Raw genomic sequence first — 72,089 nt, forward strand, 5'->3', positions numbered from 1 at the left:
TTTGCTTGCTGGCGCCATTGAGAGCAGTGCCGCGGAGGAGAGCTGAGGCAGGACAACATAAGCCCTCCCCTGAAAATAAGCCCTCTGGTGTTTTTCTTTCCAAAAAATTTAATAAAACAGTGTCTTATTATCGGGGAAACACAGTAGCTCGCTCTGTGTGTGTGTGTGTGTGTGTATTTGGGGGTGGGGAGTTCTTTGTATCTTCAGTGGTCAGCATAGTACCTGGCACATAAGACCTTATGCCATTAATAAATGTTGATTAATTTATTGATTGTTTCTCAAGTGTAAGTCCTGAGCTCCAGAATTCCATTACAACATGATGATGATATGCTTCCCTTCAATTCTGGGACATCAGGGAAATAAGAGGATTAATAAGGGGGAAAAGAGCAAAGTGGTAAGTTAGAGGATAATTGAAGATACATATGACCTACTTCAGTTTTCTAAGGGCTAGCCCCAAACTTCTGGTACAGCTTGTTTTTGTTTTTGGGGTTTTTTTGTTTTGTTTTGCTATGTTTTCCTAGGGTCCACCATTGTAAATACAAGCGGGTCTCATTTTATTGGCAGAATAACCTTCTCTTAGCTTACAATCTAGTGTGAGAGTATAAGGCATGAGCAGTAACAACTCTAATATGCAGTTTAATGATAGCCTTAGGTCTATAGTAAAACCTCATGAACTTGAACTAATGAGGTAAAGACTAAGAACAATCTTGAATATACATATGTGCATATGTAGGTATGCATAGGCTTAAATTTAGTTGAATTATTTTCAAGTACATTAATCCTAAAGGTTTTGTGTGTGGTTATCAGGTTAAAAAAAGATTGTTTTTAAGACTAATCTTTGTAAATACTGTCATATTACTATTGCCTCACTAAACCTCAGTTTCTCCATCTGTGAAAACAATGAGGATAAAAATACAGGCAGTCTTAATTTCAGAAGGTTATTAGGAAGAAAATGTTTTGAAAATCTTAGCGCATTATAGACATGTGGCTTATTATTATTATTATCTCTTGTTTTTATGCAAATAGTTCACCCTAAAGTGCTTGAAAATAATTGGTTCTCCTAAGTAGTTTAATGACTCATACTGTCAACCCTTCATTCTTGCATATTATTTAAAAATTTATAGGGTAAAAGACAAGGGGATAATATTCCTGGATACAAGCTATAAAATCAAGTCTCTGTCTCAGCTAATGGTGATTATATTTACTGACTAGCACCTGTATTGCATTCATGTGTTAAGGCCACGTTAGTCAGTATTAATAATAATAATGCCAATGGGATAATATTTCTAAGCTTACACACTATCAAGCAACTCTAAATATCAGTTGATTAAAAAAAACTGATACTAAGAAGGAAAGAAGCAGAATATTGTAGAAAGAACTATGGAGAAAGAGTCAGAAGAACTGAGTTTAAATCCCAGCTTTCCTACTTCCTATGTGATTTTGGACAAGTGACTTCTACCACTCTCCATATCTACAGAATGAGGTTGTTTGGGCTAGATTAATTGATAGATCAGGATAATTTCATCTCTAAGAGATGATCTCTAGATCTCTAAGACAGATACAGAGAAAGGGACAGACAGACATAGGGAAAGAAAGATTAACAGAAAGACAAAAGTAGAGAAAGAGACAGAGTGACAGAGACAGAGAAACAGAAAGACAGGGAAGTAGAGATTGAAATGCCATGTATCAAGATAATACTCTATGCCCCTACAGACCAGGACTATCATATTTATTTTTCTATACCTCAAAGTATCGAGTACAACATCTTGCACACATGAGTGATCAGTAAATATTTGTTGAGTGAATGAATAAATCTCTGTAGCTTTCCAAGTTTCTATCATCAATTCATAAAATAGGTGGATATATCTCACCATACTCCAATCCCCTAACAGTGACAAACACTGAGAAAAAAGTATGAGAGGATATTGAATGATAAACTAATATACTTACCTATGCATGTTTGCAAAGAGAAGGTTGGACTAGATGATTTTTTTAAGCTCTCTTCCAAAACTCATATATTTTTCTATGATGCTGCGAAGGGAGAAATATTGCCTTTGGTGAAGGTTTCTTGCTTGTTGAAGATTTAGTTCAATTCAACAAGTATTTATTTTATATATCTGTTGATTCAACTCAGCAAATATTTATTAAGTACCAGCTACAAGTTTATCATTTTATGGTTCTCAGAATACTTTTGTGGTGGTCCTGAAAGATGTCTGGATTTTGGGCCTAGCATCTCAGCTAACAGTATTTGTCTGCTTTCAGCAGGGCGCACAATCCTTCCATGCACCTTGTCTTGGAAACTAAACATACTAATTTGACCAAGAGCCTCCCTTCCATGTAAAACACTTTATCCTCTTCTGAATTGTTGATAACTATTTATTTTGACTGACCCTAGCACAGTGGGTTCAGTATACTGTGCTATGGTAAGTGTAAAAGGACTAGTAACTTTAATATCAGATTTGAAGGTTTGTTTTCATGTGTACCTCAATCCTCCTTCTTTTCAGTATTATCTCATCCAAGACCCAGAACAAGGTAATCTCCTTGTCTTTTAATAATGAATTCCATTGCCTCCTTCCTCATGGCCTACTAGGGAATTAAATATCTTCCCTTATGTAAGGTAAAGTGCACCCAAAATTACTTTCAGCATTACCAATGGCTTTCTTCTTAGGTGGAAAGTTCTTAATTCTTCCCAAAGTAGTTTCAATAGATTAGGAAAAATTTTTTTTTCATACTTTGTCCTATTTAATTTTCCAAAGAACCCTGTGAGATAAGATCACAGTATTGAGAGGTAGAAGGGGGTCTTACTAATGAGTTAATCTACCCTATCTCATTCCATATATTTGGGAACTGAAAATCCTAGAGAGATAGAGAGTTATCCAATGTTACATAGGTAATAAATACTAGAAACAGGGGCCAAATCCACACATTATTTCCTAATCCAGTACTCTTGTTAATTATTCCACGTTTCCTCTCTCAAGGAGATACAAGTAATGTTAACTTTATTTTACAGTTAAGAAAGTTCAGGCTCCGAGTCAAAGCCACAAGCCTAGTAAATTAAGCTAAAAATCCAGGTCGTCTAACTAAGCCCACTTTGTTCTTTCCACTATAACAATGTGTTTATTGAGTATATATTATATTAGCAATATGGTCCTAAATAATAAAGAGAAAATGAAGCATGATCCAGACCTTGCTCTCAAGGAGTTTACAATCTTTGTAGAATTCCTTGGATATTATTTAGAAGATTAACTTGTGTCAATTTATAAATTGAACAGGGTAATTAGAAAATGTTACTTGTCCAAATGCCTTGAAGTCTTCAAGCCACCACTTGGCCTCCTTCTATTCCTTTGGAGATACTACACAGAAATAAAAATGTTCTAAAAGAGAGAGGGACCAAACTGCGTTGTCATCTGGCCAGCACATTTGACTGGTATAATGTCAAAGGGTATGGAGGAGCCAGTTTGAGCCAGGTCTCAGAGCCTATTCTTAAATTTTCAGCACGAGCATTTATATCTCAGAAGTCAGAAAATGCTACAAATCAGGGTTTGATTTATTCATTTGTTGATTGTCTAGACATAAGAAAATGATGGAGAAAATGTTAATAATGAATATTAAACCTAGGAGTGTCTCCTGCATACTTGTTTTTGTTTGTTTGTTTGTTTTTGCTTTTTTGGAGGGCAATTGGGGTTAAGTGACTTGCCCAAGGTCACATGGCTACTTTTTTGGGTGTTAAGTGTCAGAGGCCACATTTGAACTCAGGTCCTCCTGACTCCAGGGCCGGTGCTCTATTTACTGCTCCACCTAGCTGCCCCTGTTTGTTTTTAAGTAAGTTGCTAAACATTTACTAGAATAGTCCTAGAAGACTATTAAAAAAATTATCTACCCAACAAAATCTCAACTTCATTAAAACAGAAACAGTCTGGTGCTTAAACTTATGGTATCAAAGTTGAGATTTCTGGCTATTATTTTAATATTAACACTTGTAGCAATATCTTTCACCTAAATTCCCATCTTCTACAAGAGGCCATTTTTTTCCCAGTCCCCTACCCATTTGTGTCTCACCTTCCAGATTCCCACTTATACCTCCCCCAAATCCCTCACCCCATTGCCTTTCCTTTGAGATTACTTCCAACTTAATCTGTATGTATTCTGTATGCATATGATTATTTGCATGTAACCTGTCTGATAGGAATGTGAATGTCTTGAGGGCAGAGATGTATTTGCCTTTTGTGTCTGTGTGTATGTCCCTAGCACTTAGACCAAGTCCTGGAATACAGTAAGTGCTTGAAAATGCTACTTGACTTGTTGACCCAGTTTATAAGTACATGTTACTGTTCCGGAGGTGATGCTACATGTAAATAAATATTTTACATATATAGTAATAATAATAATATAGCTCTTAATTATCACAAAGCACTTTTTAAATTTATTAGCTCATATGAGTCTCCCTCCCTCCCCCCAAATAGTCTAAAGTGAAACCAAAGTGATTTTTAAAGATTAATGTATTTTTATCATATATTATAAACCACTTACCCTCTGCCCTCTCCACCCCACCCCCACCTTAGCTGTAATACACACTTCCAGGAACATAGACCCTGTTGTAACATTGACCCTGTTGGTCAATCATATTGATAAGTTCAGGAATAGCCCCATGGTATATACACGTAACTCAAAGGAATTCTAGCCAAACAAGCCAGAGCTTGGGTTCTTCCTCTTATACATTGTCATTCTCTCCAGTGAAGGAAATTCCTTCTGTTGCCATTCAATCCCAACTGAACGACCCCAAAGTTCTTGATATATCAAATGGCATAAGGAGTTCTATTTGCAATCATCATTTCTGTCAGGGTATGGCAGGGCCCTTTGAGCTAAAGGGTCCCTTAGCCACCCAACTCACTGGAAATCCCAGAGAGAGGTACAGGTTGAATGGGAGAGAATTATAATTTACAATATCAAAAGTAGATATGAAGCTGTCTTTCCCCCTTAAATCCCCTAATCCAGAGTACCTGACTTTTTTGTTAATGTGTCATGAACCCCAAAGGCAGTCTGGTGCCTTGTCAGAAAATGTTTTTAAATGTACACACATTACATATATACTACATACAAACAGGAGAAACCAATTCCATTGAAAGTCAGTCATATATGTGTGTATATGTGTTCATGAATATCAACTTGAGTCCTTCCTTCAAACAGATGCTTACTTCCCTTACTGCAAAGTTATTTATCCATATATACAACTCTAGAAAGGTCTCTGGGATATTGGAGAGGTCCAAACAATTTATCTCCCAGTGCCTTTCCCAGAACCGTGTACCAAGGCATCTGAACAAAGTTCTTTTGCTTTATCTCCTAATGGTTTTCCAAATACCACATAGAAAGTTCCAAGGAGTCCCTTTGGTATAATTCTTCTATCTCAAAATTACTGTGTATAGAGAGTAGAGGAGCTCAAGTCTACCAGGTGTTGTCTTAAAAAACATTATCATCCCTTCTAAATACAAAAAGTAATGCAAATCCAACAAAAGAAAATTATTGTGGTTATCTTCAGGGTAGAGCTCTTAAAAGTCACAGACATTTTCACATATGCCTCTAGTTGCTGAATATAGTTTACTCTCTAGTCTCTCAATGACAATGGAGCATACTTCACCATTAGTGACCCCCATCACTACAGGGATCACCAGAAGCATAAACGTCTACTGGAGTTCACCTTTCTCTTCTTTTCCCATGTCCAACTTTAAGCAAATCATTCTGAACCCATCCTGTGGCTATGTCAAATGTTTCAAGTCTCCCGATAATTTAGGTTCAAAATTAGAACAAAATTAGATATTCATACTCAATCTAAAACTTAAGAAAAGATTTAATTAGGCATAGCAAGAAAAATATATTCATTGAAGACATAGCATTGATTCAGCGGAACACAGCTGTCCTGACACTAAGTTACCAATGATGATCCAATAGTCAAGTATCAGTGAGAAGCTCAAGTTGCCTGTGGGTTCTTGTACTCTGGTAACCAGGAAGTGATGTCAATAGTTTGAGCCTTTGGTATCCTGAGTGTATACACTGCTCTCCCTTAATTATTATTTTTTAATTATTAATAAACCATGACCTAAGAAACCACATAATCATTTGTTACAGCTGTTTGTTAAGTAGAAATGACTGTGCTCTGAGAAATGATCTAAGGACCTCCAGAGTAATGTTCATGGATTTTTTCACAGCTACTTCCTCTGCTCAGAGTTAATTTTATATCCATTACACCAAAGGTTCCAAACTAAAAAAGAAACAAGGGGTACCATATGTAAGGATCTTGTGGGCTACATATTGACTTGGTTTTAAAATGTAGTATCTTATTTTATTTTTATTTTATTAACTATTTCCTACCATAGGAAAACATGATTTATTTTATTGGACAGAAAAATTATTACACTGTTTAAATAGGACCCTATATGATTAAAGATTGTCCAGTCCCCAGGATGTCACCTGACTCTAGTAACTCTTTAGGAATGCTGCAAGATATTTTGGGCTCTTCATGGTGATAGATCCACCCAAATCATTCTTGCTTTGAATTATTACTCCCAGGACTGGTCATGATTCACTCAAACTCATTTTTTGGTTTCCTTTGTGCTTTAGTCAAGTTGCCCTTTCCTGCAAAATTGCTTTACTGTGTACTTGGTACCCTTATCTAAATCCTATATTATATAAACTTTCCAGAGCCTAGACAAAAGGGAGTCTCACTTTCTTTCTAGATTTCTCTCCCCTACCAAATGATCTAATAAATTTATTTCTAAAGCTTTCAGATTTTCGGATCTGTTGTCATAAACAACACCACTTACATTTTAATCTGGTTCTGGCCATATTTAGGATCATATACATATACAACCCATGGGCAGTGTGAATGACACATCTGCACTATACCACATTGTCTTCCACAGTTAATTAGGGCATTATATAAACTGACTAATGTTTTTGTTTGTAGAAAAAATAACAAGTTATTGAAGTTCCCATCTCAAAATATTATGATTTCGCTTATTCTCGTTTAGGTATCATTAGGCACTATGTGTTGTTAAACAACATTTTCAATGTTCTCATGATCTGATGCTGATTGTTTTGCACCTGCTCCTGGATCTAATCCTCCTCTTCCTCCTCCTCCCTCCTCCCCCTCCTCCTTGAAGTGGGAAGTCAGGGCAATTGGGTTTAAGTGACTTGCCCAAGGTCACACTGCTAGTAAGCATTAAATGTTTGAGGAAGGATTTGAGCTCATGTCCTCCTAACTCCAGGGCTGATGCTCTATCCACTTCACCACCTAGCTGCCCCCTAGTCTTACATATATATATATATATATATGAGATACCTGAGATAAAAAATATGTACATAAAGGACTCAATATTTGTAGGATTTATAGTTATTTTGAGTCAGGAATCCTTGTTCTACAATGTTGTAATTCTAGGACTTTATGAAGAGAAGTTGTTGTGCTTTATGTCCCTGAAAGAATCATTTCAAGCAATCATCAGTTTCAATGAGTATGGCCATGGTAAGTGGAATGGGTAAAAATGTCCAGTCCTGCTAGGTCTCATTGCAGCTGTTAGACAGCTGGGCGATGGAAGGGAGGGGGTAGAGGAGGGGCATTCCATTAGATCAAGGACATTAAGAAGAATATGTGAAATGGGGTAGGAGGGAGGCAAAAATATTGGGCCATGAGCCAAGATAGCCTTTGTAATTCTACTCAAAGGGGTCTTTTGCATTTCTATTAACCCTGGAGATTTACAAGTTCAGAAGTTGGTAAGTCAGTTGTAAGAATTTACTATGACATAAGAAATATCAGAACTGAAAACATTTTAAAACAATTATATATCCTCCCCCCCCCAAAAAAAAAAAGGTTGATGTTTTTTTTTAATTGTAAGAAAATAAAGGTTTTTTGCATTTGTTTGTTTGTTTGTTGGTGGGCTGTTCATTCTGTCCTATACTCTAAATGTTCCATTTCACTTTAAAAATAAGATTTAGCATAAATAGTTGCTCTGTCTATTTTGGAAAAAAATAATTAATAACAGCCAGGGTATTGAGGTTGAAAAGAGTACAATGAACTATAACTTTTATTTTTCTCCCAAAGATCATTCCATATGGATTTTTCTTCTGTATTAAAGAAAGCATTTTCAGACAATCTCTCTCTAGCCCCTGTTTTTAGTCATGTAAAATTGGGTACACATCTAATTGTCCCTGCAATTGTCCACTTGCACCTTCAAATTATGGGACAAGTGGCCAATTGTGCCTGCAATTGACTAATTGCATCAACAATTAGCCAATTGTGGGCACAATTAGTTACATGTAGAATTAATCATATTCACAAGGTGGGTGGCCACTTTTTGAAAGACTGGACCCAAATATGTTCTAGATGCACATCTGCATGATGACTTGAAAGGCACATGGCACTTGGATCCTAGTGAATCATTTTAGAGAGAATCATTAAAGTAAATCTGGTACTTATTAAAGGTTATCCCACAAACCACAAGGTTCTCTCTCTCTCTCTCTTTCTGTGTGTCTGTGTGTGTGTGTGTGTGTGTGTGTGTGTGTCTCTCTCTCTCTCTGTCTCTCAGCATGGACCCATAGTCCAAGGCAAAGCAGCTTCTATACAAGAAAGCCCTTCTATAGCAGGGATTCTTGAACTTTGTTGTGTCATGGAATCTTTTGGCAGTCTGATAAAGCCTATGGATTCCTTCTATTTTTAAATACATCACACAAAATACATAGAATTACAAAAAATACCAAAAGTTATTGAAAATAAAGAAGTATTTTTTTTCTTATATAAATTCACAGACCTCCTAAAATATATCCATGGCCCCTTTAAGAGTATACATAGTTTCCTGGTTAACAATCCCTGTTTTGCAAGGAAAAACTTGGAAGTTTTGTTGCTAATTTTCTTCTATCATATGTCTTCAAATCATATATTCTCAAAAGTTGTCAGAAACTTCAGAGATTATCTAAACACTGAATCATAGAATGTCAGAAATGAAAGAGATCTCAGAGGTCACCCAATCCAAATTATAATCGAAGCAGGAATCTCATCAATCCATCAATCAACAAACATTAATTAACACACACACACACACACAAAACCTAGCCATGTGACCTTGGGCAAGTTACTTAACCCCAATTGCCCTCCAAAAAAAAAAGCAAAACAAACAAAAAACAAACAAATAAACATTAAGTTTATTTTCTATACAAGGCACTATTACAAGGTACCAGCTAAGAAAAAGTATAAAACAATGCCTAGTTTCAAATGAGATAAATTACATAATTTCCAAATCTTAATAGCTATTATCATTATTACTTACTCTCAAAGAAATAGTCATTCAACTTCCATTTTTGGAAATCCAGTGATGTGGACCTGCTATCTCCTTTATTCTACTTTTGAAAAGTTTAAATCTTTTTTAAGGAAGTTCTCTATTAAAAGTTATCTTAAAATTTTCCTTAAAATTACTGCTTCAAGTTCTGTCTGCTAGGCCAAGCAGAACTAATCAGCAAAAGATCATTACTCACATATAGACATCAATATAGATAACTATATATCTCCATCTATATACACACATACATTTAAAATGTGTAAAATTCACTGTGTATTTGTGTGTGTGGCATGTATGTGTGGTGTATATTGGACAACATGATATGAAAAGAGGAAGCAAACTTTTCAACAAAGAGTTTTTTAAAATGACTTCATGAACAATCAATTTGAAAATAGGCAGAGAGAGAGAATGGGAAGGGGAAGAGGTAGAAGGGAAGTAAGGGAAGGAGATGGAGAGAGAGAGAGACAGAGACAGACAGAGAGAGAGAGAGACAGACAGACAGACAGACAGACAGAGACAGAGAGAGAGAGAGAGAGAGAGACAGAGAGAGACAGAGAGACAGAGACAGAGAGACAGAGAGAGAGACAGAGAGAGAGAGAGAGACAGACAGACAGACAGACAGAGAGACAGAGAGACAGAGAGACAGAGACAGAGAGAGAGACAGAGAGACAGAGAGAGAGACAGAGAGAGACAGAGAGAGAGAGACAGAGAGAGACAGAGAGAGAGAGAGACAGAGAGAGACAGAGAGAGAGAATATATCAGGAAGAAGTTAAGTTAAAAGGAAATGAAGAAAAGTGAGCCATGACTCCTTGAACTCTTAAATTGGAACAATAATGATTGTATTGACTACCTTGCAATTCTATTATGAAAAAAAATCTTCTGAGATTTTTTTAAATTCTACATCTAGAGAGTATAAACACAATAATATCAGGAGGAAGGGGAAGAAGGCTCTACTAACAGCTAAGGAGATGAAAAGTTTCACATAGAAGTTGAAACTTTAGTTGATCCTTTAAGGAAACTGAGAGTCTTAAGAGGCAGAGCTAAGTGGTGGGAGAAGGGGGGTAATATTAAAAACTTTGAGGCACAGCCTAGACAAAGTCAAGGAGGTAGGAGGTGGAATGCAATATAAGAATAACAACAATAAGGCCAGTTTGACTAGGGGAGTAATGTGTAATAAACCTGGAAAGGCAGATTGGAGATAAGGTAAAATAGAATAGCTTACATTTCATCTTAGAAGCAAATGGGAGCTGGTTGAAGTTTAGGTATATCAGTCTGTTAGCTATGTGGAAGATGAATTAGAAAAGAGAGACTTGAGGTGGACCAATTAGGAAGCAAGAGATGTTGAAGACCTAGACTAGGTGGTGGTCATGTGCAGACAGATCATGAGATGGATTTGAGTGATTCTGTAGACATGGAATTAATAAGATTTGGCGACTGATTGGATCTTTGGGGCAAAGGAGAATGAGGAGGAGAGGATGATTGATGTTTGGAAAATGCTGATCTGTAAGATTATACCTGAAATATGCTTTGGACATTGACAAACCAGAAAAAGCACTTTTCTTTCAACAGCTTTGCTAGGAGAGAGATAATCACTATTTTTGTCAAGTCACTCCCCTGCTCAACAACCTGCCCTGACTTGCTGTTGATTGTAAGACAAAATTCTAAGCTCCATAAAAGGACCTCTACAATCTGACCTGAGCTTTCCTTTTTGACTTTATTTTCCTCACCTGTCTGTACCAAACTGACATTCCAGCAGACTGGTCTACCCACCATTTCCTAAACTCACTGTGAATTCTCATCTCTCAGTCTTCATTTGAGCAAATCCATCTGGAATGTACTTCCCTCCCTTTGCTTCTAGTCTAATTCCTTCTCTGCCAACTTGTCTCAAGTCTTCCCTGTGTAATACCAGGCCACATTGATCTTTTCCTTATCTGAGCACCTAATGTATTTAGAATTTCATGTGTTTATTCTTGTTTATATTTATTTGATTCAGATCTTTCAAAAGCTTGAGACTGGGAAAATCTTCACATAGAAGTTGGAACTTTAGTTGAGCCTTAATGGAAACTGGGAGTCTTAAGAGACAGAGAGAGGTAAGTGGTGGGTTCCCTGAATAATAATTATACTCACTTATACACTAAGCTTAAAAAATAACTTTCTGACAGAAATCCTAGGAGATAGATATGATAAAAATTGTTGTCCTCATTTTATAGGTAAGGAAACTGAGTCTCAAACAGGTTACTATGCAAAGTTAGTAAATATTAAAGGTAGGATTCAAACCCAAGCATTCTGATTCAAACCCACTCTTTGTTCTTCTCTCTACCCCACTGATTTTCATGAATATTTACTTATCTTCATGCTGTTCAGTATTTAACACTATAACAAATATATCACTCAATATAACAAGTATTAAGGTACCCCAACATTTTAGTGAATAAAGGTCATATTTTTTTCTCATAATAATCTTGTCATATATCAGAACCGAGAATAGGGAATGAAGTCTCCACTGAGTCCAGTGGAGATAATGAAATAGCTTGCAATGATAGAGTCAAGATTTTTACTGGGAAGGGACAGTTCAAATATGTAATCAATTTTTTTTCTCTGAGCCATAATTTTCAGTGATGGAATAGCAGATCATTATATAGAGAAGCAATTAATTGCCTCATACTATTGAGCAAGTTAGTCTGATATCAAGGTTGGAATTTACTCTAGTATATTGTCATGCCTTAAAGGGTTTGTGTGATTCCCACACCTGCATAAGACAAAATGGGCACAGCCTTTTCCATCATACTTTTCTCTAAGGATCACAAAGTCCTTTCTGAGTAGCAGTGTGTTAATCCCCCAGAAAGGCAAAACCAGATAGACAGATAGTACACATACAGTACAGAGCAGCAGCACTCTTGTCGTACTTACCCACTTAAAACATAACTGAAAAACAATTTAGCAAAACTAAACTGAATGGAGACAAACAAAAAGTAGCTGGGTCACAAAGTCTTTACACAAGAGACTATATATTTTGATTCAGAATTTATTTATTCCTATTTTGCACAACTTTCTTCCTTCTTTCCTTTCTTCCTTTTCTTTCCTTCCTTCCTTCCTTCCTTCCTTCCTTCCTTCCTTCCTTCCTTCCTTCCTTCCTTCCTTCCTTCCTTCCTTCCAGGAAGGGCCAGTGCTGCCACCTAGCCGCCCTGCAGTATAGGATCTTTGACTGGCTCTGTTTCTTACCTAGGGTTTGCGTCTCCTTAGATGACCTGATGCCCCCCCCCCCCCACCATCCAGTCCAGGGGCTCATCATATTGATACCAAACTTATTGCAAACACCCAATCAGAGTGGTCCACTTCAGCTTAGAACTCCCATGCTCAAGAGGGCTGTCAGCTTCAGCTCAACTTCAACCTCCCAAGGCTTGTGACTCCACACTCAGCATAAATTTCTAATCAATATGGATGTTTGGATTCTCAGGTGACAGCATATTAAGCAGTAAATTAAAAACAGGGTCAGGGGAGGGGGACTGAGACAGGCACTATACTGACAGCAGTGAGAAATGATAGCTGATAGATTGATACCAAGGGAGGAGACAGAAAAAAAAAATTTAAAAAGAAGCATGAGAATCAGAAAAATCCCAGCATTCAGGGGTCGATAATTAGGCAAAAAAAAAATAGTTCTAGATATATTAATAAGAATTGTAGTCATCATTCCACAAGTCTATGGTCTTGGTCAAGTTACTTCCCCTCTCTAGTCATCTGCTTACCCATCTATAAAAAGAGAGGTTTGAATTCGACAACTTCTAAGATCCCTTCCAGCTCTGATATCTCATACCAACAGTATAGAAATAGAGGCTTCACTATAATTACCCTGAGTTCAGGGATGAGATCTATCCATTAACAAGAGTAACACACACATACCCACATACACACATGTGCACACAATTACACATCTCAAAAACCTATATATGTGAAACATCTCCTTTCTTAAAGTTTGCATCTATAGAAGATAGGCAGTGTGGCATAGTGGGAAAAAAAGCTGATCTCCAAGTAATGAAGACCAAGACTGACGTCCTGCCTCTGATGCATGCAGCCTGTGTGATCCTGGGCAAGTCACTTAACATTTAAATACTCTAGGCAAATCTCAGAAACTATAAATAACTGAGAATTAAGGGTCTGCATTGACAGAAGTTTCTTCACTTGAGAGTTCCTCATGCACTAAAATCACAGCTCCTGGTTCTCTCCCACATCTATATGATATTTTCACACACATTATATCATTTGATTGTCCCAACAATCTTGTAAAGTGTGTATTATCATCTATGCATATAAATACTGTCATCTTTCTTTTTTATTTTATTTTTATATAGTTGCTCAAAGTCATCAGCTTTGCTCTCTTCAGTGTCATTGAAGTCCAGTGGGAATGCAAAAGTCAAGATGACTGGCAGTGGTCCACAATGCACTGGATAACCCTCATGTCTTAAATGTCTTACCAACCTCTAAGCACTCCAAAGCACCTGCTTCAGTCACCTACATTGCTTTTAGAACAATTTGTTCACATCTGCTCATTCCATTGGGGGAAGTCTTCACATGCTTGGGGTAGACATCCCTGTAACTCACTGACAGGTACAAGGTTTATTGGTTACCCTTAATCTGGTTAAGCCTATCTGCCTATACAGTTTTACTGGGGTATGGCCACTGTGCATGCTACAGCTCCTTGGCACCACAGGTGAAACATGTAGCTGCTACTGAGAAGTGAGAGAGTAAAGAAGACTCTTCTTCCCTCACAGGAAGTCCGAGGGAGAACTGGTATAGAGTACCTCAAAACAAAGCAACTACCTAAAAAGAGAATAGAAACTGTCTCTCCTGGCTCCTAATCTACCCCACAGGTTGGGTTGCTCAGCAATCATCTTTGACACAGCCCTCCATCAAAAGGACTAAGGGACTGGCCATGAGACTCTGGTATTACATGTTTTTTAGATGACCAGAATATGTGTTTCACCATAAAGGCCCATCTCCATGGAAAGTGCCCATTATTACCCCTTCCACCATGTATAAATAAGCAACACTTAATCAATGCGATGCCATTATATTTTGTAGCATCTGATATTGAGTCATTACTTTTAACTAATAAATTAATATTAATTCATTAACATTTGGGGTTTTTTCCAAATGCTTTATTAACTTCTGGTTTATATCATTCATTTCCCCCAGATTTTGAGTTACAAATTTTCTCCCCATTTTTCCCCTACCCACTGCCCCAAAATATCAGTCCCACAGGATATCCCCTGCTCCAATTTGCTCTCTCCCATATCTTCTTTCATACTCCCTCTGACTTTTCCAGTAGGGCATGGTGGAACTCTATGGCCCAGTGCCTGTATATCTTATTTCCCAGTTACATATAAAATAATATTAATAATAGCATATATATATATATATATATATATATATATATATCCTTTAAAACATTTGATTTTAAAATTTTGAATTCCAGATTCATTCCCTTCCTCCCTTGTCACCCACCCTTACTGGGAAAATAAGCAATTCAATATAGGTTGTACATGTGTAGCTAATGGAAAACATTACCATAGTAGACATATAGTAAAAGACTGACTATATTTCCCTCCCTCCTATCCCACCTCCCACTTGTTCTATTCTCTCCTTTGATCCTGCACCTTTTCAAAAGTGGATGCTTCCAACTTCCCTCCCCTCCAGCTTGCCCTCCCTTCCATTATCCCCCCTCTCATCCCCTTCCCCCCTACTCTCCTGTAGGGTGAGATACCCTATTTAGTGTGCATGTTATTCCCTCCTAAGTCAAATTCAATGAGAATAAGGTTGACCCATTCCCTTTTGCCTTCCTATTCTTCCCCTCGATTATAACCATTTCCCCTTGCCTCTTCTATATGAGATAGTTTACCCTATTCTGTCTCTCCCCATCTCCTCTCATTATATTCCTCTCTTACCTGTTAATTTCATCTTTTAAGTATCATCCCTTCTTATGTAATTGGTCCTGTGCCCTCTATCTATGTATACCAGTAAACATATATACACACCTTCACATGTATTCATACTCCCATATACCCTCCTATATAAACATATATATATATTTATATTCCCTTCAACTATTTTCATACTGAGAAAAGTTTCATAAGTTACAATGATCATTTTTCCATGTAGGAATGTAGAAAGTTCAACTTTGATAAGTTCCTTATGATTTCTTTTCCCTGTTTACCTTTCTTATGCTTCTCTTGTTTCTTGTATCTGAATGTCAAACTTTCTATTCAACTCTGGTTTTTTCATCAAGAATACTTGAAAGTGGGGTGGCCAGGTTGCGCAGTAAGAGCACCGGCCCCAGAGTCGGGATGACCTGGGATCAAATCTGGGCTCAGATACTTAGCACCACACTCAGAAATAACGGGCTGTGTAACCTTGAGCAAGTTACTTAAACCCAATTGCTTTAAAAAAATAAAAGAATACTTGAAAGTCCTCTATTCCACCGAATGACCATATTTTCCCCTGAAACATGATACTCAGTTTTGCTGGGTAGGTGATTCTTGGTTTTAATCCAAGGTCCTTTGACCTCCAGAGTATCATATTCCAAGCCCTTCGATACCTCAGGGTAGAAGCTGCCAGATCTTGTGTTATCCTGATTGTGTTTCCACAATATTCAAATTATTTCTTCCTGGCTTCTTGTAATATTCTCTCCTTGATCTAGGAAATCTGGAACCTGACTATAATATTCCTAGGAGTTTTCTTTTGGGGATCTTTTTCAGGTGGTGATTGGTGGATTCTTTCAACCTCTATTTTGCCCTCTGGTTCTAAAACATCAGGGCAGTTTTCTTTGAGAACTTCCTGGAGGATGATTTCTAGGTTCTTACTTTGATCATGGCTTTCAGGTAGTCCAATAATTTTTAAATTATCTCTCCTGGATCTATTTTCCAGGTCAGTGGTTTTTCCCATGAGATATTTCACATTGCCTTCCATTCTTTCATTTGTTTGGATCTGTTTAATAATATCTTGATTTCTCATAAGGTCACTAGCTTCCATTTATTCCAATCTAATTCTGAAGGAATGAATCTTTTCAGTGGGCTTTTGAGATTTTTTCCATCTGGCAATGTTGGCTTTTTAAGGAATTCTTCTCTTCATTGCCTTTTTGAGCCTCTTTTGCCATTTTAGTTAGTTTATTTTTTAAGGTATTATTTTCCTTAGTCAGGCTGTTGACTCTCATTTAATAATTTTCTTGCATCATTCTCATTTTTCTTCTCAATTTTTCCTCCACTTCTCTTATTTGCTTCTTAAGGTCATCTATGTCCTGTAACCAGCTAGTGTTTTTCTTTGAAGCTTTTGGTGCAGGAGTTCTGACTTCACTATCTTCTTCCTTTTCCATGCTTTCATCCTTTTTGTCGCCAAAATAGGAATGTAAATTTGGGTTGCTCTGTTTATTTTGCTTTCTTTGCCTGCTCATGTCACCACTCAATCAGTTGACCCCTGGGATTTTTGCCACAGTAGGACTCTGCCACCATACAGGGGAGCTTCATACAAAATGCTGGGGTTTTCTCAGATGCCAAAGGTATTAGTTGGGTGCCCTCTCTGAAGCCTCCACACGCTCTGGCAAGCTGGTCGTACACCCAAGGACCTCCACCCTAGAGGCCTATCCAGATCCAAGCAGGTTAAAGCAAGAACAATTACCCCTCAGATTGGTTGCTTTGTCCCCCTACACTTTGCAGGCCAGGAGATGAAGTTGCCACATGGCAGTGGCTGCAGAGCCCCTGCGCCTCAGAGGCTTCTCGCTCCCGTGGGGACAAAAGACAATGGCACTCTCAGCTACTAGATCCCAAAATCCACACTGCACTGACTTCTCACTTTTTTCCTTAGCATCTATGTGTTGATAATTCTGGAAACTGCCACAGCTGCTGGTGATCTGGATTCCCTCCAGCTGGTGCTTGGTCAGGCCCTCTTTGGGGCTAAAACCTCCAGCTCCCTCGGGGCTGGGCTCAGCTCCCAGATCTCTGTGCTGGCTGATTCCTGCCAGCCTGCCAGGCTGTCCTCAGCTTGAGGTTAGCTTCTCTGTGTCATTTTGTGGGTCCTATAGTTCCAAAGTTTGTTCAGAGTCCCCTTTTACATGCATTGGGGGAGGTGGAAGCCAGAGCCCCATGGAAGTCCTGTTTTTACTCTGCCATATTGACTCTGCTCCCCAATTCCTTAACATTTAATTAAATTTTCACCTATAGAAACAGTTTTTCAATGAATTCATGAGAGTTTCATTGACATTCTTTTAGTCATTAATTTAATTACAACTCAATTGGTAGCCTTCTCACAAATCTTTATCAATAGTTATGCTAGAAATTGAGGATTTTGATCCTTCTCCAATTCTCAATTTCTGATAAGCCAATACCTTTATGGGACAAGCAAAGGGATCATAGATGCCTGTATTCTTTAGTGCACAGTGTTATCCCATTGGGAATGCCAAACCATTCCTCAATGCTTATCTAAAACTCAGCCTATCCTTCAAGGCTACGTCCTCCAGGATTATTGACATAACATCACAGTGATTCCACCTCTTTAAAGAACTAGAACCATAACTCATATTACTCACTGAACCCTTAGCATAGAATATTGAAATGTAAGAGTGAGAAAGAACATTTGAATCATAGAAATATTGTCCTATGGTATTTCAGAACTACAAATGATATGATATAACTGAGACCCAGTGACTGTAAGTGATTTATCCATGGCCATAGAGTTAGTAGGCTATATAATTGCTATTTGGAGATAAGACTAAATCCAATGCTGTTGCTACCATGCAACAATTCCTCTGATAAAAGATTTCTGTTTAGGGTGAGGGAAGTGTCATAGCATCATAGAAGCTTAGTACATGAAATGCTAGAACTAGAAGAGATGTAAGAATCAAAGACAGTACAATGTCAGAGTTGGAGAGACTTAAGATTTACCAAGGCACAGACTGTTACAGATAAATTAGATGTTGGAATGCAAAGTATGTGTTTAATAAATTAAATAAATAAAATAAATAAATAAAAAATAAAAATTAATTGAGTTGAATTGAGTCTAATTCCCCTTAAAGAAGAAGAAATGAAGGTTCATAGTGGTCAAGTGACTTGACAAATTCACAGTTACTTTATGCCAGGGTCTATTCCCTGTCTCCTGGCTCCTATCGGAACTCTTGATACTTGAAATCGTGGTTTCTCTCTTTCTATGACTTTGCATTATTCTCATTCTCAACTAGATGCTACATTTCACTTGGGGAAAAATCTACATCTGATTCTTCTATCTCCTCATTTTTCCTAAGTTAGTGCTTTGCTCATCAATAGTAGGTAATGAATACAAGTTTGATAGATGACAATGGATAAAATGATCATGAATTCTATGTGATCAGGTCTGTATGGTTATGACAGTTAAATGTTTTCCAAAATTATTTTGTCTGTTTTGGAAGGGAAAAGAAAAATCAAGTGAAATGAATATAACAAGTCAATTGGTCATTGACCAACAGTTGGCCACTGTTTGCTGACCACTAGGTGAGGAATTCTTTGACCACAGAAATCAAAGCAAAAATGGAAAATTAAAATGACATTAATCTCTAGTCCTGTAAAAGGTCATTTTTCTATAAAGAAGTGTCCAGATGTTGACAGGGCAAGAAGAAAAGGGAAAAAATGACTAAGAAGAAAGCCTACAATGGCTTAAGAATAAATATGGCTGGATTTTTCACCTCTTCTCCTTTAAAGACAACAAAATCTAATTTGCTGCTGAATTTGCATTTAGATTTTGAGGTCCTTTGACAGGTTTCTTGGATGTCAATTAGTAATGTTACATTAGTATAGAGGCGAAACAGAATATGAAGTGTAAATAGATAAGATGAATGAGAAGATGGAGAGGCAGAGAGGGAGAAGCTCATACAAGAAATCAGAAGTCCTATCTGAACCCTTACTTTACCACTTAATGCATGTATCATTGTACACAAACCTCTTCACCTTTCAGAGCATAGTTTTCTCATCTATAAATGGAGATTAATAATACATTGATGCTTCATGGGGAATGTTGTTTAAAAAGTACTTAGTAAACAAACAAAGTGTAAATAAAAATCAGTTAGGTCTTTAACAAAAAAGTAAAACACCTCAATAAAGTAAGCTGCCTAATTTTCCATGAAACACTGTCTCTATAGAGTTTATTTTATTGTATTATTTCATTCATTCATTCACTTAATTTATTACTTATTTATTACATATCTCAAGTCATCTGTATCATTATATATGTCTGTTTATTTATCTTTATGTCTACCTATCTTCATCCATCTCTCTGTCGTCTATCTATGTGTCTGTCTCTATCTCTATTTTTATTGTTAGTGACACTCTTAGTCACACCACCTATGTATCAATATCTATCTAAATCTATCTCATCTATCTATATCTATCTAGATCATCTATCCATTTATTGTGACTAATTCTCCCTATCTTGCATAGGCGGTAAGTCTACTCACAGGCCTAACTCTACTGCTGTTTGACTCAGAAGCTTTGACATACTCCATTTTCAACCTCGGTTGTCTCTCCTCTCCTTAGAATGGCTCCTCCCTGCCAGTGGCTCACTATATTGGTGATGGAAAACCTGCCTTAGCCTTTCTGCAGCTCAGAACTTCTGAATTCAAGCAATCCACCAGTGTCAGTCTTTCCTAACAGCAGTGATATACGTATGTGCTACCGTGTTTCCCCGATAATAAGACCTATCCCGAAAATAAGCCTCCCCTTACTGTGTAAGATTCCTCTAAAATAATCCCTCCCCTGAAAATAAGCCCTATTGAGATTGCTACTGTAGTGAAGGTGATCCCCTGTGCTATATTACGGTACCCTCTGTATGCACCGTCCCCCTCACCCCCAGGTGAAACGCACGCCGCGCTCCGAGCTGCATCCACTCAGAGCTGCAGCAGTGAGCGCATCATCCTGTTCTTCCCCAGTGATTTGCTTGCTGGTGCCATTGAGAGCAGTGCCGCAGAGGAGAGCTGAGGCAGGACAACATAAGCCCTCCCCTGAAAATAAGCCCTCTGATGTTTTTCTTTCAAAAAAAAATAATAAGACAGTGTCTTATTATCGGGGAAACACGGTACCATACTCAGCTCCCTAAAGAGTTTACAATAGTATCACCTTTCATCATTTTAGTTTCAGTCCTTAACATGGACCTTGAAAAGACACAATGTTTGGTGCACTTAATGTCAGAATCTTCATTCCTTTCTTCCAGGATAGCCGTCATTATTGTTCAGTTGTTTCAGTCATATCTGACCCTTCATGACCCCACTGGGGTTTTACTGGCAACGATACCAGTTGTTTGTCATTTCCTTCTCCAGCTCATTTTGCAGATGAGGAAACCTGAGACCAACAGGGATAAGTGACTTTCCCAGGATCACACAGCTAATAAGTACCTTGAGGTAGAATCTGAACTCAGATCTTCCTGACTCCAGGCCTGGGCTCTAGGATACCCCCTTCATGGCCTAAACTAAGAATATTAACTACCCTTATTTATAGCAGCTTGAACAACCTCACCATCCCTGAAAGAGCACAATGTAGTAGTGAGTAAAGCACTGGTCTTGAAGACCTGAATTCAAAATGTGTCTCAGATATGTCCAAACTATGTGACCTTGCCAATCTTTTAGCTTCTGATTCTGAATTTCCTCTTTCATATACAATACCTATAAACTTGTTGGGAAGCTCAAATAAAATAGCATATGTAAAGTACATTGCAAATTTGAAAGCACTATATGAATAATAGTTATTATCTCATATTCTTTTGTTAAAAGGTTCAGATAGAAATGGTTCAAGGACAAGTCACTCTCCTGTCATTATTCTTATATATTTGATATTCTGCAGGCTATTCTGCAGGTGGACAAAATGATTATATTTTGCAATTGAATATGGATATTGTAATGTAAGCCCATATTCTGGAGATTCATTGAAAACATTTTTGAGAGAACTCTAGGAGTAACTAGCATGACATCCTCATCTTATTTCTATACAGTTTAAATGTCTTCCAATCAGGCTGTATATTTTGAAAGCTTTTTATTCTGTGTATTTTGGAGATGGCAAATATTGTGCACGGTGAAATATATTAATTGTCTGTACTTCAATTTTATAGATTAAAAATTCTGTCCCGTAGATGCGAGCAATGGTTCTCTCTGTAACAATGCTCTGATTGTAGCACAAATAATATCCTGGATTCTCACACATATTTGGAATTTGTAGTTTGGTGAGTTGCCATTTGTAAGATTAAAGGAGAGAGAACATCTAGTGTACAGTTCTAGCCACCTAATAATTTTCCCCCCTAGATATGAGTAGGCAACAGATTTTGGCAACTTGTAGTGATATGTGTCACTTCCCACAACTTTATTACATAATCTGCATTGATCAATAGGTATGGATTCCTTAAAGATAAACTTTTGGGGGGAATGGTCCAATCCTGAATTACTATCATAAACACTATCACATTTATAAATCAAATCACATCACTTGACCATTTGTTCAGCACTTCCTGGTTGACACAGTCTTGGCTGAATTCAGGTTGTTATTATCTGTGAGTGCCAGATAGATTCCATACTTGGACATAAGACATTTCACAACCTTTGCCAAGCGATAACCACTTTTGGAGACATTGGGCAAGTCCAATAGTATGGACCTGTTTTCCATGCCATGAAGTGAAATTTTCTTGTTCCAAAGTATATATATATATATATATTTGTTTTTGATTAGTTTATAATGTACTCTATTAATGGCTATTATTCCTCTTTCTCTATTGTGATGAGAAAAAGTTAACCTTTCTATATCTGCCTTTGAGAAATGTGACCTCGTATTTCATTAATATTTTATGAATTTTTGTTAAGATATTTTCCAAATTTGTTATGGTTCATTTTCCAGTTCCAAAAGCAAACATTAAGATTGATACTATCTAGGTGTCAATTGATTCAATATGTTCTTCCCATTCAGCTTTGAATTCAGGATACCAGTCAATGTATTCAGCCAGAGTCTTCTCCTTCATACCTTTATACTTGATATGTCTTGCCTGGAGGAAAACAAAGTATTTGTAGGTGTTGTCTTCAACCATATATTCAATGTGATTTTTGAATTCCAATTCAGAGACCTGAGGCTCTATATTTCCTTGGCATATATTAAAAATTATACACTTATCACATTCAAATAGCATTTTTATATCACTACAGAAAGACTCCATTTAATGGAGTTCTTTTATGTGTGTGTGTGTGTGTGTGTGTGTGTGTGTATTTTGGGTGAGAAAGTGGTACAGAATTTCCAATTAAGATCTTTTTCTTACAGTCCATGTTTAATTTGGAAACCATATTTAGTTCTATTTAAGAGAGATGGCAATGGATTTAAGTTAGGTTGAACCATAATGGGTTTAAATTATCTGCTTGAAAAGTATAATATTTTATATCAATTGTTCTTATTCTATTAGGTATTTTTGCATGTTTGATAGAGAACAATTTTCTATTCAGACATCAAGTATTCCTAATGCTGGCACTATATTTGGATTCATTACATGTATTTATACTATATGAATAAGCCATGAGTGTGGAACTGAATCAAGGGACTTTATGATAACCCATAAAATGACATGAGACTTTTGGGATGCATGTTCAACAATTAGTTACTCAACCAATAATCAATTTGTCTTTATATACTCGGAAAATTTTAGCATTCTCTTTTTACTCTTCATCCGATGTATTGTTTTCTTTTAAGTTTTATAACATCAGTAATACCTAACTTTCCAAATGCCATAAACTCTGAATGATTTGTATAGAATACATAAACATGCAATGGGCCATTGTAGTAACAGATACATGATGCCTAGAGTTAAGAAAGTTTTGATCAGATCTGGAGGAGGCTAACAAAATGTTTTGCTAGTTGTTCATTTGTCACTAGGAAGTATTTGAGAAAATAATTATGAATCATATCTGGCCTTGCTACCTTCCAGTTGTAAGTTGATATTTACTTAAGTCACCCTACTCCACTTAAAGTAAGTCATAAAATTATCAATTGATTATAGGCTTTAGATTCAATGTGCAAAAATCCTTTAACTGTAGTAACATGTACAAGAATGATATTTGAAGACTGATATTTGGATAGGCAGAGGAAACTTGGCCATGCCAAAAGGATCAGCTGTGAGTTAACAGGCAAGAGAATCATTCAAGAAGTTGAATAAGATGAAACAAGTATAGCATTCCAGCACATTGCTGAAGGAGGAAAGGCATAGCTTCACCATTGGCCAGATATCCTTCATTCCCTTCCCAACACATATACACACACATTTTGTTCAGAAAAGGACTTTGAGAATTTTGCAAAGCCTAGAGCATATTGAACTTCCAATCTTCCAATCTAAATCCTAAGGGCATCTACTGATTAGCTCCTAGCAATGTCTTCACTGAGAGCCAAGGGTAGGCTGGAAATAGATCTTCTCCACAAGCGCAACAAAAAAACTACAAAATGTGCAAAGGAAATTCTTGAGCACCACACAAATAGCAACAAAGGACATCCAACAATCAGGACCTGTGAGTTAAGGATTTATTATATATGTTTCCTAAGCTTAACCCAGCTTTCCTCTGGACTCTGCATTTACTTGTGTGAAAGTGTGTCACAGACTTTGGGGAAGAATGTGTTTGATGATTTGTACCAAGTGTTATTACCATACCATCTTAGTAAACACCCCTTCTAAAGGGTGCTTAAGGCTGGGTAGCTAAATAATTATCAACTGATAGGGGTACACATGTGTGGGAAGGAGGGCAGAACACTCACAAAGCCTTGAGCTAATAGCAATAGAGATCGTTCTTAGTCATTACCTCTGAATCATTTGGGTACCACTAGGACCCTGAGTGAGAAATGTGACCTTGCTGCAGAACCTGACATTCATCTTCTAGAGTGGGAGCTGGGATGGGGATTCTCAGAGCTTATGTGGGCTCATAGTTTTGAAGGGAAGCTCAAATTTCAGTCACCTCCTTTAATGTAACTGTTTTGTCATTATATTGATAATGTATAATTTTTGTCTTTTATATTTATCCAACTTATATTGTCATTTCATTGGGCTTCTAAAAATTTTACATTTCTTCCTTCTTCAGAAGTTTTTAGTATTAATTTCTTTGCATTTCAAATATTTGCACTGAAAATTTCAATTCATAATAAATTATTTTATTTTTAGTTTTTCTGTTACTTTTACTGCTTTTATTTCTTTAATCTTCTTTATAGTCATTTAAAATTGCTGCGTAAAGGGATATAAAATTTCTAATATGCTTTTTTGTTCCAAGTTTTTCCATGTTTCTTTGGTTGTTGTTTTTAATTGGACAACAAAGTGTTAAGTTTTTTATTGTGTGTTTCAATTTCTCTTTCAAGTCATTTTGCCATAATGATGCATTGTATTTAAGGTTGCTCTATCATAGGTCTTTCTTTTAATGGTTCTTGAATGCAGATGCTGAAATGCTTTTATATTTTCTTTTGACTAATTTGGAATGGTGCGTTCAATCCTGGACAGAGTATATGACCCGGAGTAGGGAAGACCTGAGTTCAAATGTGGCCTCAGACACTTACTAGTTTTGTGACCCTAAGTCACTTAATTGCTGTTCACCTCAGCTTCCCCAATTGTAAAATTGGGATAATAATAGCACTTATCTCCTAGGGTAGTGGTAAGGATGAAATGAAATAATATTTGTAAAACAATTAGCAAATAGTACTTGGCATGCAATAAGTACTTAACAAATGCTTGTTTCTTTCTTTTCTTCCCTATAATAGATAGCCAAAGTAGGGTAGGGGAGAATCTAGTTATGCATAATGTTCTGTTACTTGGATTCATGTCCTTAAACTTTTTAAAAGTTTTTGGAATTTCAAACTAAATATGTCCATCTCTTTTTCCAAATTATTTGAATATTGATGTTATTTTTACCATTCATTTTGCTATTAGGCATAATACCTCTAATTTTTGGTGAAATTTTCTTTTCTTTTCTTTTCTTTGCTTTTTTAGGAGGGGAAGGCAGGGCAATTGGGGTTAAGTGACTTGCTCAATGTCACAGGGCTAGTCAGATCTGCCTGACTCCACGACTGGTGCTCTATTCACTGCATCACCTAGCTGCCCCTGAAATTTTCAATGACCTTAAGGTCTTCAACTTTTCCCACTTCAGATTTTAGTAATTTGTTGATTTCTTCACTTACTATTTCCCCCCTAATCTGGATTTAGGGATGAATTTTTGTCAATGATGCCCTATATTGGTTGAAAATACATTTTTTGTATGAATTGGAACTGAGGTTGCTATTCAGAAAAAAAAAACAGAAAAAACAACAGTATGAAGCCCTTGGTGATCTCTTCTTCATTTTGTTATTAGTACATAATGAAATTATATATGTGTTCAGTTCATGCTTCTTTGTGGCTTGCTTGCTTTAATAGTTAGCACTATCTTAACTAAAGCATGTACAAAAACTGGGGTTATTTGTTTCTGACTTATTCTGATGTATTTTGCCTGCTTATGGGCCCAGAGAATGAAGGAGCATCACTCACTCTACTGGACTTTATATTAAGCTAATCATAGTGATAGCATTAGTTGTAGGGTATTTCTTAACTTCATAGTAGTATTGCCTTTACAGCTACCATAGAAACCTCAAGAAACACAGAGCCCCCAGCTTATATCTTCCTGCTTGGCATTACTTTGTTATCCCCTTTCTTTTTCCCTTCCTTCCTCTCCCTAAAGTATAATACCCTTACCTGTGGGTGTTCTGCCCAAAGGAATATAAGTATTGATCTCTGAAAACTTCCAAGATATCTTGGAGTTTACAAACTATATTTCTTTTTTTAAGGAGTATGCCTTTAACCCAAATCACTCTGGCTCTTATTTATGTCAGCTGGCCAACAATAGGTCCCATCCCAAGCCTCATTTGGTCATTGTTTGGGCTTTGATGCTCAGAGTGAGTGTAAATAGCAATTGTTTCTACTTTGGCCAGAAACCCAGAGGGTCTTCCCCTACTCCACCGTCTGTTTTTGTTGTTGTTGTTGTTGTTGTTTGTTTGTTTGTTGCTAAGTAAAAAAATTATTCTTTGCCTTACTTCTTCTCACCTAAACTTAATCACTGAATGAGTTGTCTCAGACAAACTGAGACCTGGCAAAGACCTTAACTTAAAAAGGTGAAGGTCTCCCACTGTATTACGGGCCATTTCTATTCTTCCTGATCTGTATCTTGCCACTTGACCCAGATGACTCTGAAGGAGAAAGTGAGGCTAGTGACCTTGCACAGTAACCCCTCCCCACTTAAATCCAATTCACCTCTAAGTCATGGCATCAACTTCCTGATGTCATGGATCTCTTTGAGAATGAAGGATAAACAATAACTTTGTTACCATCCACCCCCATCTACCTCCCACAGACACAGAAACATGCATAAACGCAACATGGATAAGGATGACTTGGACTATAAGAGAGTTGTCATTAGTATTATCATTATACTATATATATATATATATATATATATAACATCATCATCATCATCATCATCATTATTAATTATCCTCCAAATAGCCCAAATGGATGATACAATCACATCAGTAGTAACAACATTCATTCATATGTTAGGAGAAAGTGATTATATGACAGATACATTCAAGCACAATGGTGGTTTGGGTAAGGGGATATGATAAACTCATAATTCGAAACAAATATTTCTTCATATATAATGGTGAAAACAATTTAAGATATCAAACATTTGTTAGTCAAGAAGGATTTATTAAGTATCTACTACCCTAGCAATATGGGGGAAATAAATTTCAACTTCTTATTTAGAATTTAAGAAAATTCTCTGGCTAAATCATGTTTTATATAGGAAAAGAAATCACTTGGTTTTCTTGATTTTTTTTCTAAAGATCTTGAACTCTGTTATTTAGGTCTGTTCTCCATAGCTGCTGGGAAAAGGCTATCATCATCTTTCTGCATACTTCTGTAAAAAGTACGGAGTCTTGAATTTGGAGGAACTGCCTTCTACAACATCTGGGATTCCGAAGGGAAAAAAAAGTGAAGCCTTTCCTGATCATGTCATTTTCATTTTTTTTCTTCTTCCTCAAATAACTATGACTTTAGTGATAGTTGTGCATGTAATTACCAACACCACTCTAATAGCTTGTCCTCCCTGGCCACAATTAAATGTAAGTTTTTTAGAGATATATTGTTCCCTATCTGACTTTGCATTCCAGTGATTATCATAAGGGGTTTGGATGCAGAAAGTCCTTTAAAAAATGACAATTCAATTGAGTTCAGATAATGAATGACACTGTCTTTACTTTGGCTTCTGCATTCTACTCAGCATGGTATAGTGATCAGAGAAGCAGCCTTGGAGCGGGAAGAGCCCAGTTCAGGTCCTATCTCTGGCCTACATCAGCTGTGTGACAGTGGGCAAGTTACCATCCCTCTATTCTCTAGACTGCTCTTTAAAACTATAATTTTCAGAGAACAACAGAATTTTCAGTCCAGATAGAGTTCCCTAAAGTAAGTGAAATCACAGGTCCAGCCCCTATCTGAGCCTGATTTAATTTAAGCTAATTTTATTAAAAGGATAAACAAATTATTCAAAAATGAAATATTACAGTTGAAATGCATCTTTGAGAATATCTAATACAACTTCCTCATTGTAGAGATGAGAGGACTGAAGCCCAGGAAAGGGAACTCATTTGTCCACAATCATATAAGTAAATAGTAGCATTTTAACCTCAGGTGACCTGACTTCTCATACGAAGCTTTCTAGTTGAACATGCTAAAAACCTCAGATTCTGGCATCATTATTTGTTATTTGATATTTGTTTGTATGCTTTCTTTTTGGTACCTATCAAAGAAAATACATATAATATGTTTATCTATCTATATACATATCTATGCGTGTAAATATCTAAGCATACACATATCTTGTATGTGTGTATGTATGTACCCACACACACACACACATATGCACATTTCAATAACTTCTTTGGAGCACTCTGTGTGTGTGTGTTTGTTTGTTTGTATGTGTGTGTATGTGGTCTTTGTCCTTCACATTCCATGACATGGGAGAGAGGGAACATGTGGCACAGGATAGGGAATCAAAGCAGGGTTCTTGGGAAAAGAGAAGGTTATATTAACAGGATCCCTGAACACATATCCACACTCCATAAAAATGTTTAACCAGCAATGACAGACAGGACAGAAGAATGCTAGAACCTTTCTAAAGACAGATATGATTAAGGCTTACAAATTGACATTTAACTTAGACAGGCATCAAGACGTTATTGAAAGGAGAATGAAGTGAATAGAGAACTGGCCCTGGAGTCAGGAGCACCTGAGGTCAAATCCAGCCTCACACATTTAACACACTTACTAGATGTGTGACTTTGGGCATGTCACTTAACCCCAATTGCCCTCTAAAAAAAGCAAAAAAAGCAACTAGAAACATGGTCTTGAGGTACAACTATGACCACTAACTATCCATGTAACTGTGAGCTAGCCACTTAACTCTGGTGATCCTCAGTGTCCTTTTATGTAAAATGGGTATAATTCTTTCACAGAGGAAATGTGAGAAAAATCCCTTTTGTAAAACTGTAAAGTGATATATGAAAGTGAACATGCATTTATCATTCTCCACACTCACACACTTTTATATGTCTCCATTTGCAAACCTCAGTATTTACACAAAGATTAGCTTGGCTTATTATCCTCCTGTAGATTGTGTTTGTAAGCTTTATTTCAGGATCTCACTAATGTTATGAGGGTTGAGCTTTGGTGCTGATCACTCATGCTTCTAAGTTACCTTTGCAATCATAAGAAAATCCATAACCTTGGGTGTGTGTGTTTGGGGGTGGATGGGGAAACAATATGAGCTAATGGGGAGAAAAGTGAGTGGCTTAATGAAATGACCCAGGATGCATAGAGGCTCGGTAACCCAGAAGCTGGGTTCTATTTATGCCATTCAGAGCCTCCAATCCTGAGAAGTGGATCTGTGTAAATCAATGTATTCATTTAGCTCTCTCCCTAACTCTCTCCCTCAGTTAACACCCCAGCACACACAATGCTAGCGAAGGTGATTATCTCTGCTAGCATAATTCCTCCCTAACATCTGCTTTCGCCCATAACACTCCACTAATTTTTCCCTCATTTCATTACACATAATTTTCTTTCAACACAATCTACATGTATTAAGTGGTAATGACTTTCCAGTTAAGAGCAAATCGACGCCAAGGGACCCCCTCCCCCCCTCCACGATTGCCTGCCGTGCCTGACTCCGGCTATTAGAGATAAATTTGGTGCCTCGGAAAGCTGCGGTGAGCTAATCAATCAATTACGCGGTTAGGACATACATTATCAAACTTCCACAGAGCAGGGGTGCAAGGAGGCATGCTGATAGACTTGCTATGATTTTTTTTTAGGAATTAAAAAAAAAAAGTGTTCACCATTAAGACAGGATACAATTTACCCATCGAATTCAGTGCGTGCATGTGGTGTTGCCCCAGTAGAAACAGCAAATCATAAACATGGCTAGTGTCCAAGACTTTATAATCTGCATTTGTTAATGTCATCATACATGCAGAATCATAATGTTCCAGTTCTAGAGGGGACCTTGAGAGGGACCTTTGAACATAAACTATGATATCTGAAATTATCTTAGAACACAGAATTATGGAACCACAGCATTTCAGAACTGGGAGTCTTGGAGTCACAGAACCATAGAATGTCAAGCTGGAATGCGCCATAAAAAACTTATTTAAAAGGAAACTGTGTCTAAGAGAAAGAACATGAATTATCCAAGTTCACAGCAGTAGTTAATGGCGATTTCTTGATTTCTAAGTTCATTCTTTCTCTGCTATGCCATACTTTAAAAGTAAAGGAAGGTAAAGTTCAGAATAGTAGCATTTTACCAAAAGTGATCCTTCTTTTCAATGATCATGTCTGGAAAGAGGACACCAAATGTGTAATCATGTATATTAAGGGACAAAATAGAAAAATAGAAATCATAAGGTGAAGACCCCCAGAAGTTTAGTGAATGGTATTTATTCATTCAAGATGTACTTTTTAAGCATCTCTAATGTACAAGGCACTAAAGGAATTGCAAAGATGAGTAACTTTCTGGCCCCTGTAACTTAGAGTGTATTTGAATGGCACACTATGTAAGTTCACTATAAGGTAGAATACAATGAATGCATAAGGGACATACAAATTGCAATATGATTTGAAATAAAAGAAATATTTTCTATTGCAGGCATCAGGGAAGGCTTTGTAGTAAATTCTTCATTTGAATTAATAAATGACTAGGATAAATGTAGACTATATGAACTTTCTTTAGGGACTAATTGATAAATTTGTGCTTTAGGGCTTTTTGGAGGGCAACTGGGATTAAGTGACTTGCCCAAAGTCACATGGCTAGTGTGTCAAGTGTTTGAGGCCTGATTTGAAATCAGGTTCTCCTGACCCCAGGGCCGGTGCTCTACTCACTGCACCACCTAGCCACCCCTTAACAAGGTCAGGTGATTATAATGTAATTTTTTTTGAGGGGCAGTTGGGGTTAAGTGACTTGCCCAAGGTCACATGGCTAGTTTTTGTGTTAAGTGTCTGAGGTCGAATTTGAACTCAGGTCCTCCTGACTTTAGGGCCTGTGCTTTATTCACTGCACCACTAAGCCACCCCAAGGGCAATCTTCATAACTGATTACTTAACACTTAGGATTAAACATGCCCAGGACTTCACTAGATGTGTTTATATCTCACATTTTTCACTGCACAAAATCATAAAACTAGTAGGAATCTTCAAGACCATCTTGTCTTCACTATCACTTAACATCTGGCAACTTAGAAGCAGAGGCCTTAGGAGACTTTATCAGTTACACAGTGAGTAGGTAGCGAGGCTAAGGCTAGACTCCAGGTCTCCTAATTTCTCATTCATTTTTCTTTATATTGTATGACTGCAACACTTGTCATTCTAACTTCCATTTTCTTATAGTTGTAATGTGTTCCTAAAATAATTTCAATGTTTCTGTATATTTGTTTTTCTAAAAATAAATGGCAAACATTATTAGTAGAAACATAACGATATCTAGTCGCCAAGTCCTGTGGAGTCTATCTCTACAACGCCTCTTCATGTACCTTTCATGTCCCATCATCTCTAACAGATTGCCGCACTATCATCTGCTCTCTCTCCTATCCTCTTCTCTTTCCCCCTCCCCTTCTCTCTCTTTCTCTGTTCACACAGACAGACACACTATCTTCACTCTATACCAACTTTTCTTCTCTATTGTCATATAAACCATATAGATGTATATATGCATGTGTATATACATATATATATATATATTTTTCCATTCCTCCATCCCACAGCTATGATCCTATATCTCTCTATCCTTTCTCAGCCAATTCTTTGAAAGAGCCATCTACAGTCAGTGCCTTCACATGCTGTCTTCTCATTCTCTTCTAAACTCTCTACTATCTGACTTGCCACATCATTAATAAACTGAACGTCCTTCTTCAGAGTCACCAGTGATCTCTTACTTGTCAAATTTAATGGCACTTTCTCAATTCTATTTTTTTTAACTTTTCTTCAGTATTTACCACTGTTGACCACACTGTCTTCCTAGATATTCTCTCCTCCCTTGGTTTCTTTGGTTGGTTATTTTTTTTTATACTGTGATCCCTTGGTTCTCTTCTTTCCTCTCTGATCCATACTGCTCAATCTTCTTTTCTGGATCATCACCCACAGTATACACCTCCCTCCCCAACTATCCCAATATCTTAAGGCTCTGTCATGGAAATTCTTCTCCCTCTAAACTGACATGTCTCAGCAACTCACATGTGTTTGGTTAAAAATCTCAAAGTTGATGACCCCCAGATTTCTATTTCCAGTTCTAATCTCTCTCCTGATCACCTGTATCACAACATTGATTGTCTATTGGATCTTTTGAACTGGATGTGCTATAGAATCTCTAATTCAGTATGTCCAAATCTGAACTCATTACCTTCTCATCACCCCCCTCTCCAAATTCAAGCCTCTTCTAAATGTTCCTCATTCTGCTTAGAACAGCATGTTCTTTCAACCACTCAGTTCGTTCAGAATCTCAGTGTTATCTTTGACTCTTCTGATTGTGCCACATATCCAGTAAGTTGCCAAATCTTGTCATGTCTACTTCTACAACAACACACATGCAACCACCACCCTAGTTCATGTCAGTCTTGATTACTTCTCACCTGGACTTCTTCAATAGTTTGTTTTTTTTTCTTCCTATAAAATCTCTTTTCCCCAATCTATCTTTCATAAAACTACTAAACATTTTCCTGATGTTTGAGCCTCTTACATCCTGATTTATTAAACTCTAGTGGCTCCCGGTTACTTCTAGGATCAAATATAAATTCCTTTGTTTGGCATTTAAAGCATTTTGCAACATGGCCACTATCCACTGTACTTTTCCAGCCTTATTATGCCTTATAACCCTCCATACATGCCAACCAAACTGCCATTTTTATGGTTCCTTATACATGGCACTCTACTATCTGTCTGTGCACTTATCCTAACCATTCCCCATGCCAGGAATGAACCCTCTTCACCGCCATGTCTCAAAATCCCTAGTTTTCCACCCTTCCACTTGAATCCTTAAAATCAGGGACTGTTTCTCATTGGTTTTTGAATCCTAAATGGCTAAGAAAGTACCTGGCAGGTAGTAGGTGATTGATAAATAATAAATGAATACTTGCTCATCTCAAGCTTTTTTCTTTCCTCCAATTTCATGTGGCTGCCTTCCTAATTCAGGTCCCCATAACTTCTTACCTTACTGCAATCTACCTTTCCAGAATTATCATATATTTTTCCCCTTTGTGCAATGAATGTCCACCCTCCTATCTCCCCATTAGACTTCTAGCTATCCTTTGAACTCAACATGCTGTGGCAGGTGAAAGAGGGTGACTGAGGAAACAATTCTTTTAGTTCCTATACCAAATTGCTCTCTCCATACATCAGCATAAGACCATATTCCATACCTGGAAGGAACTCCCTTCTCATTATTGCCCTCTGAAGGTCACATTTTACTGTCTATGGAACCCTTTCTATTCCCTGAACCCCTATACCCAATTGCTGCTGTGTTCTTGCTCTCAAATAGCTTGTATTTACTTACATTATGTATGTTGTATTCAGAAGTAAAGCATAACCACCTTGAGGACAAGTACCATTTCATTTTTTGACTAAGTAATTTACACATTTGATACTTATTAAATGTTCATTGAGTATAAAAAGCAATAACTCCAATTTTATTCTTACTGTATCTATAATCCTCCCCATTAAAAATAAGTTTATAATTTACTAGCTGTTTAAAAAAAATCCTATCACTAGAGTGAAATGCAACATTCCATGCTTAGTAAAGTTCAAATCCCATGGCTCATTGGCTAATTGTGTATTTTTAATGGTACCTGAACTAGCCTCAACTTGGACCATGACTAACTACACAAGAATAAAAAGGAATAAAATTGATAAGTCATGAGGCTGAGTTTTAGTCCCCTCTGACACCTAACATCTATGAGACCGAGCAAGTTTTTCCTCCCTGGAAGTTGTTTCCTTTATAGGAGGTCTTATAGTATAGTGAAAGTAGCACTAGGTCAGAAGTCAGAAATCCTGGTTTCCAGTCCCTTTCATGTCATTATTAACAGTGTGACCTTGAACAAGTCACTGAGCTCTTCTGTAAAACGAGAAGTGTGGATTAAAGATAAAGGCTTCTCTTCTAATATTCTATAATTTTAAGCACAGATTAGGGGTGGATATCTTCAAAAGGAAGCAATAGCCCCCAAAGCAATACAGAAGTGAGAAGGCATATGATGATATTTTATGCCTTTTAAAAATATGGTATCACAATACTTTACTAACCAATCAAAGGGCAAATTAATTTATCTCCATAACTAATCCAGTCAAAGGCCAAAATGGTTATTTCAGTGAAGCATGGAAACTAGATTATGAATAAAACTTAGGATTCCCTGGGATGACTGACCAAGTGAAAAGATGATTAGCCCCTAGAAGAAAAAAAAAAGGAGATCCAAGATATCTAGGAAATACTAGTAGTAGAGGGCACAAGGGAATAATGGTTAAGTAGTCACCCCCAAATTGGAGAGGATCAAATTGAATTCAAACCTTTCCATGGTATTCTTCTCTCAACACTGAGAGATAGAAATTCTGACATCACAGAAAGCCTTCAAAGAAGAGGGGGGGAAATTATTATGTCCTATGGGATCTCTATATACAAACATACCTATACATATATACATGTATGTATACATGCATGTGTACATATAAACATATGTGTACACGCATGCATATATAGTTAGTTACCCAGCATTGTTTAAGGTTAATAACCCCTAGACTATGGATAGTCTTTATCACATCAAACTATACTTTATGTGCTGGTTCTGTAATAATATTTTAGAGATTTAAAATAACCATATGAGGCTAGGGGAAAAAAGGATTCTATAGATAGGTGATACATGTATGGCATATTTTAGTTTCCCATTTCATAATTTCCTGGATGGTAATGGTATCAGAAGAAAGGCAGAGTTGATAGCGATAGGAAGTGAATGGGGATGTGGATGGGGATGAGGTTGGGGATGAGGATAGGAGTGGGGGTGGGGACTTGTTTCCCTCTGTTTGGTATGTTTGCTGTTTTAGTGATTCATGAAACAATCCTGCTTGTTACTTCTTTTGGCCAAGGAGTGTTCCTTGCTCAGATTCAGTTCTTAGAATGCAACACTCTGTTCAGCATAAGGGAAGAGACAGCAGCAGCACATTTTATCCAAAAATGAAAATACGAACATCTTCAGTCAAAGAGTTTAGTGCCAATGCACAAAATAATGGGCAGAATTTTGAAATATTCCTTTGATCTGTTAGTGGACTTTTCTAAGAAGTTAACTGAATTTCTTTATTGTCTAGACTAATAAATGATTAAAAATAGAAGGGACCTGAGAAATCATGTAATACAATACTTCTCATCTGCCCAAAATCACAGATTCAGAGATGGAAAGGATCTTAGAGGTATTCTAGTCTGATCCATTTAAACTGAGATTAAGAGAGGTTGTTACTTGCCCAAATTACACAGACCATAAGCATCAGTGGCAGGATTAGAACCAAGGTCCTCTGAATCCAGAACTAGCACTATATTAAGTTGTTTAAGGTCACCTATATATAGTGGCTGAGTTATCACTTAACTCAATAATACATGCTGTCTCCTGAATTATTTGTCTTCAGATTTCTATTACACTTTCTCATATAAAATCAACATCAAATTCCTTTTTCACTAAACAATATTATTATCATAATTATTAACTCAACAAACATCAAGTATGTACCTACTAAATGCAGTACTCCATACTAGGTGTTTTAAATGATCAAATATCAAAAATCAATGAGAACTTGACTTCAAAGCGCTACCAATCTAACAAGGTTTATAGACTCATGGACTCTTGTAGCTAGAAGGGACTTTAAGAGTCATCTAATCCAAGTCTAATACTTTCATGCTTTAAGAATTTGTTATTTTCTTGATGTAGTTACTTTTTCTACCCATGTAGATCCCAATTGCTTTACAACTCAGTAGTTGTGACAGAGTTGCTATGGCCAAGATATTCTTTGCCCTCCAGCAACCCTGGTGATGAGACTCTACAATTTTCTATGCTGATCCTTCAATAACAGGTACAAATTCCATATCTGGGTCCAAACTCAAATTCTTTCCTGCTTGGTATGACTTGCCAAAACTTGGCGCACACTGGCATAACTTTCAAAACTTAGGTTTATTTCCATTCCATTATGATTCCTCAGAATAGAACATTAGTGAAACCTTTTACCTTATTTTAATAAAATACTGAAAAAAGAATCAATGAATATGAGATCTGGAAAGAACTTTTGCAATGTTAAAGTTCATAAAGACCTTAGAATCAGAGAATCATCTTCTCCTAGTCAATATTCTTTCCCCTAAGGCCTTCTGCATCTGACTAAAATATACATATAATACATGTTAGCCACCATGTTTTGAAAAATGAGAATAATAGTTAATCCACAGGGCAACAAAAAGGAAAATGGTAGCTATACTAGGCTATAGCATACTAGCAATGATGGCAGGCAAAAAAAGGACATCATCCAAGAAAAGTATGACTGAAAAAGAAAGAAGGCCAGTCATATAGCAAGATTGATGCACTGCACAAGTTCTTCCATTAATATTGGTAAGATATAAGCAAAGATTACATCAGATGAGAAGATTGTAATAGGTTGTAATTATCTCCATTAGAGGAAGCAGTCTCATTGATGACATCCCAGAACAAAACTTTTCAAGAATTATGGGCTATTGTACTTTGTTTTACTAGGTCTGTGAGTTCATCAATGTAGGCATGTTCTGATGAGAAACATTCTCAACTAATATAATGAATATCTTCTCAACATCTTCTCAACAATTTATAAAATAAAAAGAGTTGCTTGGTGCACTGAGAGGGTAAGTGTTTGGTCCAGGGTCACACAGCTAAAGAGAGACAACTGAAACCCAGATCTTATAAGGTCAGTTTTCTACACATGCTCTCCATGTTGTCTGTCTTCAATGTATGGCAGTATCCCAAGGAAAATGTTGCAACGAACTGGGATTTTAGTGAGTCCCCAGGCTAGCCCACTCATTTTATAAATACAAAAGGCAAGACCCACAGAGGTGAAATAATTTACACAAAGTCACAAAACAAGTGAGCTAGAATCAGAAGCCAGGCCTCCTGACTTACAAGCCAGTGCTCTTCTGACTACACATGTCATGATCCGTTCTCTAGCAGAGAGATCAGGAGACCCTTTGACTCTAAGGTTTGTTCCATTGGGCATTTGTGAAAATAAAGAAACCTTTGATGTTAAGACTGTTCTGGGAGCAATCTAGGCTTCCTTCTTCCTCTACCCACCCCCCCCCTCTTTTTGGTTGTTTACTTGAAGCAGCTAAAGCTCCCACCTTATACCCGCCCTCTATTCGGTTCATCTGCACCTCCATACTCCAATAAACCGTTTGCATTCCATCTGGTATGCCTTTGCTCTGAAGACATTTTCCTGTCAATCTCTCCCGCCACATTAAAAATCTGTCATTACTACCGCATTGCCGCCTGGCTCCTGAGATTTCTCTGACTGCTTTATTGCTCCTCTCATTTTTTTTCTCTGCTACAGCCGAGAAGCAGAAATAAAGGTTTGTTGTTGAAACATGGCCGCAAGGAAAGTAGGAGGCACACATCTGTCAAGGTATTACCTTTCCTCAACCAGGGATTAAGGTGTTTTACGGCTCCCGCTACTGAGCAGTCACACTGAATAAATTTTCTCAGTAGAACATAAAAATGAACTCATACATTTTGAACTAGGTTTCATTCTTTTAAGCCAACTTAGATAATTATGCAATGGCATCAGTATACAAGGGAGAAGAAAAGTCAGGAAGTTTTCTCTCTCTACACAAGGGCCTCCTTCCCCACCTCACCCCCCATCTGCATTATTTAAATGCCAACTAAAGAAACACTGAGATTGGGAAGATAAATAGCCTTTTCGAATTCTCTCTTTTCCTCTTGCTATTGGAGAGTATTTGGAAGGTCAGGAGAGTAAAGGGCTTTCCATCTTTTGCATTAAAAATATCTGATTTGAAACAAGTCATGCCTTGAATAGGCAGTGTTGACACTCGTAGATGTGAACTAGGGAGAATTCTTATTTATTGATCAAGTATCTGACTGGTCATCTATCCCAGTCCCTTGCCAGAAGCAGGAATTCCTTCCATAGCATCCCCAACAAATGGTTATCTAGCCTCCTTGTAGAGACTTTCGTGGCCTAGGCACTTAACATCTGCCAGGGCAATTTAATTTAATAAACATTTGTTAAATGCCTACTGTATTCAGAATGCCAAACTTTCCCAGAGCAGGGTAGTCATAGGGGTAAAAAATGTATTTCACAAAGGCCCCTGAACTCCAAACCTGGTTCTGCCCACCATGGGTTTGCCAATTCCCCAGCCAGCCTCTAAAACCTAAAGTTTCAGTAGACAATATGCTTCGAACTTCAGGGAATTTATACACTTGTGTACCCCCACTGCTATAAAAAAGACAACTCAGGCTCCTACATTTTTTAATCATTATTGTTACTGTTATTACAAATTACAATAATAGTAATTATTAGTAGTAATATATGTGTGTATGCATTTATGTATGTTTGTATGTGTGTATGTATGTATTGCCTTACTCTTACTCATTCATTTATTAAAAAAAATATACATTATATTTACTCTGTGTAAGATACAATAAAAGATATAAAGAGATGTGAGATGTGTTCTTGCCCTCAAGTAGCTTATAGTCAAGGAGACACAAGGAAATACCATATCAAAAGACAGTGGGATATGTAAACTAAAAAAGGTAGAAATGCTGTAATTCAGAGGAAGGCAGAGGTAAATTCTGGTTGGCGAAGTAAAGGAGAGAGCAATAAAGGGTCCATGGAAGAGGCAGTACCTTATCTTTTCTCCTTTTTCTTGTTCCCTTTCTTCCTCTCTCTGTCTCTCCCCCTAAGTCTTGTCAATGTCAGTATTCAGGAAAGAAGCCCAGCCTCAAAATGTATACCTCTCACGTGGTTCTGTTATAAAAAGAATCTATTACCAACAAACATACAGAGACTACTTTTTCTCATATATTTACTAGCAGCTAGGCTTATTCAATTTAGCGCAAAGAAATAATAAATAAATAAGTAAGCAAGTAAATAAATAAATAAATGGATGAATGAATGAATAAATAAATAATACTATAATTCTCATTCCATAATGCATTAGGGTTTATAAAGTGCTTTCTTTAAAACAGCCCTTTCAGATAGGTAGAACCAATTAAGACCCACAGAAACAGATTCAGAAAAGTTAACTAAGTTGTCCAAGGTCCTACAATGAGCATTAGAGTCAATACTGAATCCCAGGTCTCCTGATTTCAAGTCTATTGCTCTTCCTACTAAACCACACTCTAACGGCCTGAAAAAATATAATCCCACTTCCCAAAGTAATATCCTTGCTCCCTGAATACAGTTCACACAACAGGAGAACTAGACTAAGTTGCATACTATCTCCCTCACCACCCTGAAAAAAAAGTATGTAAGTGTCTGCCTCATCATCATTTCAGAAAATGTACTTTTGAATCCAAAATCCTGTCAACTACAATGCATTCATCTTAAATCACACTATGGGATGCTGAAACATGATTTATATGAGCATTTTCTTTAGCTTAACAATAAAACATTAACATTTCGGCCACTGAAGCCTTCATCACCCTGCCAAATGGTGGAGTTTTATTGTTACTCTGAATACACTGTGGTTATAAATCAATCCCAAATGTCAGTCTAATTATTTGAATCCAGAGTGAGCATTTTGAACTCCAAGAAGCTGCCTTCTCCTGATTGCTACCTGATGCCCTGAGAGAACTCTGGGGGAATTCAATAAGAACAAGCAAACAAACACAGTCCAGCACCTACTATCTACAGAGAATAATGGCAGGCACTGGAGAGGCATTCAGTTAGGAAAAACAAAACTAAATGAAAAACATAGTCCTAGACCTCATGGAGCTTATTGTCTAATAACATTGTAAGACAGTTAAAAACAATACAACAAATGATGTAATCAGTGAATTAGAAATGGACAAAATATAGTGTTATATGAGGTCTAAGGGGGAGGGGGGTATCATTACTGACAGGTGGTGGGAGCAAGCAACCAGAGAGGGTTCACATTCCCATGGAAAGGCCTTGAGATCATTTGCCTCTCCCGGAGACGTTCTCCTTGGTTCAGTCTGACAGGCACTGAACATTTACAAGAGCTGTTCCTAACTTAGCTTGTGTGCTTGGGAAAGTCACTTTCTTCAGAATGCATCTTTTACCAGGCTAGTCAGGAAATCACTTGAAAGTGATATATAGAGAGACCCTGCACAGGGAGGAAAAGAATTCTACTGATGTTCAACCTGAGGGGAGACTGGGGAACAAAAACCTAACCACATCTGCAGCCACTACCACAGCACACTTTGGTATTGGTCAGTCCCGCTATCCTATACAGAGGAGATAGTGGGCAATATGGAAAGGATGAAAACCCATTGTCCCTAGCGTCTTTCCTTAGACTTCAGTCAAGAACAGAGAAGTATAAAGAACAGTATATCAGGACGTCTGGGATCTCATTTAGGCTCAATTACTGGGCAAGTGTCTACTGACCCAACTCTATACCCAGTTGTGCCATGCATTCTATAAACTTCAGTGCACTAATCTAAAACTTGAGGATATTAGTAAAAATAAATGTATTAATATTTGAAAATCTTTGTTGTTGTTATTGAGTCACTTCTCAGTTATGTCCAACTCTTTATGACCCCATTTGGGGTTTTCTTGGCCAGGATACTGAAGTGGTTTGTCATTCCTTCACCAACTCATTTTACAAGTGAGTAAATCCTGGCAAACAGGGCTAAATGACTTATCCAAGAACACACAGTTAGCAAGCACCTGAGGCCTGATTTGAACTTGGATCTTTCTGATGTTAGACCTCTATCCACTGTACCACTTAATTCTCCTATCTAACAGAAGGATGCTTCCAGTGACCATTTTCAGTCTGTAGGCTCAGGAATACCCTAGGACTGAAAAACATGTTTTGTTTTGTTTTTGTTTCCTCATCTATAAAATAAGAATAATAGTAGCACCTACTTCACAACGTTTTTGTGAGGATCAAATGGGATAATGTTTGTAAAGTGCTTTGTAAGAAGGAGGCAGTACCTCTGTTAATGCAGTCTCTCTCCATTCCGATAGAAGTCATTTATTTTCACTTTGTTCAACAGAAAGAGTTCAGACTCCCAATTCTTGCCAAGCAACTTGTAAGTGCATATGGCTTGAAGAATATGACCCATTGAAGAGAAGTCTCCAGCATTATCTCACATTACGATTATAACACCTAGGTGAAACAACTCCACCCAGAGAAGGCTTAAAGGAGTATAGTGGTTCTGATTCAGTCCTAGTCTGACTCTTTGTGACCCCATTTGTGGTTTTCTTGGAAGAGATAGTGGAGTGGTTTGCCATTTCCTTCTCCAGCTCATTTTACACACAAGGAAACTGAGGCAAACTGAGCTAAGGGACTTGCCCAGTGTCCCTCAGCTAATAAGTGTCTGAGGTTGAATTTGAACTCGGGAAGATGTCTTCTTGACTCCAGGGCTGACACTCTATCCACTGCCCCTTTGAAAATCTTATATAGGATTCTCAAGTTCATCTTACCTCTTATAGGCCATAGACCTTTAATTCAAAGACCTCTCCCAGTTACAATGTTTGATAAATTATATATTTCCTAAACCACTATCTTTACATTTCTTAAGTTTTAGCTTTTGTGGGAATTTTACCAAAAGTCCTATCAGGGTCTCCTCATTGGTCTTTTCCTCTTTGGTCTTCCAAACAAGTTCTGCTTCTGGCCTTCCCCTAGTTCTCTTTTTTGCTGCCTCCCACCCCTATTCTCCCACTGCAACCGCCTCCCCAATTAAGATTTTTCATCTCTTCTTCCCTAGGCTTTCTGCTTAATGTGTCCTCCACTCCCACGTTGAAGTAATCTTTCTAATTTGTAACTTTGATCATGTCCTCTGCTCAAAAGCTTTCACAGGCTACTTCCATCCACCTCCTCCCACTGCCCAAATGAATAAACTTCTGACTGTGTCTTTCAAGGTACTATCCAACATTCTTGCAACCTGCCTTTCTGTCTAACTGCATTTTATCCCAGTCTTTTAAAAAAAACCCACATCTAAACTGGGCTACATCTTAAGTCCAATTCTTCTTTCCTCTTCCATCTCTATGCTTTGATTACACCACCCTCTTGCCTTTAATGGACTCCGCTCCTTTCTTCATGTGTTGAAGTCCTTCAAAGCTCAACTCAGATACTACTTACTTCATGAAGTTGTGTTTTCTTTTTCTTTTTTCCCTGACAATTTGTCCTACTCCAGGTGAAAGGCCACTTTCATTTCATCACTGCCTACTCAAAAGCCTCTAAGGACTCCCCATTGCTACAGGATCAAGTCAAACGTCCTTTGCCTGGCAGTCAAGGCTCTATAAAAAAAGGTCCAAATATATTTATCTAGTCCCTCTTTAATAATCCTATTGAAGTCCCTTTTCTGACTTTTCTCAACACAAAACAAATGCTGAACACAATAGTCCCAAGAATAGAATGATAGAAAAGCTTAGACAAACAGCTCTAGTTAACCTAAAAATACTGTTATACCTTCCTTTCTTCGTACATTCCCTATTATTATTAAAGTCACTTCCATTTTCCCAGTCTCACAGATTCACAACATACTTGTCATCCTTCTGCAAGAAACCCTTACTGACCCCCTAGCGCCTTCCCTCTGAGATTATCCATCCATTCATCCATTTAATTCTTGTTTGTACATAGTGGTTTTCTTGTTACCTCCAGGAGACTATGAACTCCTTTCCTTTCCTTGTATCCCCAGGGTTTATAGTAGTGCCTGACAAACAGTAGGTACTTAATAATGACTTGATTTGACTTGACTGGGAGATTAAAACTGAAACCTCAGAACCTGAAGTAGTGGGTAGGACTGCTGAAAAACCCTTTTTCTATTTCACCTCGGCTCTGCACTGTTTCCCTTCTGGAGGGTCAAACTTGGGCTTCTCCGCCTATTGTTGATCATCTTCTTCTCCAAAAAGTAGTGTCATAGACACGCGGGTGAATGTGAGGGTGTGGGGGATGTTCCTTATAAAATGCAACTGGCACCAAACTAGAAAACTAAGGAACTTCCAAAGCACTGAAATAGTCATTCCCTAAAGGTCTATCTCATTATCATTATTCACTTTCCTGTAATCAAAAAAACTCAAAACAGAACAGGCAGCTAGAGGCATAGGCTCGAACTCACCTAGCTGATCCCCAGCTCCAGCTGCCACATGGGAGCAATTACCAGAGTGCCAGGGTGCACTTCCCTTGTCACAGGAATGATGCTACATGGATAATTGAAGAAAGAGAGAGACAGGGAGTGGGATCATTCACTTTTTAAAGTCCACTGGGGATGTCACCCTGGATTAGTGGTCAATCCTATATGGTACCATATGAATGCAGGGTCCTCATTCCCTTCTTTAGCAGTTTTGGGGTGAGGGATGGAGAAACTGAGGGGTCAACTACTGAGACATCCTGAAGAGACAAGTCCACCAGAGGTTGATACTAAAACCCTAAAATGACGAGCACTTCAGAGGTGAGGAGTCAAAACTATCACATTTCAAATATTTCTTCCTTTGCTTATTAGCTATATGACAGCAGACCAGTAAACTTAACATCTCCACCTTAGTGTCTTCATCTATAAAATGGAGAAATAATATCACCTGCTTCACAGGGTTATTGTAAGAATCAAAACGAGGTAATATATTATAAAGCACTTTTCTTTTTCTTTTCTTCTTCCTTCCTTCCTTCCTTCCTTCCTTCCTTCCTTCCTTCCTTCCTTCCTTTCTTTTTCTTTTTGTTTTTGCTTTTTGGAAGGAGGAAGGTAGGGCAATTGGGGTTAATTGACTTGCCCAAGGTCACATGGCTAGTTTGTGTGTGTGTGTGTGTGTGTGTGTGTGTGTGTATTAAGTGTCTCAGGTCAGATTTGAACTCAAGTCCTCCTGACTCCAGGACCAGTGCTCTATTCACTGAGCCACTTAGCCACCCCTATAAAGCACTTTTCAAATGTTAAATGTCATATAAATATTTGCTATTATTGTATTTTGCGTGTGTTAGGATAGACCTATATGAATAAAGGAAAGCAGAGAAAGATCAGGAAAGAGTTAATAGCTCTGTTGGCTTGAATGTAGAGTAATATGGGAAGGGGAGTGGAGAGAGCAAGCATTTATATAGTGCTCATTTGATCCTCACAACAACCCTTTGAGGTAGGTGCCATTATTATTCCATTTATAGTTGAAGAAACTAAGGCAAAGGTTAAAGGACTTACCCAGAATCAAATAGCTACTAAGTATCCGAGGTGGGATTTGAATCTACTTCTTCCTGACTCCATTGGCAGTGCTCTATCCACTGGGCCATCAGCTGTTTATATGAAAAATGTATACCCATGTTTTCTATGAAGCCCCTGCTGTGTGTTGGCCACTGTTCTATATACCTATTTGAAATATGTATGAAATTTGAAGGGAAGTTCACACTGGAAAGACTGTGGAAAGCTTCGAATATCAGATCAAGACATCAGCACTTATTTAGGATCACATAGTGCTAGAAAGGTACCTTAGGAATACAGCACATTTTTGAGCAAATAAGTGACATGACCAGGACTCCAGATAAGACTATTTTAGCAATGAAAAGAAGGATGAATTGAGAGGTGGAGAAGAAATAATAGAGGCAAAAAAATATCAGTATTCTTTTCCCCCTTATAACTTCTTTGCTAGACACTTGTAAATATATGTTCATGACCATTGGAAAAAAAATGCTATATATTGTAGAGGCTGCCTGGTATAGTGCAAGAGCCCTGAGCTAGGGAATCACAGAATCTGGGTTCTAATCCTGTCTCTGCCACTTGCTACCTGTGTGACCTTGGGCAAGTCAACCAATCTCCCTTGGACACAGTTTACTCTTTTGTAAAAGGGGACTTATATGGAGTATGAGGTCCCTTGCATCTATGATCTTATATACTTCTTCACTTCCTAGATCTGTGATTCAATCAATATCCATGTAGTCTGTTTGAATACCCCTCAGTGAGGAAGTGTGTCTGGGCCTCAGTCTCCTTGTCTATAAAATTAAGACACCATTCCTCTATTAATACAGCCCAAACTCAGTTTAGCTTTTTGGGTTGCCATCTCACATTTCTCTTGGTACTCTTTTCCCTCAGGCTTGCTTCAAGGGCCACACATGGAGCTCTGAGGAACTATATTTTGCCCTGGGGTCAATGAGCTGTCTATACCTGATATGGGCAGCGATGGAAATAAGAGACCTTAAGGGGTCATTAATGCTGACCATGGTGAATGGAAAAACCTAAGGAAAATAAGAAAAATACAGGGGTGAGGAAAGAAGCATAGGTTAAAGAAGCAGTAGCAGCAAATATTAAAAACAAAAAACAATAGAACATATATAATATATATTATATATAATTATATATATATTATATATAATATAATGATATATTATATATTATATAATAATATATTATATAATAGAAGGGAGAGAACAATAACATTAAGTGTTTGAAGGACTAGGGCAACTAGATGGCTCAGCGGTTAGAGCACCGGGGCTGCAGTAAGGAAGATGAGTCTTCCTGAGTTCAAACATATCCTCAGAAATTTACTGCATGACCCTGGGCAAATCACTTACCTCTGTTTGCCTCAGTTTCATCAAATGTAAAATGAGCTGGAAAAAGGAAATGGCAAACTTCTCCAGTATCTATGCCAAGAAAACCCCAGATGGGGTCACAAAGAATCAGAGAAGACTGAAATGAGTGAACAACAAATTTGAAAGACTATCAGATGGAGAGGGCTTGAGGCATCTTGTGTTCGTCTCCAGAGGGCAGAGCCTGAAACAAAGGAGTGGAAGCTGCAAAGAAACAATTTAGGCTGTATAACAAGGGGGGGGGGAGGAATTTATATGTGTGTGTGTATATATATTTACATATTTTTTCTTTTCTTTTTTCCACCTAACAATCATAACTGTCCCAATGTGGAACAGGCAGCCTTGTGAAGTGGTGAGTTCTTCCTCCTTGAAGATGTTCAGTCAGATATTGGAAAACCATTTCTCAAGCATGTAATCATAATTATTCCTGCTGTGTATGTTTTGAACTAGATGGCCCTTGAGGTCCCTCCCAACTCTCAAATTCTGTGATTACCTAATTCTGGGCCACCATGGGTTGAAAGAGCATGCAAAGATATTACCAGCCAAATAGAGATATAGTGCTGAAAGGACTTGGTGCTTTGGTATGACTGGGAAATGACAAGTGCTACTCCTACCCTCTCCCAAAGATCGTAGAAATGGGTCAGTGACCTGTGTCAGTCAAAATAAGAAACAGCTTCCTGCTAACTCTCTTCGTTCCACCCTTCAGGTGGCATCATGCAACTAGGAGATGACAAATGACAGATGGGGAAGGGTTAGTCCTTCTTTATCCTGACATAAGGGTGCTAAAACTTGCTCCCTGTGTGATCCTGGGCACCTCTTTAGCTTCAGTTTCTTCAAATGTAAAATTATGGAGTCAAGCTAGATGACTTCTAAAATTTCTTCCATCTCTATATCCATATTCCAAAATCCACCAATTATGAATACAGGTCCTATTGAAAAAGACATCTGCCTGCCCCTTTTAATCGTAATTTCTCTCAAACTCAATTCAAATGAAACTTTCCTTCAAGAGATCTTATTTGATTCCCCCAGCTTTAGTGACCTTCCCTTCCAAAAGATCCATAGCTACTTATTTGTGAACATGTTACCCCCCAATCCCCAGAAGATCATAAGCTCCTCGAGAGCAGGAACTATCTCATTTTTTCCATTTATATCTCTAATGACTAGCTCTGTGTCACTCACATAGAAGGAGTTCAATAAATGATTGTCGGTGTGTTGATAGATTGGCTCTCATACTTACTATCATCTTTGTGATCATGGTCAAGTCACTCCATTTCTCTGGGCCTCATTTTTTCCCATCTGTAACAGAATGGAGTTGAATTAGATGATCTCAAATGTCCCTTCCAACTCTAACATTTTATGTATTTAAACCAAATTATATATCCCACAGTCCTCTCTTCCCACCCCCCAAAAATGCTTATTCAGATGAAACACAGATGAAAAATGACCATCAAGAATAAACTTGAGTGGGAAATTGCTGAAGGAAGAAAGGCTTTTTGAAGTAGGAGAGGGGGGCCTGGTTTATGGACAGGCAAAGCCACCTGCTTCTCCTTTACAACCCCTCTTGAATAAACTATTCATGGCCTATTCAACACAGGGAATTAGCTGTCTCTACCCAGGATCCCCTCCCCCCCAAAGCTCTCAGGCTGGGGACCAGTTGTTTGCCCTAGTGGAGTGATATATCTAAGTGATAAAGGGACTGGTTCGGTACCAGATCTGAATTCCCAATACGATGTAAAACTCTTCTAATTTGACAGACATTTATGAAATGCATACTATGACACCCTGTGCCAAGGTCTGTAAAGATACTCAGGCTAGATGGGTGAGTTGGAAAAGTGAAGTCTTGGGGTTTTGCTCCTGCTTAAAGAAGACTCTCAAAGTATAAACATTGTGCCCCCATTTACATTTTTAGGCCTGGTCAGTTAATAGCTCCCCTTTCCTCCGAATAATCACTTTCTTCCCGCAATACAGGAAAACATTTTGCCTTCCTATTTTAAGGCTGGGGCTAGATGTGATAGTGACAGAGGCAGGAGAAGGAATATATAGGGAACAGCAAGTTAGCCAGTCTGGCTGCAACCTAGAGTACAGGAGAGTGGAAATATATGTGGGCTGGAGCAGATTGTGAAGAGCTTTCAACACCAAAGAGTTGAATATGCATTATATCCTCAAGACAATAGGGAGACACTGAAATTTCTTGATCGAGAGAGCTATAGATCAGACCTGTGCATTAGGAATATCAATTTGGCTGCAGCAGAGGATGGATTGGGGGTGGGAGGAGGAAGGGATTAAAGGCAAGAATACCAATTAGGGGGCTATTGTAATAGTCCAGACAAGAGGAGATAAGGGCCTGAACTAGGGTGATTCTGGTATGAATGGAGAGTAGTGAACAGATGTGAGAGTTGTTATGGAGGCAGAATCAACAAGACTGTCATTCATTCATTCTTTCATTTGTTGGGTGTGCACCTTTCAAATGTGAGCAGTTTTGCTCAAAGCAAGGGGGTACTTCCTTACATGTACATTCAACAGACCTTTATTAAGCACCTACTATCTGAATAAGATAGCTTGCAGCTTATGAACTGAGAGGAAGATTTCAGAGTCAGAAAAGTTTCAAGTCACATCTTTGACACATTCTGTCTGCATAACCGTAGGTAAGTGACTGCCTCAGGTACCTCTCTAAGATTACAAATTGCAGATTAGGTGCCAAATTGCACTGTTAGAAGAAATTTCCTCACTAGAAGTTTGTTATCAGTTCATTCATAGACTAGGTTCCCCTTCCCCTTTTTTTTTTATCATCCCCACCCCCCACCCACAATGCACCTCGCCCTGTGCCAAGTTCTGGGAATACAAAGATTAAAATGATAAAAAGAAATAGTCCTTGAACTGCGGTTGCTTATATCCTGTAAGGTGAAACAATATACACCTAGAAAATGAAATACATACAATTTACAAAGTAAATTCTAGGGAAACAGCAGTAGCAACTAGAGAAAACAGGATGAGTCTCTTGTAGGAGGTGACGTTTGAGCTGAACTTTGAAGAAACTAGGGCCTCTACAAGGCAGAGGTGGGAAAGGAGTGAATTTTAGGCATGGGGGCAGCCTATGTAAAGACATAGAAGAGGAAGAAGGAATGCCATGTACAGGAAACAGAAATCAGATCAGTTTGCCCAAGATACAGAGTATATGAATGTGCTGTAAGCTTGGGCTGGTAGGCTGGAGCCATATTGTGAAAAGTTTTGAAAGTCAAACAGAAGTTTGCATTTTTTTTTTCCTAAAGGAAACCACCAGAGATTCTTGGGCAGAATGACATGGTGAGGCCTGTACTTTAGACATGGCAAAATAACAACTGTGTGGAAGACATGGAGTCCAGCTAGTAAACTTGCCACAGTAAAAGTGGGATATGAGGAAGGCTTGAATTAGGTGGTCATTGCTTTTTTTTTTTAATTAATTTAGTTTTCGTTTTCAACACTGTTTCACAAGCTTTTAAGTTTTAAATTTTCTCTGCTTTCCTCCTCTCTCCCCTCCCCAAGTCTGTGTGCGATATCATATACATTGTTTTAGGGGATGGATGCAAGGGATGAAATAGAGGTAAAAACTTGAAAGTGAGGGGTGGGGAAGAGGAAAAAGTCCAAAGTCATGAACTTGAGTGACTAAAAGGATGCTGGTGACCTGCCCAGAAATAGTTAAGTTACAAAGGGATGGGTCTGGAGTGAAAGATAATAAGTTGTTTTGGATATATTGAGTTTGGGATGACTATGGGATATCTTTTTGGAGATGTTAACTGGAGATTTGAAGATAAGGGCCTCAGGTTCAGGAGAATGTGTAACTGGATATATTGATATGGTAGGTGATATTTGAATCCAAGGTGATATTTAATATGATGAAAGAGAGACAGAGAGAGAGAGAGAGAGAGAGAAGAGAGGAGAGAGAAGGGAGATAGAGAGACAAAGACAGAAAGAGAAAGAAAAAAAACTGAGACAGAAAGAGACAAAGAAAAAGAGACAGAGAAAGAGAAAGAGACAGAGAGACAGAAAGAGAAAGAGACAGAGACTGAGAGAGAAACGCATACAGAGACAGAAAAACAAAGAAGATATAAAAGGGAAAGAAGGCCCAGGATATAGCCTTAAGGTACACCTACAGATAGAAACTGAGAAGAGGCCACACTGGGAGGGGAACTAAGAGAAAGCAGTATCTAGAGTACTCAAGGAGGAGAGATTTTTTGGGAGTAGGTGGTGGTCAAGGATGTCAATTACTTCAAAGCCAAGAAGGATGAGAACTTAAAAAAAAAAAAGAAAGAAAGGCTGCTGAAGTTGGCATTTGGTAGATTCTTATTGACTTTGAAAAGAACAGTTTCAATTTAATGATGAAGTCAGAAGCCAGATTACAAAGGGTTAAGAAGTGAGTGGAAGGGGGCAGCTAGGCCACACAGTCAATAAAGCACCAGCCCTGGAGTCAAGAGTACCTGAGTTCAAATGCAGCCTCAGACATTTAATACACACACACACACACACACACACACACACACACACACACACACACGCTAGTTGTGTGACCTTGGGCAAGTCACTTAACCCCAATTGCTCTCCAAAAAGCAAAAAAAAAAAAATGTAAGTGAGTGGAAGGCAATGAATGCAGACAGTTTTTCTAGGAATTTTTCTAAAAAAGAAGTCAGCCAAAAATATGTTAAAGTGCTTGTTATGTGTCAGATACCATGCTAATTGTTGAGGAAACAACACAAAGCTTGCCTTCCAGGAGTATACAATCTAGGGGGAGAGACAATATATAAATAACTAGATACATACAAGATGTATTTTGAGGAGGTGTAAGGTACTGCAGGAAGGCTGGTGGGGACTTGGAAAAGCTTCCTGCTGAAGGAGGAATTTGAGCTAATTCTTCACAGAAGCCAGGAAAAACAAGAGACTGAAGTAAAGGGTTAGAATATTCCAGGTCTGGGGTGGAGGTGCGGGGAGGCTAAAAGGGAGGGAGCCAGAGATACAAGGTAATAGTTGCAGGAAAAAAGGATATTGAAAAGGATTCAGTATTGGGGAAAAAGTGATCCAAACCTAGTCAGGATCCAAACCTAGGCCTTCCAGGATGCATTAATTATATAGCACTTAAAGATTTGCAAAGCACTTTACAAATTGTATCTCACTTGATCCTCTAAATAACACTGTGAGATAAGTGCTATTATTATCCTTTTTTACAGAGGAGAAAACTTAGGCAGAAATAGGTTAAGTGACTTGTCTAGCATCACAGAAATAGTAATTGTGTGGCGTCAAATTTGAACTCAAAACTTCCTGACTCCAAGCATAATTCTCTATCCCTGTATCATCTGGATCTGTGATAGGCCTGTATATGGTATAGTTGGCTGAATATCTTGCCACTTTATTTCACGGCAAGAAAGAGGTAGGAAGGAGAAGTGAAAGATGGGGAAAGGAAGGAAATTTAGAGGTGAGGAGAGATTCATCTCTTTTTTCCATTCACCTCTCCTCTCCTCCCTTTTCCTCATTATGAAGGTTTTCCTTTTTTGTCCTCACAACGGAGCTATCACATTTTTCATTGCAGATATGTATCATCTCCTTATAAAATTAAATTCAATTCCATTCAACATTTATTAAATGCCTAATATGTGCAAAGCACCATAAACTCCATGAAGAAAAGAACCATGCCTTGTCCAAACTTTGTATCTCCCTCTCTGAGCACAGAATTCCCTCAAAACAATGGGAGAATTCATTGCATTCCAATTTTTGACTACTCTAAATATTATGAAGGTTTATTTTTTCTCTTACAAAGAAGCTGATTTCTTAACTTCAGTGATTTCTAGTCAAAGTTATTAGTTCTGTTGTCTGAGGCCAAACGGAGCACAGTTCTTCCCTCTTTCACATACCAGCCCTCCAAATACTTGAAGACAGCTTATCATGCCATTTCTAAGTCTTCTTGTATCCACACAGAACATACTCAAATCCTTCCACCTTATCCTCTTGCAGTATGAACATAAATCCTTTTGCTGTCCTGATTACCCTCCCTTGGACATTCTAGTTTATTCATATTTTCTGAAAACAAAGCACCCAAAAATGAACATCCTACTTCTTTGATTAGGGCAGGATATGATGATGTTATCAACTCTACTATCCTGCATCCTATACTGCATAGTATACACTTACTAGATATTTTGTTAATTGGGAGAAAAAAATAATTATGAAGAAGATGATGATGATATGATTAAAACAATAATAATCCTTGAGAACCCAACTGATAATCTCTATTGGAACCCAAATGGCTTCATGGATCAGACTGTTGCCCAAGATCAGTGAGCATAGAAGTTAGAACAATATTTTATCTAGGTGTCACCATGCCACATACTCATAATCTACAAGCTGTAGGGACTCAATCTTTTGAAATACCAAGATCTAGCAGAAGAAAATAAAATCACATGGGGCAAGAGTGAGGCACTTATCATCCCTGTTGTTCTGTCTGCCACTGAAGTTGATTACTTTCAAGGAATCTCTAAATGATGAGCTTCTATCCTTTACTTTTATTCAGCTACCAAAAAAAAAGTTATTTTTTCCTACGTATGCAATATTCCACTGAACACTAACCATGCAAGAATAATGGCAGGAGGGTAACTTGTCCCAGGACAGGTTTTTATCTGAACTACAATTGAAGAAGAGGAAAAAAAATGATTATTTTCTATAATAATGCAATGATAATAATATAGCCTTAACACAACAAACAGATTCTTCTGAGTGACTTGTGCAGTTAAGTGAGTTCTACCCTGCCTTCTTTTCCCTCAGGCCTATTTCTAGTTGGGTAGTAGTGGATAGTAGGAGGCAGGAAAGGACTAAGGGCCTGGGTAGTTGTTTTGGCACACCGAACCTATTCTGCAGGGTGTATTAAAGGCCATGCAATAATGATGTGACAGAGGGGTAATTAAAAACCCCAGTGACAGTGATCTGTTAAAATTTCAGAGGGACTTGAGGACGCATAGGGAGAATCTCCATCTTACCTCACGCAGGGCCAGCTTGATTGGCCTACTGAGTATTGAAGAGGCCTCAGAACCTCACCTGTGGCCAGGAGGCCTCCCAGTGCAGCAGCCCAAATGGCTTAAGATCTTTGCAAAACAGGAGGCTTGGGGAGGGGGTGGTCACAGCTGTTGTACTCTGCCCTAAAAAGGCAGGGGAAGAAAATCCTTTAAAGGCACAGTTTACTCAACTTGATCTTTTAACCTTTTCCTGGCTGTATACCAGGTAGGGACCATGGGAGAATGTTTCCAAAAGTTATGGTATGCCTGTCTGAGACTTTTTATGAGCACTTGAAAAATGTTGGTCAAGCTTATTTCAAACATTAATTTTTGGTTCCCACATAGAAATGTGCCTGATGGAATAGGTTAGGACAGGATGGGATGGGATGGGATAGGATAGGATAGGACAGGAATTAGAGCTGCAAGGAGCTGTCATCCAAAACATTCATTTTGCAGAGGAAAAGCCTGGGGTCCAAATATGACAAATGACTTACTCATTTTTCACTTTTGAGAAATTGACTAATAAAGTGATACAGATGAACAAATTAATGAATGAAAACTATTTGTTAACTACTTCCTATTACCAAGTGTTATGCTAAATGCTAGATATAAAAATACAAAAGAAAGGTAGTCTCTGCTTTCAAACAGCTTCCATTCTAGTATGGAGAGACAACACAAATAAGCAAATAGTGACCATGGAAGTTTGGGAAGTCACCAGGGTGGTGAATACAGCCAATTTACAAATCCTATCGAGAAGCAAGTAGTATCAATTTTATTATTCCCAAGGGGGGGAAAAAAAGGTCAAAAATGAGAGGGGATCCACAAAGCTGGCAGAGTCAGAGATGTTTAAGAATTGACAGCTGGTTGAGGTGTAAAGCTTAGTGTAGAGGCTTGAGCTAGCAAAATAGTGGGCCATATGCATTTGTGCTGGCTAATTTGCCAATCAGGACAATTGGGCCCCAGGGCAGTGATTTAAAAGCTGGGTGGATTAAAATATACAAGGTTTGGTCTCAGGTGGTCCAGTGGTCTTGAGGGAATAGCACTAGAAGGCAAGGTGATGTGCTTTTATTTCCAATCTTGGATCAAAGCAAATAAAGGGGCATTTATTGAATACCTACTATGTGCAAGGAGGCACTATTAGGGGTGCTGGCACTGACCTTTTCATGATACTTTGGTAATAATAATTACAAATGCCTAGGGGTGCAATGTGTTCTCTGCTACAATGCTGTGAGGTATAATGGAAAGAGCAGCACATTGGACATAGACTCCTGACTTGGATTTATGACCTTTTCTCTTATCCTTCACATCATTCTGTTTACTTCTCTCTGACCCTGTTTTGTTTGTTTTTCCCTGTTAGTCTGAGAATAAGGAACTCTGCCCTGCTTTTTTTCATAGAACTCTGGTAGGAATCAAGTGAGAAACATGGAAAGCTTCTTTGTAATCATAAAAATGATCTTTAAATCTCAAATGTGCCCCACTAAAGGAAGTTCACATTTATTTTACTTGATCCAAGAAAACTCAAAACTAGAAAAAAAAATTGGAAAGGATTTTAGAGAAGAGGCAGAGAAATCTGTAAAGAGGGAGATTTGCTACAAAAAGCACTTCCTAACAATTAGATTTGGCCATAAAGGACTCAACAAGTATTAAGTCAACAAATATTTTTAAAGTACCTATTCTGTTCCAGGAATTATGCTGGCCTAGAGGTAGATGACTAGAATTTGGCTGATCATTTAGGATTACAGCATCACCTTTGCGATGTCATTAAATTTCTCCCCCTCCTTCCCCCCTCCCTCTCCACAATGGCTTGCAATCTAATATGGGCTCTACACATACATTCCTATTAAACACATGTTCACGTTAATCATCTTGCATAGAAGAATTATAACAAATGGGAAAAACCATGAGAGAAAAAAAATAAAACAAGAAAGAAAATAGTCTGCTTTGTTTCACTTTCCTACTGTATAGTTCTTTCTCTGGATGTGGCTGGCATTTTCCATCTTGTGTCCTTTGAAATTGTTTTAGGTGCTTGCATTGCTGAGAAGGGCAAAGTCCTTATACATTGTGACTGTTACTGCGTAAAATGCTGTCCTGGTTCTGCTCTCCTCACTCAGTATCAGTTCATATACACCTTTTCAGGTTTCTCTGAAGTCTGTCTGTTCATCATTTCTTATAGCACAATAGTAATCGATTACATTCCTATACCACAACTTATTTAGTCATTCCCTAATTAATGAGCATTATTGAGATTTAGCATTTAGGGGTGCTAGAGAACCCAAAATACTAACATGCCAGGTCCTGCTGGATGAATTCAACTCAAGTCTTTCCTCAGCCAGAGTAAAGAAAAGTTTATTAGAGATTTGCCATAATGGGTTGACTTTTAAGGAGTCTAGATATCTGTGATGCTTGTATTATTGGACAAGCAGGCCAGAATAATCTGACACAGAGTGAGTGAGTGTGCACTAGATAATTCTAGGCCCCTTCATGGGCTCGAGATGGGTCTTACATACAGAAAGGTTGTGGGAAGATTTGGGGGTGGTCCAGAGGAGGAGTTTGAGGAGGATCTTCAGGAGGAGTCAAATGAGGTGAGACTCCAGTGATGAGAGATTAAGGGTGGGAAATAGTGGGAGGCTCCCTGGAGATGACAGACTGTGGAGGGCTAGGCTAGTTTAAGGGTAACAGATTTGGGTATAGATATTTTGGGAGGATCAAGGCTGGGAAGTAGCTGGACAATGGAGGGCTAGACTAATAACAGAGATTTGGGTCTAGTGATAATGAAAGGATTATGGCCTCAGGCAAATTCCTCTTCAAGTGGGAAGATTTAGTTCAAGGGGGTTCCCAGAGCCTATACTCCATCAGGCATCACCTTGATTTCCAATTCTTGGTCACCCCAAAAAGAGCTGCTGTAAATTTTTTTGTACATGTGGGTTAGTATTTTATATATAGCAATACGGTTTAAGGTTTACAGTGGGCTTTAAATGTATTACCTCATTTGATCCTTACAAGAAGCCTAAGAGGTAGGTGCTATTACTATCCCCGTTTGACAGATAGGAAAACCAAGGCAGATAGAACTTAACTGACTTGCCCAGCTTCACATAGCTGGAAAGTATCTGAAGCTGAATATGAATATAGATCTTCCTGACTCCAGGTCCAGCATTGTAACACCTAAACATTGTGTCACCTAGCTTTTTCTAGCCTTTGCCAGACTCACAAAGGAGACCATGACAGGCAAAATGTTAAGAACCCCTGTTCTAGTCCAACTTCATCATTTTACAAATGAGGCAAGTGTTATAGATTGGATTGGTTAGTTCTGGAGGAGATTGGACAAGATGACTTCTGTGTTCCATTCCCATGATCAAAATTCCACAATCATATAGATGTAAACTACTATTAGTATTATTATCACTGTATTAAAGACAGACAGACAGACAGATAGATAGATAGATAGATAGATAGACAGACAGACAGACAGATGATGGATGAATCAGTTCTGAAATTACTTGTTCCAGGTCTGATCCTTCATTACCTCCCTGCTAGGAAACACCAGATCTGGCTATCTGAGGTCATTAGTTCAACATTATCTTCTATTGTGTTTGGCTTTTAGACACTTTCAAATAGCAACCCCCTAAGAGTACAGAGCATTGACTGTGGTAAATGGGCTGTGATTCATTCCATAACCTCTAGCTCCTGTTAACTAGCAGTTACTGTACCCTATTACATAATCACAGACTTATATACCTTTCAGAAATTGTGGCCTATTTTTTGCCCTTTGTTTCCTTCAAATGCTGTTGCAATTGACTTCTGTGGCCGCTGTACCTTTTTTGGCCCCTCAGAAACTGAAAGGAAGTCAAATTTATGTTTGGTTGTGTGTGTATATGTGTGTTTTCAAACCCCATCAGATGAGAGGAAACATTTTTTCAGAGCCAAAACACAATTTCTCATAGATGTGTACAAGGCCCCATTTTAAAACCATGTCTAAATAAAGATGAGGATTTAATTATAGACTACTTCCTAATAATTTGCTTTTAGGTGTTTTTGAGGACCTATCTGGGTGGTTCTCTGAACAAAATGCTTATGATATCATTCACACACACACCCAACCCCCACCCCCACCCCTATAGATTCATTTCCTTTGCTAACTGCACTGAGCTGGGTAACAAACATTAAAAGAGCAGAATCTCCAGTGACTTCCAGGCGACTTCTCAAAAATGTTCTGTTATCTCTTGCCCAGACTACAGCACTAGCCACCTCATTGTACCTACATTATGGTTGTTTCTAGTGCAGGCAAACAGCATTTAGAACCAGAAGGGATCTTTGTGATACTTAGTTCAATGCCTTCATTTTACAGATAAAATGAGGATAAGTTCTCAGTGGCTGTCCCTGAGTTACTAAGTGGTATTCTGGGTCTTGAACCCAGGTTCTTTGAATCTAAACCCAATTTTTAAATAAAGGGTTCTTAATCTGTGGTCCATGAACTTTTTTGAAAACCTAGTTGGGAACTATATATCAACATAATTGGTTTCCTTTGTATTTCCTTAGTATTTTATTTTATGCATTAAAAAACATGATTTGGCATAGACTGCCAAAGGATTCCACAATATAACAAAAGTTTAGAACACCCATTGTCTGGCTTGGCATACCTGCCTCTAGTAAACCCTCCTACCCCTAACTAACTATGATCAGAGTAATCCGCTCAATGCATTGCTTTAATTATATTTCATACTCTGCTGATCAAAAACCTTCAGAGATTCCCAACTCTTTCCTGAAAAAAGTCTCAATTTTTTAATGTGTTATCCAAATCCTCAACAATATGGCCTCAATATACTCTTTCTAGATATGTCTCACATTGCCTTTTATATATTCACTGTTTGGGTAAAAGTGAACTACTCATCTGTCCTTGGTTGTGTCCTGTCCTTCTTCCTTGGTTCACGAGGTTCCCTACCCCTAGCCCCTCTTCCTACGTGTTGTACTCCTTTCCTTCCTTCAAAACCCAGCACAGTATTATCAGTTTGATAAAATTTTCCTGATCCCTCAGCTAAATATATCTCTCTCATTCAGTCATGGGAGCCATAGTGCTCCCACACCTCGGTAGAACAGATGATGCATTCTACCTGGAAAGCTGGAAGTGACTTTAGAGGCCAGTGATTGCAAGCTTATTTTACAGAGAAAGACAATGAGACACAGAGAGCTAAGTGATTTGCCCAGGATCATACAACAGTAACTGTCTAAGGCAAGATTTGAATCCAGGTCTCCAAGTTTAGCACCGCTATCCATGCTGCCTCTTTCAATCTTCAAAAATCTTAAGTTTGGGCTGTCCTGTGACACTTACCAGCTTCTAAAGGTGTTACATTTGTCTGTGTTCCTGTTTTTTTTTCCTCTAAAAGCTTCTAAGTTTTGAAGCAAGAATTGAAACTTTTTCATTTTCATGTGCCTAGTCCCTAGTATGGAAAAGTATAAAATTAATAAATATTAAAATTAAATAAATATTAAGTAAATAAATATTAAAATTAATAAACATCAATTCAAAGGATTAAAATGACATCATTACCATGTTTGACATATACCATATATGATATATATGGTGTATACATACACATGTGTGTGTTTGTGTGCTTAATATGCCATATGTTTGATACGTTGATTATCCTGGAAAAAAAAATAGAGAAAGAAGGAAGTAGCTAAAACATTTAATTTACACACAATTACAAGAAAGGATATTAAATAGTCCTGTAAATGTCCATTTCTTATAAGAGAGAAAACAAAGAAGGACAACTGAGGAGGTAGGGACATAGAACTTCATTTTCTGAAGTGAATTTCACTTCAATTATTCAAAAACATTGCCCAAAGTATTGGGGTAGTTTTTCAATCCATGTGTAACTTTTCAAAAATTTTACCTCTTCTGAGTTTCAGGAAGCTAAATATGAAGAGGGAATTCTCCCTGGGGGTTGTGGGCTATAGATGAGGTAACATTATGCTAAGACCTGCTCAGGCCAAAGCAATTACCAACATTCACCAGTGTTCTTTGAATATTAATTAGCCATTCCTTCTTTGGTTTTATCTGGGGCCCTTGGCCCTGGGAGCACCTTGGGACTCTGTTGGGGCTGTGGCCGCCACAGTCCAGAAAAGCCCAGCAAATAAGATGAGCTCTGGTTTCAGAGGAAACACAGGATGATGCAAGTTTCTCATTGTTGAAGCAAATGCAAGTAACTGAAATGAAGGACAGAAGAAAAAAATAGAATTCACAATCTACACTTCACTATCCCTCAGATGCTTATAGGAAGTATTGTATAGGAGCTCTCTGAAAATACAGCTTAAAGCGAGATTTTCCTTGAATCTTTAAACAATGCAATAAAATAAAATTGAGATCAAATAGATGCAATAGAACCAATGAATTAAAGTGATAAAAATATTTTGATTTCCCCTAAACAAGAAATATTGAGCATAAGGCAACCAAGAAGAAAACCAAAGCTATGTATGTTAAGTGATTGAGTGAAGTTAAAACTGAAAAGGAAGAACATTTTTTTCATTTTATAAATTTATTGCATTAAAATATTTGTCAATTACATTACAAAATTAACAGACATTAAAAATATTTTAATTCCTCATATGTGTATGTGTGTACAAATAGATCCTTTCCCATTTTCTTTCACCTCTTTGGGATACAGACCTACTAGTGGTATTGCTGGATCAAAGGGTATGTACAGTTTATAGCCCTTTGGGCATAGTTCCAAATGTTCTCCAAAATGTTCAGGCTAGTTTACAACTCCACCAATACTACATTAATGTCCTTATTTTTCCACATCCCCTCTAACATTTGTCATATTCCTTTTCTATCATGTTAGCCAATCTCATAGCTGTGAAGTGATATCACAGGTATTTTAATTTGCATTTCTCCCATCAATAGAGATATAGAGTATTTTTATATGACTATAGATAACTTAAATTTCTTCTTCTGAAAATTGCCTGTTCATATCTTTTGACCATTTGTCGATTTGGGAATCATTTATATTCTTATAAATTTGATTTATTTCCCTATATATTTGAGAAACAAGGCCTTCATTAAAGAAACTTGCTATAAAAGTCCCCCCCCCCCAGTTTTCTTCTTTCCTTCTAATCTTGACTTATATTGGTTTCATTTGTACCAAAACTTTTTTTTTTTAATTTCATGTAATCAAAATTTTATTTCCTTTGATCTCTTGTTTGGTCATAAATTCTTGCCTTATCCAAAGATCAGACAGGTAATTTTTCCATGTTCCACTAATTTGCTTATGGTATTGCTTTTATATGTAAATTGTTTTTTTCATTTTGACCTTATTTAGTATGCAATGTGAGATGTTGGTCTATAACTAGTTATGGCTAAATCACTTATCAGTTTTCCCCAAAATTTTTTGCCAAATAGTTAATTCTTGCCCCAAATCTTGAATCTTTGTGTTTATTAAACACTAGATTATTATGGTCATTTAGTACTGTATACTGTGTACCTAATATACTCCACTTATCTACCACTCTATTTCTTAGCTTGTAACAGATTATTTTGATGATTCTGAAATTTAGATTTACTTGCTTTTTAATATAGTTTGACATCTGTTACAGTTAGTAGGTTGCTTTTCTTTAAATTCTTCTTCCACTGATTCTCTTGATAGTCTTAACCTTTGTTCTTCCAGATTAATTTTACAATTTTTCCTAGCTCGATAAAATAATTCTTTGATAGATTGCCATGACACTCAATAAGTAAATTACTTTAGTTAGAATTGTTATCTTTATTAATTTGATTTGACCTACCCATGAATAATTTGTATTACTCTAGTTTGTTAAATCTACCTTTATTTGAGTGAAAAGTTTTGTTTTTGTAATTTTGTTCATATAGTTCCTAGTAAGGTGTCTGAGGTCAAATTTGAACTCAGATCTAGGTGACTCAAGACCCAACACCCTATCCACTATACTACCTAGCTTGCCCTTAAATTCTTCTACTCCCTATTGGATAAGGTTGTTACGAAGAAGCACTTTGTACATAGTTCTATAAATGTGGATTGTTACTAGGTGCTGGAGATAGAAAGTAGAAATAAGATACCTGCTCCCTCTCTCTCCACTTCTAGCTGCTTTCTATGTGTGGTCTTAGCTTGTAAACTCCTTGAGGGCAGGGACTGACATTCTTTTCCTTAATTGGATCTCCACTGCTTTGCAGGGTGCCTGGCATAGAGTGGTTGCTTAATAAATGTTTATTGAATTGAATTGAATTATACCTTAACATAGGAATTTAGATATCTACCCAAAGAACACCACCACATTATTTAACACATGCTAAATTAACACAATTAACACATGCTAAAAGCAAGCAAGAGATATGAACAATGTTATAAGAAATTTGTGGAGAGAGAATCACTTGCTCATTTGGTTTAAGGTTTGAAGAAAGAAAAACTTTTAAACAACAACAACAAAAAAAAACCAGAGGGGAGAGGGGAAAATATGGGATTGCGGTGGGGAAAGTTCATTTCAGACGTGGAGGTTTAAGTAGGTAACAACATGCAGATGAGAGAGGGCAGCATGAGGACAGGGACTGGTGAGTGGTCCAGTGTGACTGCAAAGTATATTATACAAGAGATTTCATTGTAAGAAAAGACTGGAAAGAAAGTTGGAGCTAGACTGTGGGGAGCTCTAAATGCCAATTTAAGAATTCATTTGCCATCGATACTTGTTAAGTAAAGGAGCACTTTTCTTCAAGTACTTTGTCTCAGTCTGTCCTTTGTACCCCACCCCTCATTCCCCATCGCATCATACCCCACCACACCTTACAGAATCATAGTCTCTCGGAGTCAGAAAGAATGCCAGAGGCTTTATAGCCAATTCCAAACCGCAACAAGATCCTTCTCTTCAAATCTCCAACAAGTGCTCACTCAGCCCTTTTTTAAAGACCTCTAGTGAAGGGGAGCTCACAACCAATCCTACTTTGGGAAGTCTCTAAATGTTTAGATTTTCCTTATACCCACAGACATGGACTTGGGTCAGGGATAGATTCAGAGAAGCTCACAGTCTCATTATGATTACAGGTTCCTGTGTGATGATGATAGGTGGAGAAAGTGATTCATTGTCTTCTCCATCCCACTCACTTGATACACATTCAAGGAATACTTATTATTAATTAAGTTCAATATAACATAGAACTTCCTAACAGGCAGATTTCTTTTGAAACAGCATAGATTTCTTGTGAAGAACTGAGTTCTCTTTTACTAGGGGGAATGTAAACAGAGACTTCATGCAGGGGTTTGACTTCAGGAGCTCTGAAGTCCCTCCTAATTCTAATGTTCTTTGTCCTATATTGATACAGTCCTTTTCAGATCTGAGATCCAATGTTTATATGTTTAAAATAGTTTATTTTCAAGAAAACATTGCTGTAACTACAGAGTATAAAGAGTCAGTCTTACAGATAGGAAGAAAGCCAGGGAATGATAGTGGAGTTTCAGTTTTCACAGTGATAGCAAAGATGAAAGTGAGACCAAACAAAATATATTTCCCCTTCATATTTAAAAGCCATTCCTTTGTTGAAGAGGTTGTGTTTATGAGAAATCAGTATCATCACTTAAACTGTCACCCTGAGAAAATATTTCCACACACACACAAAATGATGAAACTATGATTATTTTCACCTCCCAACTGGTTAGTTTCAAAAATATCTTGAAAAAAAAAACTATTTTAAAATTGGCATTACTTGAATGTATATCAAGTGAGTGGGATGGAGAAGACAGTGAATCACATACTTTCTCTACCTATAATAATCACACAGGAACCTGTGCTCGGAAAACAAAGTTTATGCCTCAGGAAGGAGCAACTCCCTCCTTAGGAGGCAATGTGACAAAGGTCTTCATTGCTTGTCAATTGTCTGTTAATCACTATAGATGACCACCATTTATCCAGTCTTGTGATGATGATGTCTTGTCCCTGGTATAAGATACCTTACTAGTACTTATTTGTGTGTTTGCTGTGTACTATTCAGTACAATGTAAATTCCCTGAAAGTTAGAGTTGGGTCACTTTTTTTTTTTAATCTTTGTACACTCATTATCTAGCACAGGGCTTCTACATAGTAGGCACTTTAGGTGTTTGTTTCTACACTTAATCAAAATTATTTAAAGTCTGTCAGCACCATTGCTACCCATTTTAAATAATAATAACACGTACTTGTATAGTGTTGATGGAGAGTGTTACAAAATACTTTCATCATATCATCTTTGTGAGAAAGACAGTAACAGTTATATTTTGTAAATAAAGAAAGTAAGGCTCAGAGAGGAAAGGAGGCTCATGGAGGTTTTACCTCCATGGTCACATAGAACATCTTGGAGGAAGGATTCCAAACCAGGTCTTCTCATTTCCTCATATGTGTATGTGCTCACCCTTTGCAAAGTTTTATCACATGTATTACATCACTTAACCCTTCTGCCAATCCTCTGAGGAAGACAAGGCAGAGATTTTTAATCCCCATTTTTTAGATTGTGAAAGTGAGATCCTTGTAAGTGAAATATCATGTCAAAATATAGGCCAACCAGAGAATGGTGACCCAGATATCAAGGAGACAAGGATACTACAAATCCTGACATTTGAGAGTTAATTGAAGGTACAAGAGGCATTTTGCCATGACAGAGTAGAGGGCCCACTTTGAGGTATGTTATAATGGGTATTTCTTCTTTGTATTAATCGGACTAAATGGCCACTGAGTTCCCTTCCATCACTCTGTGCTTCTTTGAAGTCAAATGAGTGTTCTTTCTTTCTCTGTCACATTGTCTTTCTTCCCCTCATTTCCAATTCTGTCATTCCATATGCTAATAAAAGATATAACCTAAATATTTATTCTCCTTGTCCATCTTGTTCTTAGATGTATCAAACACAAGCCCTGTGCTATGTTATAGTGATTAAATGATTTTCTAACTGCTAAATCTTGGTAACCTTTACAATAAAGTGGCAATTTGAAAACTGAGGGTAGGAAAAGGCACCACTTTGCACAACTTAATCATGTCTCTATTTTTTCCAGAGCACCAGGAAATTATCTTACTGACCTTGGAGGATACAATAGAACTTGTAGGCTGCATGGTATAATAGAAGAACAATAAATAGGCATGGAGTCTTAAGACTTGTTTTCAAGGCCTGACTCCAGTACTAACCCATCAGGAACATCATTTAAACTCTCTAAAACTAATTTTCTTCAACTGTGAAATGAGGATAGTGATCTTTGTACACCTACTACATAAGAGTGTCAGTCATCTATTACGCATTTACTGGGGTATTCAAGCAGGACAAGTACCTCTGGTGTGAGGGCCTATTGAGTCCTTCTCAGGGATGCGCATGCACCTTTGGTGTCTACCTGGCACTCAACTCACCTTGACTCCAAGAAGTTGTAGCACGCAGCAGATTATAAGGGGAATGTAAATTTTTAAGATCTTCCCTGCCCCTAGGCTAAAGTGCACCTGGAGCCTGGGGTGAGAGGCTTGTTTTTCAGTAGATACTTCTTGATTAGCCAGTGAGTCAATAAAGTTGTTACATTCTCTGAGCCAGGAGAAGGCTATATAAGCCTTGATGTGTAGCTTTGTTTTGGGGCTCACTTTGAGAAGTGTTCTGTGATTTGATATGGATTCTGGGAAGCTGTTGTCCAGAGCCCCCTGGCTTTGAAACCCAGATGTTGAAACCCAGATGTTGATTGGGTATGGATGTAATGGTTGGACAGTTTGAAATCTGTCTACTTGATCTGTTTCTGTCTTGATAATTCTGTCTGTATATTCTGAAGTTGGGGTGCTGACCTCTTTCCCCTGAACTAGGTAAACAATACATGTTTGACTGATTAAAGTAAGCTTGTTAACCCATTTTGAGTTGCTTTTCTTTATCAAATCAGATCCAAGAACCTATATTGGCAGACACCCTGGGGACGCTGAGGTGCTTGCTGCTACACAGATACATCCCAATAAAACCTTCCCAACAGATGGGCTAAACCAGGTTGAAGGTAACCGACAGTCCTCAGACCTACTGATGAGTTAGGGGGGTATCTATCCCAAGCATGTGAAGACTTCTTCTGGTAGAATGGGCAGATGAGAATAATTTGTTCCAATAACCAGAAAGGCAGCTAAAGAAGGTACTGTGCAGCACTTAGAGATTGTTTCGAAATTGAAGACTCCAAGGTCATCCACTGAATCCCTGGCCATCACCAGTCATCCTGACTTTGGTCTTACCACTGGACTTTGATGACTGCAGATGAAAGAGTGAGGTTCATGATTTGCACAACCCTGCCTCACTTGGATACAATTCATGTGCAAGTCAGGACATAACCCACCATGATATTGGTATTCTTCAAAAATGAAGGACAAACAACTATAAGTTTCTACTATGTGCCAGGCACTGTGCTAATCTCTAGGATACAAAGAAATGTAAAAGACAATTCCCAAGGAGTTCACAATTTGACAAAGTGGAGTGGAGTGAGGATCTACTGAGAAAAAATATATGCTTTGTACCTGTAAAGTGTAATACTCATGAAAGGGTAGCACGCTGCAAAGAACTCTAGTTCCAGAACCAGCAGATATATCCATGTTCAAATCCCATCTGTGATGCTGTCTGTGTTACATGCTGAGGCTTCATTTTCCTCATCTGTCAAATGAGGGGTTTAGACTAGATGGCCTCTGAGGTCCCTTCTAAGTCTATACTTCTGACCCATTCATTAGTATAAGGAGGCATTCTCCTGTGGGATAGTGGCACATTTCTCACTCTTTTATTTGTCCCTTTGTTTCTCTTTCCCTTCTATATTCCCTTCTTGTTTCCACTTCCCCTTAGAATACTCTGAGTACATATAGTCCAATGGGTCAATGGAAATGAGGATCAAGATAGAAATTTTGCCTAAAAGTTTTCCTGAGAGATACAGTGTAACAGTAGAAAGAGCTCTAGACTTGGAGTTATAAGTTATATATTGAGGTTTCAGAAACAATATTTGCAAACAGTGGTCAAATTATTTTATCTTTCTGACACAATTTCTAAATCCATAAAATGGGAATAATAATACTTACCTCATGGGGTTATTGTGGGGAAATGATTTGCAATCCTTAAAGTACTATTTAAATTAGTTAATTTAATCATGAAAAGACCCCATTTCTTAAATAGGAAAAACATCTCTGGAAACATTTCTCTCCATTTTTAAACTAGCTTAAGTCCTATTTCTCTGATCATTTCCCTCCACATTGTACTCTATCCACTGAAGATGTTTTCAATGAGTTTGTAGAAGATAAACTTATACCTTAATATTTTATTCAGTTACAAAAAACCATTATTTTTATCTAGGTATGCAGTAGTCTACAGAACATTAAATAAAAAAGCATGATAGTAGGACAATGATGTCTGAGTTTCTATCTGAACCCCATTGAAAAAGATGAGAAGAAAAAGATTAAAAATAACAAGAACAGGAAAAATAATATCACGTTTGGTTTTGCCATTGAGGTCATACCTTTAGTTTTAGTTTTCTGGCTGAACTCAAGAGAATAGGTAATGGGGGGTGGAGGGAGAGGTTTCTTACAAGGAGTTATGACTCAATGCATGCTTTGGAGTTGTACTTAGTCAAAATTTCCACATAAATTACAATTCTTACATACATCTAGCATGCATTTACCAGTCCATCTTGGAATTAATAAACCAAATTTGTTATAGTCCATTTTATAGTTCCAAAAGCTTATATTCAGGCTGTTATTGCATAGGTGTTAATTGCTTTTAATGTTTTTCCCATTTAGTTGGGATTTCAGGATGCTAGTATACTACCACTTTCAGATGTGAGTTATTTGGTTGCTGAAAGAGGCAGAAAATGTGTTTTTGAATAAAGAAGAAGAAATAAAATCAATTTGCAAAGACTTTAAGGTAATGGATTTTTCATAGGTCAGTAGTTTGGTGGCTAAAAAGGGAAGAAAGCAAACTTTTAATAAAAACTGTTAAAATCCATCTGTAAAGAAGCAGGGGTTTTTTTTTCCCTTTGAGGATAAGATGTGTGTTGTTTGGTTGCCAAAAGTAGCAGAAAGTGAACCTGTGCACAAATAAAAAGGATTAAATTATTGTGTAAAAAAATGTAGGCTTTGTGAACAATTTAGTGGATGAAAGGGGTAGAGAAATGACTTCTATATACTAATATTTATAAGATGCAAGTGTGAATAAACAGTTTTAAGAGGTGTGGAAAGTAAGGAGGACTGGTTTGAGACCTGAGAAATTTCTGAGACGACAGGACATTGTGGTCCCTCAGCTCATTTGCATGTAACTGTTTTTAAGGCATGAGATGTTAAAACTCAAAATATGAAATCAAATAACAATTTGAAGATGATGGGATGGCTGTTGGTTTTATAACTAACAGAAAAGGGGAGTTTGTAATTTTATTTTTCTCACAAGGGAAAGGTGACTCACTGAGTAGCAAGGGCCTCTGATTTGACTCATTGAAAGGAGTGTAGAAACTAGCTGGAGTGGTGAAGAATTTTCTAAGAGGTGAAGAGCTTAGTAATAAATTAAGAATTAAGGAAGATAAAAACTTAACAAGGGATAGAAAAGGCAGTTTAGACACAGCTCTGTATTTGGGGAGAAGAGAGGAAATGAGACAGGAGAAGGAGAAACAGTTAACAAGAAGGCTTAAACTACTAGTTCCTGATGTGGGGGATAATTTTCAGAGGTTGTTGGAAGAGAGCTGAACTCTCTTTATTGTCATCTATAATTTGAAAGAAATAACTCTTAGAAATGACTCTTTTGCTCTATTTTGCCCCCCTTTAGTTTCATAGAGAAAATATGAAGAGAGAAATACATTTTCAAATTGATTTGATGTTGAATCATCTGGTTGACAGCCAGTGAGGTGATGCAGAATCTAATATTGTCTGAGCTTGTCTGTATTGTCCAGAAAGAGTCCTATTTTGCATCTACCTTATACTGTCCCTTCCCCAAGAGCTTCAAAATTGTTACCTTTTATGTATCTTGTCTTCCCCAAGGACTCTACAATAGTGACACTGGCCTCTTTGTGATTTCTTAAACAAAATATTCCATCTCCCAACTCAGGGTATTGTATTTTCACTGGCTGACCCTCATGTATGAAATGCTCTCCCTCCTTTCTGCTTCCTAGTTTCCCTGGATTCCTTCAATTTTCAGCTAAAACCCCACATCCTACAGGAAGCCTTCTTCAATTTCTCTTAATCTTTTATCTTCCCTCCACTGATCATTTCCTATAGTTAACTTGTTTGTACATAGTTATCTGCATACTGTCTCTCGTTTTGATTGTGACCTCTTCTTTTGTGTTCTTTGTATTCTCAGTACTTAGCACAATACATGACACATAGTAGGCATTTAATAAATGGTTAATGATTGCCTGACTGCCTGAAGGAAATTAATAGCAAATACATAACAATAACATAACATTTTGGTAACATCTTTTGCAATTGTATTCATAAATTAAAAGAGTTTGTTACTACTGAATCAATTTGAGAGTAGAAAATATTTGCAGGAAAGTAATAAGGACCAGAAAGGGAGAAGTTATCGGAGAAGCAGTTTCTTGTATTGTAGATCTTCCTGAAAGCACTAATAACATCAAACCCCACAAATCAGAGTTATGAGTTATCCTGAGCACATGGGTTTTCCTCACTTGTATGAATACCTCCAAAATTTCTATGTGTACCCACTCTCTCCAATAGATACTGTTGAACTTACTGATAGAAGAGTATGATCCAGGTTTATGTTTGGACTGTGACATATAGACTATTCCTGCATGTGCTTTATAACAAGTAAATAGGATAAGATGAACATTATTGCTATTGCCTTAAAGTTTATGTTGTTAAAATATAATGGTATGGTCATTGTGAAAGGCTGGTTTTGCATAAATAGGAATTACAATAGCTTGAATTCAAAGGCAACAGTGGTGAGTAAGGGGAATTTTGTTGATCAGTCATGTTTGACCCTTTGTAATCCCATTTGAGATTTTCTTGGCAAAAATGCTAGATTAGTTTGCCATTTCCATCTCCAGCATATTTTACAGATGAGGAAACTGAGGCAAACAGAATTAAGTGACTTACTAGCAAATGTCTAAAGCCAGATTTGAACTCGGGTTTTGCCTGGAGTCAGGAGTATTAACCCAGGCTTGGAGCTTTATCCACTGCACCACCGAGGTACTCAAATAAGGGGAGTACATTCTCACAATAGCCTTACACCTAGAACCCTGAGAGAATTTGAGTTTCTAACCATATGTTGACAGGCCTTCTCTGGGAAGCAACACCTACCATTGTATGGGTAGAGATGTGTAAGTCACACCCAACAGTGAATCTGGTAATATAGGCCAGGAACACCACATAGGTGTATTATATAAATAAGTCACTAAATGTGTTTAGTCACAGACTTTTCTTCAAAATATTTAGTTTCTATTTATCTTATATGGAGAAGAACAAGGCATTTGTAGGGATTTCCTTCATTCATTGGTTGATTATGACCTTTGGATTCAAGGTTAAAGTCTTCAGTCTCTTTTTCCTGAGTGTACAATTAAGAATTATATACTTATTGAATCTAAATGATATTTTGATATCATTGGAGAAAGATTACTGAAAATGAAGTCGCTATTTAATTATATATTTATATTTGGTAGAGCCATACATTTTAGTATTTTCCCATATATGTCAAGGAATTACTTTGACATTTTGGTTCAGTTCCCTCTTTAATTTGGAAGTCACCTTTAAGTGTACTTGGGGGGTTTACAGGCTAGACAGAACCATATTGGGCTTAAACTTGTCTCAATGAAAAATGACATTTTTAAGTTGATTGTTCTTGACATTATTGTGTTGGTGTTATATTTGAAATATACAAGTTTTCCATGTGACCATAAAATGCTTCACTGTCCTCACTTCTTTTGAGCCTCTTTTACATATTCACAGTACATGAATTAGCCATGATACAGGACTGAGATATGCCATGAGGTAATCAACAGAATCAATAAAAATGTGATTCTTTCACAAAGTTTATTCAATAATTACAGAAGAAGTAGTAAGTTGCTTTTTATTAACTGTGAGACTTTTTGGTACACTTTTCGCTCCTTAGCTAAATTATTATGTTCTTGTGTTTATAGAGTGTTATTTTTAGTTATATAGGCTGTTAATGATTTGCATATGCTACATAAAAATGAAAATGACCTGTATTTTTTGGAGGAGTTGCTGATGTAATCAACTTTTTCTTGTAGATATGTTATACCTTTTATTAAGAAAGTAAGATAAGACTTACATTTGAGAAGAAGCTCGCACAGTGATTTGCTGTCAATTCATAGGGCATTATAAAGCATTGGAGACAACTATATCTTATCTGTTCTTACTGATTTCAAGTTTTATAAAGAAGCTATGGTCTCAGTTACCTCTTTGATATAACTGCTTCATTATTCATGTAGTAATGAAGGGAAAATCTTCTCTTAATTGATCCAACTTGTGTTTCCATTGAGTTGTATACTTGTGATGATTTATAGGACCAGGAGTTTTCCACATCTTTGTGGGTACATGTTTTTCTACTTATCAAACACCAATAATAAAATTTTGATTAATGTCGATTTTTTAAAATTATCTGTTTGCTTATTTTGGTTCTTTGTGGTGTTTTGCCTCCTTGTATAAATATTAACATTTTTATTTCAATTGATGCTTAAGGGTTTCTAAAATTTCTATTTTGCTTTTGCTTTTTAGATTCCCATCCAAGAAACAGCTAGATGGCAAAGTAAATGGAGTTCTGGACCTGGCGTCACGAAGATTTGAGTTCAAATTTGGCCTCAAATATTAACTTGCTATATGCCCCTGGGCAACTCACACAAACTTCCATTTACCTAAATTTCCCAATCTGTAAAATTAAGGGTAATATTAGCACCTACCTCCCAAGGGTCATAATGAGGATCAAATGAGATAGTAATTGTAAGATATATAATACAATGTCTGGCACATAGTAAGCATTATATAAATGTCAGCTATTCATTACTATTATTATGATTCTTTTTTGTTGCCTTCTTGCAATATGACATTCAAGCCTTCTGTTGCATATAGAAGCTAGATATTAATATAGCCTTCCAGGGACTCTACATAGATCTTAAATTGCTTTTGCCATAGGGGTATTTAATGACTCTCCTCAGGGGCATTCTTTGATAGTTCTACCTTTCATCTTATGTTTCTTACCAGGGCAATGGATGCTTCATAAACAGCTCTACACTGATCCTGAAATGATTTTATATTTTGTTTCATATAACAGTGAAAGAACATACCTAATTTTCAAAATTTAAAATACATGTTTTTAACATACTTTTTCTCCATGGATTCATGCAATCATATTCCAAAAGGACTCTTCAAAATACCAATTGAAGTATGTTGATCTCCTTCTCAAAATAGTTTCAAATATTGGTATTTTTTTTCATCATCCATTTCATAATTAAATATCATTTCTAGGGTTTCCTTTAAATGAATATTTTCAATTAACTAAACATTTTCAAATTTTCCCTCTTTTAATAATGCCTTGATTTCATCTTATAATTTCAACTTATAGATGATTTTTTGAATGATTTTCTTGAACTAGTCAGCATATGTTATTATGTGACTTAGACCTTAGGGTATTGTCAAAAAGTAATATGAATCCCCTGTCTCTATCTGGTGAAATTTTTTCTGATTTTTTTTAATAATATAGTACTACTACGTAATTAAAATAAAAATATTGGTCTATTTCATGCACATTCAAGGTTTGCTTTCTATCACCATCTACACCAAAATATTTCCAGAAAATGCAACACAGTATTTCTCACTTATTTTTTTAATCTTGATTTCTTCTGGTACTAGAACATCAAGAGGACCCACTTGTCCTATTTTTCCTGTGTCAAGCTTATTATCACACCTCTTTGGAATTACGTCATCCTTGTATTTCTTAGATTTATAGGATTAGTTTTATCACAATGGCTATTGTGCTAATTCAATCAAATATACTGCCAGAGCACAATCAGCCCAAAGTTTCTATGTTCCTTTCAAGCCTTTACATCTAAAGTCATATCAAGGCATAGTGAGTCATAGAAAGTTCTCACTATATATAACCTTGGCTGGTATTATCACTTTAACATGACTTTTCTCCTGCCATCTCACAAAATGAATTATAGTTTGGACTTTCAGAGTAGTAGTAATAATAGTAGTGGTAGTAGTAGTAGTGGTAGGTAGTAAGCAGTGGTAGTAGCAGTAGTAGTACTAGTAGTAATAGCAGCAGCAACAGTAGGAAGAGGAAGAGGCTAATTATATAAATAATATTGTAGTTCAATTTTTGTGGCTTTCTAAAAGTCCGTAAATCAGTCAAATATGAGCACAAGTCTAGACTCATGCCACTTGGCTTTATGATCTTAGCCAAGCACTTTTATTTCTTTTGGCTCCAGTTGTGTCCTCTGTAAAGATATGAGATTAGA

The sequence above is a fragment of the Petaurus breviceps genome, unplaced genomic scaffold, assembly GCF_028583685.1.
Source record: "Petaurus breviceps papuanus isolate PSGF00001 unplaced genomic scaffold, PetGlider_PUasm1.0 66, whole genome shotgun sequence".
NCBI lineage: Eukaryota > Metazoa > Chordata > Mammalia > Diprotodontia > Petauridae > Petaurus > Petaurus breviceps.